At 37.9% G+C, this 62,798-nt stretch overlaps 2 protein-coding genes across 4 annotated transcripts in view; both read right to left on the bottom strand.

Moving 5' to 3' along the window:
* Positions 1–3,724: 3,724 nt before the first annotated feature.
* IL17RD (interleukin 17 receptor D) lies at positions 3,725–51,576 on the bottom strand. Its single transcript, XM_018068528.2, has 13 exons — positions 51,523–51,576; positions 23,608–23,665; positions 20,247–20,372; positions 19,191–19,309; positions 18,417–18,537; positions 17,229–17,273; positions 16,982–17,133; positions 16,122–16,187; positions 15,615–15,669; positions 14,561–14,671; positions 12,868–13,052; positions 9,553–10,486; positions 3,725–7,270 (listed from the first exon to the last, which is right to left on the bottom strand). The coding sequence occupies exons 3-13, from the start codon at positions 20,272–20,274 to the stop codon at positions 7,155–7,157; spliced, it is 1,932 nt and encodes a 643-aa protein (XP_017924017.1). The 5' UTR covers positions 20,275–20,372; positions 23,608–23,665; positions 51,523–51,576; the 3' UTR covers positions 3,725–7,154.
* A 4,972-nt stretch (positions 51,577–56,548) lies between these two features.
* The window catches only part of HESX1 (HESX homeobox 1), an 8,681-nt gene continuing 2,431 nt past the window's right edge, over positions 56,549–62,798 (bottom strand). For all 3 annotated transcript variants that reach the window (XM_018068529.2, XM_029958267.1, XM_029958268.1), the window contains exons 3-7: positions 60,972–61,371; positions 59,479–59,737; positions 59,167–59,372; positions 58,752–58,853; positions 56,549–57,865 (exon numbers count right to left, since the gene is read on the bottom strand). In XM_018068529.2, coding sequence (XP_017924018.1) covers positions 57,767–57,865; positions 58,752–58,853; positions 59,167–59,372; positions 59,479–59,695 — 624 coding nt within the window. In that variant the 5' untranslated portion in view covers positions 59,696–59,737; positions 60,972–61,371 and the 3' untranslated portion in view covers positions 56,549–57,766. The remainder of the gene's footprint in view (positions 57,866–58,751; positions 58,854–59,166; positions 59,373–59,478; positions 59,738–60,971; positions 61,372–62,798) is intronic.

Here is a 62,798-nt window from a genome sequence, read left to right as displayed (position 1 = left end):
CCCTTCGCTCCGCGTCCCTTCTAAAATGCCCACCCGGGCTCCGGGCTTGGCCACTCTGGCCTCCCTCGGATCCCTCATGTCCTACCTGGAGAAGGTGGTGGAAGCCTCGTTGGTGTTCAGAACAGTTCAGAAGTCAGAGTGACCAAAAAATGGCCAAGTGCACCAGTCACACGCAAAGTACCTCAAACGAGATTAACAGCAAGCGACCAGGAGCAGGTTCCACTAGGTCAAAAACCTAGAGAAAGTAGTGACAAATACTGGACAGGGGGTAACAGCATGTGTGTTTTGGACGAAAGAAATAGTATGGAAATAGACTCAAAAGTCCTACTGATCAGGGAAAAAAAATAGCAACGTGAAGGTGGAAGCAAGTACATCATGAGCACTTTATATCAGGGACTATCTAGTATGCATTTGTACTGTGCCTAATAATCTTATTTTCTGTGACCAAAGCCTATATGTACTAGATCAGTGTAATAATAAATACTAACAATGACATAATTTTAAACATATGCAAAGTCAAATGAAATTGTAGGTGGTAGGTCTCTTGCAGTATAGCAGGGTAAAGTAGTAAAGTTTAGAAATACAAATCCTGCCCTGCTTTCCTGATTCACTGTCACTGTTATTCCCACTCCACCCTCAGTAGCTGAGCATTGTCCAACTGTTCTGCAAAGAGATGGTGATTTCCTTCCTAACACCTAAACACACCTTGGCATGTTTGCAAAAGCTACAATAAAGAGCAAGACAGTTTCCTTTCTGTTGATGACTCATGACCTTTATGGGTACATCCCCTGTGTTAGACATTGCTAAAGACAAGTAGGTCTAATTCTATTCTCACTTTTAATTATTTTGAAATAAGTATGATGTAACTGACAGCAATGAAATCACTCCTGATTTTCATCAAAATTATAAAGGAGTCATTCTTGCAAACCAGGTTCCCATCAAGCAATGCACTTCCAGAGGAGTAGTACCAAGGAGTGCTAAGGGGCTGAAACAGGCCCCTGCAGAGTCTGCCCCAAGGTAACTCACACTTTAGAGGTCCCTGGGGGGTATTGGAGAGGAAATAAAACACATTGTTTAATGTCTGCCCCAAACCTACCTCTTCCTTCTCTTGCAGTTCTTGCCGTGCGAGCTCCATCAGTGGATGACTTGCTGCAGCGGTGCCACAGAACTCTGGGACATCAATCAGTGTCCTGCTGGTCTATCACATAAGTTATTGCAAAATGGCAAAAGCTGCAGAAATAATGTCTCTAACCAAATCCCTTGACTGGCTGCTGAAAGAAGCACCATTATGGCTCAAGACATAAAACTCTGTGTTCTGCCTTCAGCTCCCACCAGCCCCATCTCTGTTCTGAAGTGGATCCATTTCCTATTTCTTATCTAGTTCCTTCCCATTTCTCGTGTAACACAAAGACAAAAACACTTGCTTATGGCCTTTATGTGCACTTGTGAGGAAAAAAATTCTGACTTGTGACGCACTAAACAACTGCTCTGATGTGTGTCCCACTCCCATTATTAGTATCTGATTTCATAACCAGACCCACTGACATTGGTTGAATCACCTGAGAAAAGGCTTAAAAAAGGTTGCCAAAAAGAACTTATAAATCATGACTATAGTTCCACAACTTGTACTATAGGTTATTTTTATAGGGTAGTAGCTACCTGCCCTGAAAATACTCCTGGCACTAGTTTTCTTGATGTAAAATCCTTCTGGGAACTTTTTTTTCTTTAAAGCACAGCTTAGTAATTACGTAAAAAATAAATAAAACAAGTCTGTTCCCCAAGTGTTTCATTCTCCCTTTTGCTATGCAAGGCATCCAATCTTTTGACAAGTTTAATCCTCTGTAACTGGGCTAGAAATAAAAATTTCTCAGCCATGAAAAAGGTGACTTCCACTTTTAGTTTTGATCTGTATTTTTACTGTACTGTCAAAAGTAATGAAGTTTACAGTTGGTTTGCAGTTGTTGGGAATAGTCAAGATTCCAATGAAGGGCAGAGTGAAGCCTCCAAAGGTTTATTTACTCTGAAATAGAAAAAAACCTATTATAACAGTCTCCCAAGGCCCTTTGTGTAATCTCAGGTTGCATGTCAGGTTCCATTAGTAAGAAATGCTGTGTTCCCTAGCAAAATTAGATTATGATTATAAATAGCCAAGTATTTCTGGTTGAGTAAAATCTCATCATAAACCTGGCCGGCTATTATAGAAATTCAGAGCAAGTTTTGTGAAAAATTTGATGTTAATTTACAATCAAAGGGTTAATACAGAATTTGCTCAGGGAGCAGATGTGTTACAGTTTAGAATTATGTGAAACCACAGATGCACAACTTCCCTCGTGGACACAAAATGCCAAATTGATGGGCTATTCTGAAATAAACTTACCTGACTCATACAATCAACAAACCTCTCTTCAAGTAGATCTTTTTGCACACCAGTAGCGACTAAATAGTTAGAATTCCAACTAAATTAGCAGCCCAAGAGGACAGCATTCCATACACTCACTCATACTAGTTCAGTCTTCCATGTATTGTCAAGGCCTGTGACCTTCCCAGGAGAGTCTGGAAAAAAGTTTGATTTTTACAGCTCCCTGTACATTAAAAATAAGGTCCTTTATTAAGTGATGAATAAAATTCTGCAGATATTGATTTCTTCTTCCATGGATTTTTACTATCACAACTATTATGTCTATTCTAAGTTATTACATTTAACTATATATAACTAAAATTTCCTCCCTCCCCAACATCTTTAATATCTTAACATTTTCAAACTTCCAGCCTCCCATAGTACCTGTGTCCAAATAAAACACAAAAATCACTAACTGAGCTTTTAGTGCTGAGGTAGGTTTGGGTAAGCACCAATTCTTGTAATCCAGGTGACATCTGACAGCGAGGAAAGAACATTTCCTTTTCCTCTGCTCTTTATGAACAGGACAATATGACCAATCTCCCCTTTTTTCACAGACTGCTACAAATTTTAAAACATTGTCCACAGTGCAGCTGCCCATAACATCTGAGGTAAATCACACTTTATTAAATCAGTTCTAAGAGAGTAAAGAACAAAACTGTATCGCGTAATAAAATATATAAATTGGTCACTGTTCTGGTTTTTGCAAGTCTGAGAAGCAGCAACAGATGACAGCAAGTAAAATAAAATAATTTCTAGCTGACAGAGTGAAAAATTCCTTCAGGTGATCTATAGTACAGCCTTTAAGAAATAATCTGGGGCTGACCAGTTACAGTTTGAATGCAGACATTGTGTGCAGTACACAGTTTTCACTATAACTCAAAGTGCTGGTTGTTGTGTGGTTTGTGAGTTTGTTTTTTTTTTTATTTCAGGGGTGTATCATTTCAGCATCAATTCACCATAATATTTAAATGCCAGATTAAAAAAAAGCAAAAGGAGAGCTTCCTCCCTTAACTCTTTTGAGATGTATTATCCATATGCACATCCTCATTTCAAAGCATATCCTTCCCCATCCTCAAGGTGTAAGAATTTTGGCCAACAGCTCTCAGAGTTCATGTACAGGGCTCCAAGGCAGAAGATACAGAGATTAGGACTGCAGAATATACACATGGATAATGCATGTCAAAGAAGTCCAGTTCAGACACAGAGAAATAACTTACCAAGTCCTCCTTTGAATTAATAACACTACTCACATGCTTAGAATCACAGAATTGTTGAGGCTGGAAATGAACTCTAAGAGGACATAGGAAAAATAATTACATAAAATCACATTAAGGCAGTTTTATTAAAAAATAAAATCAAATCAGATCTAGTCTGTCCAATACAGAAGTTTTAGAAAACTTGCTTTTTACACTTGCTTAGTTATAATAAACACCCCCCAAAACAGCTGTTTCCCTTCCAGCTGTAGGGCATGAACAGCAGTTAGCAAGTCTGGTTGGCTGTGTGTAACTGCACTCAAAGTGTGCAGAACTAAACTACTGCACTTTTAAGCCATTTCTTCTTATACTATTAAGAAAAGTCCAAGGGATGAAACTGAACAAAAAATATTTTATTTTTATATTTAACTTCTAAATTATAGTATAATAAAAAATTTATTTCTGCAAAGGTCAGCTGCATCCTATTTTCAACAGTTGATGTGTTCATCTACAGGTACAAATCATGGCAACAACAATACTCATCATTCAAAATGCTGAACACACCACCATATCTTGAGCCTTCAGTTTTCCAATGTTTTTTCCACCCTCCCAGAAAATACATTATAAAACATCCAAACAATATCCACACACTTCAGTCTAGCAGAAATTAAGGGGATCCCTTCACTACAAACATTCTGTTTAGAGTTTACTAATGCTTGAAAATACTAGTAAGCTAATCTTTAATATGTGTGTTAACACATTTGTCTTTAAAAAAGTAACTTTTACAAGGATTTTTATTGTTATTCTCATTACAGGAAAAATAAAGAATTCTTGCCAATTCAGTACTATGTCCTTCCAGTATCTCAATACACAAGATATTTTTCTAATTGTTTTAAGAACTGTGGCTTTGTAAAAAAACTATACTAAATCAGATTAAGTATTACTTCTCTCACTTTTGTACATTTTAAGTGTGGGCTGTCCTAATCTATATTTTCAATTAATTATTTCTTCTTAGTACATACAATATACCATTTCCACCTTAAGCTAAGTAGGAATTAAGGAATTTTTCTGGTCCCCCTTCTCTAACACATTTGACTGTCATCTGCATAGACCTTTTATAATTAACAAATGAGATTTGCAGGATTGTACAGCAAATTCTGAAGAAATAAAAATAAAAACATCAATGACAAGTTATTCTTTTTGCAACTGCCTTCGCCCCTTTTCAAAACTCAGCTTTCTTAGAGTTCAAAATGAAAACTTAATTTCATTTCATAATACCAATTCTGCTACTGAATTTAATGGAACATGGAAATCTTCCCAATCTTTAGTTTAGCATGAAATAACACTAGGTGAGCTGGGACTTCCCATGGCTGAAAGCAGCATTACCTTCACCAGCTGACAAAGAAATTGCAGTTTTGGCATTTCAATGCACAGCAGATCTTCAGCACACAAACTGTGGCACCTTTCTGCCTTGGCTTATCAATCCAAACTCTCCCTCTACTAAAACAACAAGAATTGCACCGAATCAAGATCCTTCATAGCTGGATTTAGTGGAGGAGCATTTACCTCTAAATGATTCTGCCTGGTTTGACCCAGGAATTTTTCAACTTCAAAGGAAGGGAAAACACAGAGAATGTTGCCTTTTATACAGCCCAAGGTACAGCATTAAAAAAAATCATTGAAGGTGCAGATGGTTCACTATGTACGTAAAGCTACCTAAACTTAGATATTGCAAGTTTTGAGGTTTTCCAGTTTGTGTTCTTTGACATTCAGAAAGCAGGAGGAGTAAGGAACCTGACATTAATGGACAAGGCCCTCCAGATCCAACACATACATCTAATTGATCACAGAATTCCATATTAAATTGCAAAGCACGTCCAAGTTCTGACATCGATGGTTATGTTCAAATAATTGATGCAGCACTTTCTTACTCCACCTGTGACAACAATCTCAAGAGGCTTTTATTTGGAAATTCAAATGATTAAATATAAACTGACACAAAAAAACCCCAACCAAATCAAAACAAAAACAACCCATGAAAACAACCCAGGAGCTTTAAAGCTACTCAGTTAGCCAAAATCATCACTTGTTTAATAGTTCTAGCTCATGCTATTAAAATGGATAATACAATGTAACAGTCAGCAATGTCTAATTCTCTTCTATCAAAACTGAGAGAATATTTGAGGTACTGGAGTTCTCCCTTAGTTCTCCCTAAAGTAGCCTCCTGCTAGTGGAATGTGAATATGGGTTAAATGACACAGAATCTGCCTCCATAAGCAAAATTAGCAAAGGCACATTGGTGAGGTGTCCTTTACTATTTGCTGTTATCATGCTTCTTATAATAGTGCCTAGAACTGCAGTTACATAGGTGTGTTTTACTTAGGAGAAGTTGCTCTTTGGAAGCAGGAGGGACATTTTGGATGAAGATACACCCACCTGGTCACTGCAGAAAACAGGACATGCATGCTCTGTGCCTGTAAATAAACATGTCCATTGTAGTTTTTGCTTTTTTTCTTAATATAACACCAGCAACACTTCACTGTCTTAATCATTAAGTAATGATAAGTGTTGTGAACCGCAAAGTAACTCACAGGCTTCTGTTTACTGGTTGGCTCAAAACAAAGTATTTCTGCCTGTTAACTGCTTGTCTTTGGTTTGTTTTATCCCAGGTGATTTTGTAGCATCATGTCCTTGAAGGATAAAACAAACCCCCCCATAAAGCATCCTCATCTCATGGCTGAGCAAATCCAGAATGATATCTTCCATATAAAATCTGCTCTTCAAAGTATTCTTTCCATTAGCCTTTCCAGGAAGAAAATAGAAAACTTTGTTTCCATGGTATCACTCAGCATATGGAGGACCTATATTTTTGTCTGTTATAAAAATGATACTTCAGCCTCAGAATGGTGCTACTTGTGAGTCATCACAGCCAGACTGGGGAGAGGAGACAGGAACTTAATGCAGAATAGGAAGACATGCACTCATCTGAAATTAAATACTGAGACACATTAACATCTGGGAGAAAGAGGAGACTGAGGAAAGGAGCACATACATTTCAAAAGAAAATTTCTTCCTATGGAGAATTTCTTGATCTCACCTTGGGCATTTTATCTTACTTCTGAAAAAAATCTTGTTTTCATTCACTACAGCACTCCTGCCACCAAGTACATCAGCACTTAAAACTAGAGGCTGGACTACAAAATTTACTAAGACTTAATGTTCCAAGCTATTTTATGTCCAGTTCCAAATAATTTCTAGCAAAAAATAGTATGATTATGGCATCTGTAAACAGTGTGATATCATGACATTTAAATTATAACAGGAATAATTTTGAAATGTATTCACTTCTGTTCTTCCATGCTGCATTTTTCAAATTATGAAAGACTTGTTATAAAAAGACCAACAGATTAAAGTTTACTGGCCACAAAAAAATGGAATAACAGATCTTCTTCAGGGAACTATTTTTTCCTTCAAGTAGGTTTAGTGCTGAGACAGTGTGGTGGTTAAATCACAAACAGAGCTGTTGATAAAGTGGCAATGCATAACAACATGGTAATGGATTATAAAGGAGCAATTGCCTGCAGTTCATCAGTATGGATGTGGCAATGAAGTTCTGCCTTACATATTCCAGGCACTAAGAACTTTGGAGCAGTGATTACAGGAGGTTCTTCTTCCCCTACAAAAGAAAAAAAAAGTGAGATTTGTTAATTGAAACACTGATTTTGGACTTGGTCAACATTTTAGAAACAATGCAAAGAAAACTTATGCAAACCCTCTGGACCATCCTGCCATACATCCCAGAGGCTGAACTACCACACTCAGCAACACCTTATCTAAAGAAACAATATTAATTTTCTCCCCAGGCAGGACATCTTAGGGAAGGCCTTACTAGTGAATGGACCTGGTAAAGCCTTGGTTGTTGGTGTTTCCTCAAAATTAAACTGGTTTGAATTTCAGTTGAAGATGCCCAATATGATGATCTCTTTGAGAATCTTTTCTTTGCAGATCAGTAATCTACACAGGACCTACACTGAAAGATAGGAAGTATTACTAATTATGTGACTATGTAAATAGTATTAAAAATAATGTGACTTATGATTTTAATTTCAGAGATTAAATAAAACTGTCCTTTAAAGAAGAAAGATCTACTTTGAGATGCTCAATGACAGAGCTATTGATGTCTGTTCTGACCAAGCAATGGGTAAAAAATAGGTAGCCAGGAGAGAAATGGTAGTGTGAATTCAAAGTAATAACTTGGCCATGTCCATCTCTTACAACAAAAGCTAAAAAATTCTATTTATTCCTCCCACTATCGGGAATATCAATATTAGGGCTATATATGTTTTGTATGTCTGGGACAGTAAAGAGATTTAATGGGCTGCACTCTAGTAGGCAGATGATGTTCAGTTCTAGATACTGTCTCTTTTTCATCCTGTACCCAGTTAGGATCTGGTTTGGGAGAGGGGAGGTTTGAGGGAGAGTCAGTCAAGGGGGTGCTTTTGGATAGGGACAGTAAATGGGAAAAGGGCAGAAATTATTGTGGTTTATTAAGACATTGGAACATCAGTGTTAAGATCCAACTCTCCCAGCCAGAGCTATAATGTTTAACCTCTACAGCTGAAGCATGTTAACAAGTAGGTATGTGACTGGAGAATTAATTACTGCAAAGACTGGCTCTTTCTTCCAGTGCCCCCTTGCAGCTGGGATACCCAGCTGACAGTTCAGTGATTGAATCAGGAGGGGAACACTGGGAAAGCATTCTTACAGAGAGGCCATACATTCTAAACCAGCATCCTACTGTCATCCAACACTAGAACTGTTACAGAGATCACCATCCCACAAATGTCAGAGAAGGCTAAGTTAGAAGACTGTAGGAAATTAAAGAATACAGAATGAATTTTGAAAACAAGACTATTCGTGGTTTAAGTGATTAGATCAGTAAATCTGTGCATTTTTTTCCCTTCAAAATTTTTTGGGGTTTTAACTACTTTGTCCTACAGACTATCTATCTTATAAATATACACACTACATCTGTAGATTGAGATCTACATTCTCTTCCTCCAAGATAATTCTGGCATCAAACATTAGTTATGAATTACCTTATTAATAATAAAAAATTAATTTAGCCAAGAGAAAAGTCTAATAAATTAGCTCACTGTCAAGACTCTGCAGAAAGCAGAGCAGTATCCCACCATCCAAATGGAATATTCACCTGTGGTAGCCACTTAAAGAAAATCTCAGCAAAGAGCACTTTTATCATAGGAACACAATTGCTGGAACATTCCACACTGATGTAGTTGTGATGCCAGTTCAATATGCTGTAACTAAGTAAAGCCAGATCAGCTTTTATACAGCCTGAGGCAAAATTTACACCTTCTAACTGGAGGCTTCTAAGCTGGGTATCTATTTTGGAGAGTATCTTCCAAGCATCTAAATTCCTCCACTGAAACCCATTTGTCCATTCCCCCAGCCCTGTATCTGATGAGAAGCCTGATATCATTCTGAAACCTGAGTTAATCACAGTACAGATGATATCCCTCAAAGTTTTAGTATGTGCTGGAGCAAAATAGGGTGTCAGGTTTAGATTTATGGCTGTCTGTGAGAATGCTTCACCATATCACCCTCTTGATTAAACCACACAGCTGTCAGCTGGAATCCCAGCTGCCAAGGAGTCCTTGGAAGAAAGAATTCTCTCCAAGAATAGGTCAATTAATGAGAAGTGACTTATTAATAGAAATTTAGTGAAATCTTACCTTGCTAAGATTCCCCACACACTATAAGTTAAGAAAGAGATTCATGTTTCTAACGTTACCAGAAGCTGTTTTACCATCTTTATACAATGCTTACCTTCCTCTGCAGCCACCTATATGGCTCCTCACATATTATCTTACCTATTTTAAGATGGTAGAAATATGCTCACAGTAACTGAATGTAATTTTTGAAACTGCTGTATCTTACCCAAACCTGATGATGAAGAAACACTTCCCGTAATGGAAGATGTTTCCATTTGGTCTGTCAATAGTCCTTCCATTAAAGGTAAAGATAATTCAGATGAAGGAACAGACGAATCGTAGATTCCAGAATCTCGAGGCATGTCTTTTGAAGCTTTAACAACGTGTAACAGTGGCTGAAGAACAGAGCTGCCACCACCTTGAATGTCCTGAGTTTCTATATCTTCTCCAAGGTTTAAGTGCTGAATTATACAGTGAGAGTCTGAATTCCCTGCTGAAATAATATTTACATCTGTTTTCAGGTAAAAATCGCCATCCATCACCTGTTTATTCACTAAGTCATTTAAAACCAAGCCTGAATCAAATTTTTCCATGACAGGCTCCGAGTAATGTAAAGAAGGTGGAGGGAAGGGAATAAATTGTTTCTCAAACCAATCTGGTTCCTGATCAATGAACTGATGCATGTTGCAAATAGCAACATAGAGGGACCTCCCAGATTTGCTCCTGAAATAATTCCTTTTGCTAATGTTAACGGGAAACACCTCTGAGTCCTGTACACTAAGATCTCTGGAGTGTAAATGTGAATACAGCTGAGGCAGATTGTCCATGAGTTTGTATTTTGTGCTCAGATCCAGAATAGCAGGGATGTCTCCTTCACAGGAGTAATCAAAGTAGACTGCAATGAACTTGCACAGGTCAGCTGAATTCTGCTTTGCTTGACGAAGCTTCTCTGCAACAGTCAACACAGCAAACAGAAAGAGTTCTCCCTTTCCTGCATCTTTGGTTACCCCTCTGTGCTTCCAGTTCTTTTTTTCAACAAAGTATTTCATTCCTTTGGAACATACAATGATGATAAACTGGGACTCATTTATTTTTTTAACAAGCCACTCCTTCTGATCTTCTTTACAATTTTTTAGATCTTCCCACAAATCCAGGGCCACCTGAAAAGGAAAAAAAAAGCATTTTGGTTCATATTAATTTTTAGATTATTAGATATATTTGCTAATAAAACTTCAATGAGTTACACTGAGTCAGCCTGTATTTATCTGACAATTGAGAATTACTGGTAAGTTTAACTACAGCTTGTCCTTGATGCTGTTTTACAAGAAAAATAAGTAATAATTAACATAACATTGACAGTGGACAAACTGAAATCAGACAAATAAATAATGTCAGTAGCTCTTTACCAACATAAGCACAGCCTCACACTCATCCTAAACTTTGCTTGTGGGCTGAAAATTACCCTGGGCTCAGGAAGTGGGAAAACTTTTATTTATTAAAAAAAAAAAAAAAAAGAAAGAATGCTAGTTACTGTATGTAACCATTTTGCTGCTCATTTCTTACTTAAAGAAAAACATACCTAATTATACCAGTGTTACATACAAATTTATGGAACCAACATGTAACTGCAAAGCCAAGTAGCTGAAAGTAAACCAAAACCTTAAAATACAAAAGCACTATGGACTTGATACACAGCATTTTCTCCTGAGGAATAAAAAGAACATAGAAAATAGGGCCAGATCCACTAAATTACAATTTACTTATGTGATCAAATTAGATCTTATCAATCCACAATAAACAATTGTGCCTGCCTCAAACAACTTAAACCATTGTATATCTGGGTCCATAATGTGCTGAATGTAATGGAAACAACAGACAGAATTGTTTAGATTGAAAAAGACCATTAAGATCAAGTCCAAGAATTAACCCAGCACTGAGAAGTCTACCACTAAACCATGCCCCTAAGAGCCACATTCATCTATCACCTTTTGCATGTTAATGTAATCTGATACCAAGAATTTTCATATCTAGATAGAAACATAATTAGTGCCTCTACTATCAAGTCCTCCCACTTAGGAAGCAACAAAGCAGCAGCTTTATCTGATAAGTTCTGAAAATTTTATCCTAAGAGTCATCTTATTTTGTACTTTGACAGATTTTCTGACTGGATGGTCATCGTGGGTTCCTTCCAACTGGACAATTCCGTTCTATCCATGGGGGAGAGAAGTCGTTTTACTGCTCTTGGGAGGTACTCTGAGAAAGGTACAATGCAGGTAGTTTTGTGTATGGTTTTGTTTTTATTCTTCAAAATCTGGTCTGATCTGCTGCCTGTGAGAAAGGATTTTTATTATGGTCATGTTATTATTTTAAATGGCTATTAAATGCCACTGGTTTTGTCCTTTATGAGAAAACACTACTATTCCATCTGAAAAATACTTGTGTAACTGTTCCATTATGCATTGAGTATCACTTTTTATATTAAACTCCACAGCTTTAATAACAACATGTATTATTTCTGTTTGTAGATGGCATCAATATTTTGTTATATAAATTTTAAATTATGCCTGAGACCAGCTATTCCATGGTTCATAGTTACAGCAGTAACAGCTCACCTTAACACTAGTCCAAAGAGGTGCAGTGTGGCAGGGCTAAAGTACATCTCTTAAAGGGGGATTCAAGCAAGTTATTCATAAAGCACCTTACTTGAACTATTTTGAACTGATGAACAAATTGTGACCCCACTAAAAACGTGAGGCCTCCGTTGTGTTACTGTGTTTGGGCACCAGAGAGCAGACTTGCTGCAACCAAACCCAGCTCCAGCTCATCCCCTTTACAGCCCAGTGGGGGAGGAAAAAATGCAGCCAAAAGAGACTAAGGATTGCCCTGCCTTTTTCCATTCGAAAAGTGAAAGACCGGCCACATAGTGATTACATTTTAGAAACTGGTATGAGATTCTAAGCCTAGTCAGTCAAAGTAACAATTTTGAATCTCTCACAGCTTTCAATCAAAACCAAGAAAAAGAGTTACTGATTTTACAGCATTAATAGAAGTAAAAAAATAAAAATCAATTAAAATGAATATATAATGTCAACAATTTATCCTAATTACAGTTTTTGCTCTATGAGTAGGAGTTTTGACATATTCAACTACTTTTAAATTACAATCCAATACATATTTTAGGAAAACTTAAGTATATAAGGTAGACAGCAATACCTCTTTGTGGCTGCTGGCTATAAAGATGCAAGACTTACTAAATAGAAAAAGTACTTAATACAAAACAAGCTAAACACGGTTGAAGAAAGGTCCTGGAATCCTCATTTCCTAATTTTCCACCATTCTGTTGCCTTTTTTTTTTGTTACACTGTATATGATCTGTCCATTTCCCCAATTAAAGAAAATTTATACAGACAATATTTAGCAAAATAACAAAAGTTATCTCTGTGAAAAGGAGAGATTGAAATACCTCATTTTCAAGCACATAGTTTTGGGAGTGCTGTTTCAATTAAGGAAAAGTTGTTTAGAGAAGCCATGCTGAATTTACCTCACAGCCACAAAAGTCCTGAAGAAAATAAGCAAAGCACTGGATGACATTAATGTGTTTCTGGCAATCTTTACTGGAATAGCAGATGAACACTTTTGGCCGGGGATGAAGTCTTTCCACATGGAGACCTGCAGCATATGCTGAAGATTCTGAGCTCTCCTCATCTAGATGGGAATATATATTTTCTAAATTGGAAGAGAGAAGAGAGTTCACACTATAAAGTTTTGTTTTGGCTTTTTAGAACTTTTGTAGGCTCTTTACTAATGCATACAGTAAGGACTTTTTTTCTGAAGATCTGTCTTTCCATCCTGGGAATGAAAAGTTGCACACAGTCTATTTATCCAGCTTATGAGTTGCTACATGTGGGACACACTTTCAAAGTGAAATGGGAAGTTATTTCTGTAGCACTCAAAAAACTCAGGAAAGATTTTACAAATACAATGAGGTTATTTCACCTCTATCCAGCTTCAACAGTCTTCATATCTCTGTTCAAATATTATAAGCCATAAAGATGTATCATCAAGAGTTTCCTGTCTAACAAAGTCTCTTGTTTTAAAAAAAAACTAAACCACAACACAAGCCAGGTAAGAAAATTAAACTCCAGGAACACAGATCACTTCAGAATATCATCCAGGATCTCTCTAGTGTATACATACATACAATGTGTTTGGACATTAGTTTGACATTAATTTGAATTAAGATATGATTAATTTAAATCAAAACAGCTATTAGTGTTTCTTTCCTTGCATAGATGCTTTTATGCTGGAGCATAAAAGTCTGGCCTTATGCCAGACTAATTCAATCTAGTTCTACAGCTGATTAAGCTAATTTGGAATAAAGCATGAGAATTTCAAAATACAAATATCCATCTAGGGATTTAATTTAGAACAATTCATCAGGAATAAGTATTCTGGAACAACTCTCTCTGTAGACAAATCCTCAGTGATTTGTCTGGGGTTTTTGTTGGAACTGTGCTAGCTGTGAGCAAAGGGATAGCTACAGAAGACCAGAAGGTAAAAGGATTTAACCCAGTTGGCATATAGCACTTGCACTGTATCTCAGTGCCAAAATTCAGGTGGATAACACAGATATGTGAGGCTTGGAGAAGTAATCTCTTTTTCCATATTCATGAAACCACATGATTCTCTAAATTCTATAATGCTGATGGATTTTTAACATCTCAATGTATCAAGTGCTGCTTGCCAGCTCCTGGATACAGAGGAGAGGGAAGTCAGCAAGGAGGGCTGGAATCTAAGTTAGAAAAACATCTGCAGGCAAGTCTTAGAAAGAGTAAATTTAGGAAGATGGCTTAGGATGAAATGTAAAGGCAACTTCCAGCAAAGTGAGCGAATCTGGAGTAATAGATATATGTAATATTCCAGACAGCACTCTGAATTGTATTGGCATCACATGGTTTTACTTTCCTTCTGATTTAAAATAAATAAATATTAGACATTTCTGAGTGAAAATAAGAGAATGAATTGGAATGTTTAAAACAAATTATCAGCAAGCACTGATTAAGAATTTGCTACAGGTTTCAACACACAAAAAAGCTGTGGGGAGGAAGGACAGAGAAAAAGAAAAGAAAGCTCTTCAGATAAAGGTATTTCTAGAATTAGCCTACCAATTAAGACTATTTTGGTTGCAAAAGTGTATCTTTAAATGAAACCCTGTACTGAATAACCCCTCCTACCTTGCTGTTTCTTGCGGCACATCACTGTGAAAAGGGTTGCAAATGCTGAAATAACAACTAAGGGGACTGTGATGGCAATGGCTCTGATCGGTCCAGCCCACGGAGAATGCACTGGGGAAAATAAAGCACAATTATTCCTATGCAAATTAGCTGAATTACAATTATCTAATCAAATCTTCCCACTGGGAATGCAAAACTGCTGCAGTACACTGTTATCAGGTAATTCTCAAATATACAGGAGGATCAAACACCATGTTCTGCTCCAGTTTAAATAGGTTTTATGCTGGTTGCCCCCACCACCACAGCATTAGTGTGGCCAACCCAAGTACCAAGAGCTGCTCATCAACTCACACCTCCCCAGAACAACTTTACATCAGTGTAGTTTTGATAAGACATGCAATGGTCATTTGGACCCGACAGGGTTTTGTTCCAGGGTGCTGAACCAGCCACTTGGAAAGAACAGTCTTCCTGCAGATATGACCTTAAGCAATGCCCACTACGATTCAGTCTATTTTGCCCGTTGCTTCCATCTGTGGCTTTTTTGTGTCTGCAGCTACATCTTGAAATCCCTGTTTAGCTTCTCAAACACAGGTCTGATCCATTGGCAGGCAGAGCATTCACCTGACAGGTTTTCCAGATGGCTTGGTTTGATTTCAGAGTTGAAGGACACAGCCAGGTGATGTGTTTGAGCTGTTCTCACAGTTCCTTTACATTATTTCCACACTGTGATGCTGCATACAATATCAATTGTATGCAATTAAGGATATGATTCTTCATATCCCCATATACAACATAAGCCACTTCCCCACAAAGATTTCCAGTGATGTACTGATCTAAACTCCACTAAATACAAATGTGCAGAGATGCACACGTGTATGTACAAGTGGGCATGTCCACTCTCTTTTGATTAGGTCAAAAAATCCCAGCACAATTGCCTCAATAGTCTTGATTATGGTAAACAAAGAACAAATAGAGACATTTCCAACATAATTAAAACTGAATCTAAATTAATAAAGCTAAATATAATATCTTGTTTAAAAGACAGAACTCATACCTGGTTTAAGTGCATAGTGCATTGTTTTCCTTGTTGTATTGGTGTCATCAACCAGCTTGGAAAAGCAAAAGAGGAATTTTATTTATTTTCTGCAATATAACTCTATAAAGTATAACTATATATAACTATACAAATAACTATAAAAGTTTTCATGACCAAGTGTGAGGAAACTTATTCAGCAAGTTAAAACTAAAGAGCAGCACAAACTGGTATAATAAAAACTGACCAAACCACAGAATTACAATTAAAAAAATATAAAAATCAAAGTCCAGGAATTATGCAGGTCCACACTTCAATTTAAGGCACAGATGAAACTGCTACACACTCAGGGAAGTGAAGTTATGGAAAGTTCAAGAACCATCTAAAAAATTTATTTGCCCAAGGTACTTCAGTAGGGATGCCTGAAGTCCAATTTTATGAATGTGATTTGAATACTTTAATTTTAGTTAATTTTTCCATTATCATTCTCATTTAGCTGTTGCACAAAAGACAATTGATAAATATTACCTCAATTATATAATCCCCTGGAGATACGTTTTGGAGAACACAACTTGTAGTGTCTGTGTTTTGCTCCTACATCAAAGAAAGAATACTTTGCAAGCCATTCACATACTTTTAAAACCTAACAAACAATACATTCACATTGATTTACAAATATGCAATGCCCTCTTGTATTAACACACCTTAAACCAGTAAAACTAAGTCTCTCCATTCAACTGTACAATCTCTGCCCGTGGGACTAAAATATGATTAATTATTAAAAAACCCCCACCCTTATACATGAACTCTACATTATGTCCTGAAGCTCCACAGCTCTCAGACGTTCAGGATGAAAGGTTGGCCAGGGAGAACAAACTTGCCATTGGATAATAACCAAAGTTAAGGAAGACAACATAGCAAGTTGCAACTCCTATAACAAGACTCAGACACAGGGCTGCACAAACCACAGAGAGCCAAAATTCCACACACAGCCCAAACCAAGAGCTACCCCGTGATACCAGCTCTAGGTGGGTAATCTACTAAGTGGTCAAATCTGGTGCAAAGGTGAAATTAAAAAGTAGGAAACAATATGTATAAAAAAAAAAAATAATAAAACAGTTTGAAGTACTAATTAGTTGTAGGGTTTTCAAGAGAGAGAACAATGTCTCCCCATTTGCTTATATTATCCAGGTCCATATGGAGCCCTCAAGCTTGGTTTTGATTGATGAGTTCCATCACAGAACAATTATTATTTACATAAATAATACCAAATAGTTTAAAAATTTTGAAACTGATACTATTTTATATTAAGTTTGTAAAGCTTCTATAAGAACATATCATGTTAACAGGTTTGGTGCTTTTAAGAGCTGGAAAAGTCAGCCACGTACCTGTTTGCAGGTCTTTTGCTTAAATGGCCCTTCATGCTTGAGTTTGTAGTGAAGAAAGTAATATCTAAACCCAAAGCTGTGAGGTGCATGATCAAAGGACACTTGCATGTTAAAACCCTGCTGGGTAACATTCACATTCCTTGGCTTCCAGTCTGTCAGAGGAGATATTCATGAATTGGAAAATGACTCTTCAGGTACAGTAATTTTTTGTAAGATGAGAATACAAGAAGTGTTACATTTTACTTACAAGGTTTGCAGACAAGGTTTTCTGGCTGTAGCAACAATTCACATGCTACAAATATACAGAAAAATTATTAATTACACAGTATCAATATGCTATGCTATTTAAACAAAAGAAACATGGGCAAAACTAAGGAGTTCATCAGTTTGAATACCTCCACTTTTTCCCCAGACTCTAATATGCCTGGACTAAATATATTTTGCATACTTAACTTCTTTGTTACAAATTCAAGTCCCTTCTCATCTTTATATGAGAAACACAGCTCCACTAATTTGAAAGTAGCATTCCTTAGTGAGACAAAAGGGATAACACCAGGCACAGCACATCAGGAAAGGAAGTTGAAACTAGCCTTAAATACATTTATTCAGAATAAATATGTACACTGAGCATTATTACAAATGTTACCGTGGTCTGCATCAATAAACAGACTTGAAAATACTTTAAAAAGTCTTATAGGGGAAAAAAGCAAACCTAAGCGGGACAAATATCAACATTTCACCCCAAAGGGTAGTTGCAGTTTCTCATCAGACTATGTAAGCACCGAGGAGCTTATTCAAGTTTCTTCTCTATATCTCCAATGAAAATTGGTAAGTAATCTCAGGAAATTCAACTTGATCTGTTGCTATCTAATTTTAGATGTACTCACCTACATCTCTCTCTAGAAATCTCCTTTTAAACTGTGATCTCAAAACCAAAAACAACCTGTGCTTCTTCACAATGTCCAGAGAGCGGCAAACCACCCTCATGACTTAAGTGTTCCTGAGAACCATGGGAGCAATCCTGCTGCAGGCAAACCTGAGATAATCCCAGGTCTACACGAGACTTTTCTTCTGGTTGTTGCCTAACATGTATAATACACCACACATTCATCTGTGGTATGCAAATTCTTTCCACTTAACACCACAGACTTTCCTTCTAAGACCATGTCAGTCTGACATTAGCTCAGTTGGTTAGAGCATGATGCTAATAATACCAAGGCTGTGGGTCTGATCCCTGACCTCTCATTTAAGAGCTGGGTTTGATGATCCTCATGGGTCCCTTCCAACTCAGAATACATTCTGTGATTCACTCTTAACCCAGACTCATCTCACATCATTGTCTACTACACTCCTTTGATGGGAAAACCAAAAAGCCACGAGGAAAGGACCCCCACTGAAGTGAAACATGCAATACTGAATCACGTGCAATACTTACGTCTGGTTCGGAAGAAAAATGGGTGATAATTACTTTCATTTTTAATGGAAGGAAAAGGAACAATCTTTACAAAGTAATCTGTTTCAAACTTCAAATTTACAAAGGGCTGGGATTCCATTTCCTACAAAAAAGACAAGATTGCAACATATTGCAAAATCAACTATCATAACGAAGTGGTTTTTTTTAAAACAAGTCAAGAGTTTTGCAATCAAAAGCAGAAATTAATACACTAAGAATTCTTTATCTACCCCTCCATTCCACTTTGACATGAGGAATCTCAATACAGTTGGAGGTGGGCACCTTTGCTACAAGAAAAAGGCTGAGAGAACTGGGACTGTTCAGCCTGGAGAAGGGAAGGCTTTGGGGTGACCTAATTGCAGCCTTCCAGTACCTGAAGGGAGCCAACGAGAGAGAGGGAGAGATTATTTACAAGGGCCTGGAGTGACAGGACAAGGGGGAATGGCTTCAAACTGAAAGAGAGTAGGTTTAGATTGGATATTAGGAAAAATTCTTCACTGCAATGGTGATGAGGCCCTGGCACAGACTGCCCAGAGAAGTCGTGGCTGCCCCGTTCCTGGAAGTGTTGAAGGCCAGGCTGGATGGGGCTCTGAGCAACCTGGGATAGTGGAAGGTTCCCTACCCACAGCAAGGGGGTTGGAACGAGATGAGCTTTAAGGTCCCTCCCCACCCAAACCATTCTGTGATGGTAAACACTTCTGAGACTACTCACACAACCAAATAACAATGAAATTTTTCTTGAAACAAAGCACTTACTGTTCGCTTAAAACCAGGGCTGAGCTGCTTTGGATCTTTTAAAACCATCTGCTGGCATTGTCTTCCCTCTGATTTTAACTCCTCAAGTATTACTCGAAATCCTTTCAGGTATTCAATCCCTACAAACAGCAGGGCATTTAAAGAAGATCAATATTTCAGAATGCATAATGTGGTATTTTATGTAATTTGAGTACATTTCATTTGTCTTTAAAAATAAAACTTACCAGTCATATGAAGTGCTTGTATTTAATATCCATTGTTATATGTCACTTCTTCCTGCATATTCTATCTTGCCTATCCAGAATTCAGTCTTTGGCAAAGGCTGCAATTACTACATACTTGTGCAATGCTTAGAGCAGAGGGGCCCACAGCTCAGCTGGGGCTTCCAAATTATCACTGCAATTTAACTTATCATTACCTTCTTCACCCTCAGGAATACTTTATAGTAACTTCACGTTTCCATTGTTAGCAAAGAAATACAACATTTTCCTGGCAAATTATGGAAATATTCCTTTATAACATTTTCCAATAATTTCTGAGACTACTAGATTAAAGTGATGGTGATTGTTGCAACTTCTTTAGTTCTAGTATAGTATGGGATAATAGAAAACTTGACTTAAATGGAATGGAATTTATTCCAGTGTGTGTATACTTCCAGTTATTTGTAACTGATGCCAGAACTACACCCATTTTGTTCAAGTTACTCAAACACAACTCATCTCAGCACAGTGTCTTTACAATGTTCTCATCACAGAATTACTTCATTACATGATTAAACTCAGTCACAGTGATGTGAGTGTCCCAGGATAATGCCAGTGTTACCCTGGGACAGTTTTGTGGCTCAGGTATCAAAGGCATTGCATTGCTCTTCAAGACTAACTATTCCATCTAACTACATCTTTTCAACAGCATTACATATGGCAGAACAAAGATTTATCAGAGACACACACACAGCTTTTGTAAGCTAAATGCTACAGAAATAAAAAATGAATTAATTCCAGTTTATGCTATGCTTTCAAACCAAAAAATAAAATCCCCTTTCCCTCTACTACTTACCAATGGCATTTGCTGTCCAAAGTATCATCACAGCAACCTGTTCCTGGCAGGCATACTGACTGATAGTGATGTTCTGCACGTCCCCGATCACGTGTCTGCCCACTGAGTTCAGGTAAGGTGTACAGTCTGAAAATACGGGGGAACAAACACTTTAAGAAAAACATTCTAGCTGACATAAATTTCCTAGTATTTCTTCACTACTGAGCAAAGTGCAAGTGCACTGTTTTCTCTAAAATATAAGTACTTTATACTGAATCTAGATGAAGTTTGTGTCTCAAGACACAAAAACCCACAAAACTTCATGAATCCTTGAGCACAGCCACTTTCACCAGTTGCAAAGCTCTAGTTCACAGGATTCCCAAGGAAATCACCAGTTTACACCCCCAGTACAGCCCATACCACATGACACATTGGGACTCCCAAAAGAGAGCAGCTTTTTCTCGTAATTGTTCAAAAGAATACTGACATTATTTTGTGCATGTACAGTGCTCAGAGCAAGAGAACATTGGTCAATGATCAGGCACATATGAGAACAACAGAGCTTGAGAATTGGTGCTCAATAAGTGCTTTTCAACCAAGATATTGCCTGATCCTGACCACAGAGAACCTGCAGCCTAAATCCATCTCCTCTCTGCCATCCATTCAGTAGCCACACCCCTGTAGACCATTTTACTGCCACTGGATCCAGTCAGGACTGCTTTTGTCTTATCATCACAAAACACAGTGTATTCCCTAAAGTTACAGCTCCACAAACATGTGATTGTAGAAAACTTCAGCCTTCATTAAGGAAACAAAACATACGAAAAACATTCCCGACTTTGTTGTTGAACTTGACAAGAAAACAAATAACCCCAAATTTTATTACTTTTAAAGCCTTACAATACTCAGGCTCATATTTTGTGGCAGGAAGAGAAGTAGCAGCCAGGGAATTCAATAGTTCTGGAGTTCTGGAGTGCACTACACATGAAGGTGTGTGTGCACAAACTAACTTTCTGCTTCTGAACAAGTGAAGTCAACAAAATCCAGAAGAAGTTGACTATATCCATTACTGACTGATGATTAATTCTAAAAAACCTGAGATAATCTATATGCTATGTTTTGGCTATGCAGAGCTTGTAGAAAAGAAACATGAAAAATCAAGTGCTATGATACGCCAGTACAGGAAATTTGAATTTAATTCAGAGGTGTGATCTTAAAGGCAAGGAAAGAAAAATTATTAACTGTAAAGGAGACTTAGAAAATGGCTTTTTACTATGAATAACCACAGCAAGGGGTCTTTTATATAACTGTCCCAGCCACAAGAATAGAACAGTTTGTACAACACTGCCTTTGACAAAAGCTGGGCAGTTGGTACTTCCACTGCTGTTTGTAGAATTCTGTTGCTATGAGTGAACTCAGTGACAGCATGAACTTCCTGTTAGGAGGAGAGAGGATCTCTTTCAATGGAAAGTTTGAAGTAACTGGGTTTTTCTATGTCTGGATCTAATTAATAGCAAGCCTAAAATTTTGGATCCTGGTTACTAGAATTTTATGGTCAAATGACAATTTGCCAAAATGGAATATAGCACAAATGTCTAAGTTTAACTGCAAGTCACTGATTTCCATTTTTAAAGAACAACAGATTTAGGAAGAAAACAGCATGGAAAAAAAAAAAATCACACTTTTCAGGAACTCACTTCTTTTATTTGAATACAAGTGACATACTAAAAAATACAAACATTTGTGTTTCACCTGAATAAACAGTCTAACCAATCACTTTAAAAACCACACTTTGCCAGAGTTGCAGTGTGGCAAAATAAAAGCCTTTAAAAATCACAGCCAGCAAGCCAAATTCTCTTTTGTGCTGGCCTGGCTTATTCACAGTAAGTATGTATTTCCATATCATGTTAGCTCTTTAGTCTTCATATCTGCAAACTCTTTTCCTAGTACTGCAGAACTCAAGTAACTTCTTTGTCCAGGAAGCATTCAGTGCCAGGAGAGTTTTGAGTTAATACTTCTCTTTGGTTAAACACAGTTTCTGGTGCCAGAATTAATGGAAAAAACACGACACATACTGGGAATTAAACAGACTCATTGTGTTAACTAAATGTGGGGATCTCTGTTCTGACTGGTATTATTTCCTGTTTTTCTTTACACAATTAAAAAAAACCCCACCACCTCTTTTGTAGTGACCACCTAACCCTTGTACAATCTGACATAGTTGCTCATTTTAAATACTAAGATCAAATTAGATTAAAAAGTAATTCACAGTGAAGGATTGCAAATTCAGAAATGGACATAAAAATAGAGGAACAAAAGGATGATCAGAATGAAACAAATCCCTATTGTTAGGTTACCTGATGTATGTTCTTAATGATGAAATTTCACCTACACTCAGCATCTGAAGCAATTTCTTTGGGTAAGTAGAAAAAACAATCTGTGACTTGTACTGGCATTAAAACAAACATTACTGCTGTAAATTTAGACCTTGAATGTATATTGAGTTAATATTGATGATGGCCATTAACTGCCCAAATAAGGATAAATTCCTAACGCAGTCAATAGTCCTACTTAGACAAAGACAACAAAGATGACAAAAACCTTTTAAAAAAACCTCAACAATAAGATACAGTCATTTAGTAGATGTTGGAAGAGGTCTGAAGTATTATTGCTGCAACCTGCTTATCACTGTTATTATGCCAGAGATTACTTTGTTCTTAGTTTAGCTGCAAAACAGAGCACATCTGCTACAGCTCTAAACCCATCTGTCTCCACTAAAAACACCCACAGCAGTTTTCCACTGGCCTGCTCCTCTAAGACTGTAGCTAAAGAAAAGTTCCAACTGCTTTGACTGGATGGAGAGATGCCATTCAACATCCTTCAATATTCAGATTCAATATTAACCCTTGCAAAGACACATTTTTATATTTTACATTACCTGTATGCAAATAAAATCTACACATTTTCTACCTCAAGACACACGTCATTCCATTTTCACCTAAAATTACATACCAGAGAAAAGATGTATAAAGCTCAAAATAATCCTTTCCTATGAGTCTGTGTGTACTAAACCTTTCAGTGACTATATTCTTTCACAGAATAAAATAATTTTCTATAATTTTCCAGTCAAATACTGAGCAGATGCAGTAGGCCAATCTGAAAGTGGAACTACTACAAATTCTTAGACAGCTTTATTATCAGTGAAACACAAGAAGGAGAAGATCTATCAGACCTGGCAGACACAGACCTAGATGTTAAAGCTCTTCAATACTGAAGAGCTTATGCTATTCTTAGAGACATTTCTAAAAGACATGTTGCTATATATTGACAACTGTGAAGGAGTCCTTGATTTTTGTGAACACAGTGCAGATTTTCAACTTACTGTCATATTTAAAGGTGATATTGAGTAGTCCATTGTTCTTTGTCACTGATGACAGGCCCTGCAGAGAAACACCAAGAAAATAATATGAATAAAGCAAGCTACCTAGAACTTATATAGATTTTTATTTTGTAAGCAGGAGGATGATAGAACCACATGAATTTTTAATGTTAAATAAGAATAAATGAAACAGTGGATTTGTAACTGCAATAATTCAGATAATTATATTCCAGAACTTTTCCAGTAGGAGTGCACATTGTAGAAATCCATTATGCTACGTCAGACACCCTTTTCTATTATCAAATACTATTAAAGCAGATCCTGCCATCCTCGCTGAGTGTCTCATACTGAAGACCAACTGGAGAACTGCTCTGCCAGGGAAGAATCCAGACACATCCACAGGCTGATGAGTCTGCTGCCTCTTCCAACCTTTCCAAAAGGACTTTGGGCTTCAGAGATGCAATACCTTACCCTTCAAAAAAAGCACTGAAATTGTTTTTGAAACACAAAATGTAGCATCACTCTCACCCCAAACCAGACACAAAGTTGAAAACTGGAATGCTGATTCCTGGGAAGGAGCATCATTCCATGAAAGGCAAATCACACCGTATTTACCATTAGCTTTAAAAAAATACCACCCATTTACATGGAATTGTATCTGGGTTCACTGCTACAATGTGAACAGCAAAAATCAATAGTCTAGAAGGACTGCAGCAGTAATTAGATGCTGTCAGGATCATGCCCAAGCACTCCCTGGGTGTCACTTCACAGTCAGAAACAGGGAGGTACTAAGAAAAACCAAGTATGAGGTGTTACCTTGGAAGAAAGAAAGTAAAACAATACCTAAAGAATGAAAACAACTCAGATCTTGATAGTATTGTTAGAAGTTAAATCTGTAATCTCACTTTCTTCTTAGGTGGCTTTTCATCTGTTTAACTCTGATTTAGTTTGGCACTGAACCAGCTGTTGTACAAAAAGGCTTCCTGAAACAGGAAGGTGTCTTTTTTTTTTTAACTTTTTTATTAATACCTGTTCTATTCTGACTCATTTTCTGTTTCTCTAAACTTTATGAGATGTCATTTAACTCACTACTACATCAAAACAAAGACATGACTATTTCATTAAAAAATTACAAAAAAGTAACTTTCATATTAATAAAGGCAGATAAACCACCACATTTTTACTTGTCCCCCTTTTGTCCTACAGCTGAAGTTTTGAGAGACATAAATTTTACCAAACCCCACAGAAAAATGGCACAAGTATCTCAATTCATTAGATGGGGTTTTTTATATCCTCTGTTAAAAAAAAAAGCAACACTTTTCACCACACCTTTAATTACATTTCTACCGGGATTATGGTGACATCACAAACTACACAACAGTAGAAGTATAAATCAATACAGCACAGTCATTAATAATGGAGATGCAAAAAGCAGATATAACATAAGCCAAACTCTGAACTTAAGGAGCAAATAAGACTTATTGGTTGTAAAAACTGGCTCCCAGGTGTATAAAAGGCACAAAAAGGCTGCAGTAAGAAGCGAGAGAATTAGGGTTGCCTTTAAGTGTTGAACCAGACAGTTGTCATAGCAGTTATAAGTTAAAACACGTAAACTACCAGACAATTTCACCATGCTAAACTTTAGTATTAATCCTCCAAGTACTTACTGCTGTGAGTTTAAAAAAATACATTCTTCCAGGAAGCATTCCCCTGTTTTAAATGGCTTATAGCTAAGAGAACTTGTTTAGAGCTTCTTACTTTAAATCCATAAACACAAGGTTATGGCCTCAGGGCTCTACATTCTCAGTTAATTGTCCCTGCCCATGACAAGGGGGTTGGAAGGAGATGATCTTGAAGGTTCCTTCCAATCCAAACCATTCTATGATTCTATCATTAATTAACCACTAACATTTGTTGAATTTACATGAAGCTTTTAATTTATTCTGAACTTTACTGGAAAGCAGGTCTCCATTGCCTGCAGCTTTGTCTACAGAATCCCTGTGGTCCACATACTTCTACACACATGGACAGAGAAGGAATACATAGGAAAGGAAACAGTCAAAACATCTTTTAGGAAGAGCTACAGACCACTGATCTTTAAACAGATAATTAATGTTAAAATGCACACAGATTAAATTACAAATAACCTTATTTGTCAAAAAGTGGGGGGGATGGGGGAAAAGCATTATCCACATTAAATCTCACATTATGCGAGCTCAAAGCACAGAACTCCACAGAAAACACAATAAGCTGAGATCCAAATCCTATATCTATGTTGGGCAAGCAAGCCAGAAAGAATTTCCATCACATATCACACACCTCAAATCACAGAGATCAGTGCTGGATCTGCTCCTCCACCCACATCCACAGCCTGAATAGTTAAGGTTAAGATCCCAAGATATCTTAAATCAGCACAGACCCAAGTAACACTAAAACACATCATCTCCTGAAGAATGAATAACTCATTTAGATGTTCAAGACATGTGCAGGCATTTCATTTTATTTAAACATCCATCTTTCAACATGAAAGAGCACAAGTATTAATAAAAGGCAAAGACTATTACATGAAGTCAACCTCTAATTTTGTTTGTTTATATTTTTCTAATACCCAGCCCTCACTTACGGTAACAGCTCACTAATGAAAAGCACTTATGACAACTCTTTCTCCCCATCACTAGGCCAGAGAGGAACAAAGTTAGGATTACATTTCCAGAAATATAACTTAAAGCAAATTTTTAACCACAGGAACTAATTGTGCCTCCAAGAAAAGTTAAATTTAACTAATGTCTGCCATCAAAGCCATAAATTAAATACAATGGAATGAAATAATAAATCTGCTTGATTTTTACTGCAGTTTCCCCTCTTCCTTTTAACCTAGAACACACACTTTTTATATCTCACGATTCCTGCCAGAGACAGCACTGGTGACAGAAATGGATGGGTGATTTCACAATTGTTCTATGAATTACTGTTGCCACAAATAATACTGAAATATCCTCCAACATTCAAATTCTGTTGAGCAAACACTCTTTCATTCAAGAAAGGCAATTTATGTGTGTGAAGAGGCACTGTCAGGCAACCACTTGAACATCACTCCCAGGAACAGAGAGAGATGCACTAATTACAGAGATCTGCTAGAGGAGGTAGGAAATCACTCCCCCTCAAGCACAGCCTTGTGCACCAGACCAAAACAGTAATCATGATTCATCTTTCATATGTTGCTAATCAACACACACATGGTCCTAATTTCACACTCCCATGAGGCAAACTGAAGGGACAATTGTTTTTGAACTCTAACATCAAGATGAATAATCAATGTTTATCATACTCATTGCTCATTAAACCAAAGGCTTTATATTTGACATCTGCTCTTTTTGTTTTACAGTTTTATTGATGCTTTCAACCAAGTTAAAATATTCTATATTTCTAGAGCCATCAGTAAAAAGATTAATTATCTGTATTATTTATATGCCTGCATTTTAAATTTCTTCCAAGAGAATATAACAAAATACATTATCCATGTTGATGTTTGCTACACAACTTGTATGTACTCCATGGACTGCAGAATGAATTCTAAACCCTGAGTGAGTGGGTTTGTACTGTTATTACTATATTCTTGGTGTCACTGATTAGTGTAACCATGAATTTTGTTCACATTTGCCTTTCATATAAATAAATGTAGAAAGCTAGATATAGATATATATATTCCTGCATTGCATGCACAAATTCCGCTTCTATAAGAGTTGTCCTGACCTTTTATGATCATTAAATATCTCATTTGTCACAAAATGATGACATTATTCATGTTTTTAATGGTTGACTTCCCACATCGGTAATTACATTTTGTCTGAACAATTCTTCTGCCATTTCAACCAAACAGGGTTTTCTCAAGTTCCTCCCATCATGAAAGGATATTGAATGGAACAGCTGCTGCCTTAAATCCCACCAGAGGAGGAGGTGGTCCTGAAAGGGGTGCCTGTATACCAGTTTCAGGGGGGTCTTTGGGGATTTTTGAAGTGAAGATCACGAACTGCAGTGTATCCCATCTGAACCAAAAAACCCCCACAACCCAACCCAAAAGCAAACCAGCAGAAATGCCTTTTTATTATGCCCCCTTCCTGGCTATTTTAGTTTCTATTTAAATTAGTCCATCTGACAGAGAAGTAAGAAACCATTGTAAGGAGAAATACTACAAGGAGCATTTCCAGCACAACTCCTCAGATGCAACAGGACTCCAGGCAGCTGCTCAGTGAAACTGTGGGACCTGGGTTACTTTAAGGAACAGACAGTTCTTAGAGGCACAACTTAACAACAATGGAAGCAAGTTTAATCCATACTGTTTGCTGCCTACCGTGAAAATCTTAAATCTCTGGGTCTAACTCAGGAATTCAATGCAGCAAAGCCTGGCAAAGAAGGGGCAGCACCAGCTCCAATTTCCCTTCTGCAGTTTGCAAGTTTGCCTGAGAAGTTTTCCATTGTTTGCATTGTCACAGTTAGTTCTTTCCAACTTTCTTGTGCAAATAATGTTTGGTAAATTACAAGCCTTCTAAAAACAAAGAAAAAGCCCCCCAAAGTTACCAGAAGAAATATTTTCAAACAAAGCCCACTTCCCACAAGCACTAGGAAATGTGCTAGTCTAAGGATATTTGGACCAAAGCCAAAAGTCTCTAGTTAAAGTAGTGTTCTCTTAACTGTGGGATATGACCCCTGGCAGGGGAGTTGGAAGAAAAGACGAGGTGTTTGGGAAGGGAGGGGGAGCAAAAGCAATGCCAAGACAGGTGCAGGAATGGTGATTGTGACTGGGAAGGAAGGGGGCTGCAAATGTCAAAGTTTCTTTCAGAGGGACCCAAGACAAACTAAGTTTGAGAAAGACTGACTTGTGCTGTAAACAACAAACAGAATAACATATATCTGAAATAATGCAGGAAGTTAATGAAAACTCTTCTGCATATTAACTGCTTAACATAGTGCACAGCACACCATAAAATCAACAAGATCACCATTTAACTCAAATTAAAGAATATATTTCTTTTTATGGTGCGAAGTTATCCACAATCTCAGTCAGCCTACAGGGTCCCTCACACTTAAAGTAACAATTGAATAAGCACTGAATTTTAACTTATACACAAGCACTTCTAAACTAACCTGTCCATGAAACAATTACACAATATATTTTCATTCATTTTATTGACTGTGCACACAGAGCCATAAGCTGAAAGGCACAGCCTTTGTCTCACAAAAATCTTCAAACACAGTTAAAAGACAATCAAGAAAAGGTTTCAGGAGGTGACTGAAGCACGAGAGAACAGTGGATATGTATTATTTATATTAATATGTATATAAAAGGTATGGATATGTTCATTCAATTTTGCTTCCCATATTAAGAAATTATGTAGCTTTCAGAGGACAGAGCACCAGGAGAAAAGGAAAGCAAAGGAGAAAAATACTTCAGAGTTACAAATCTTACCTGTCAAGATTTTACGCACATAAAAGTTTGTTGCTTCTCCTAAATGACTAAGTAATTCCAAGCCAGGCAAATCCAAAAAGAAAGTCTTTGCCTTCAAAGCTGAGCAAATGCAGTGGCACCTGGAAAACAACTAAAGGAACTTATTTCCAAAGTCATAGATGGTTCCCTAATAATGTTCTACTGCCAGATTCCTACCTTTCAAACTGGAAACTCCTAGTGAGTTCTTTGTTTGATTTCAGGTTTCATCCAAAGAAACAGAGAATCGGTTAAACTAACTAGCACTGACTTCACAGGCTCAGTTGGAAGCTTCAGACAGAACACAATTCACACTTCTGACTATTTAAGGGTGTGTTTTTTACTCTTCACTTCTCAATAGAATGCCAAAGTGCACACACAAAACCACCTCTAACAATTCTGAGGGAAGCTGTCATCAAATGTGGATTAACTGTTTTATTCATAACTGTTAGACCTAAAAAAATTTAATCTGAAATTTACTGCAGTGTTGGAGATTTTCATTGTAAACAGCCCTAGAACAAGCAGACTGGAGATACTGTTTGCAGTACAGGGTGACTTTATTCAATTTGTAACTTCTGAAAGTGATAGGAACAGCTGCTTGCAAGGAAATCTTTAAAGCAGAACATCTCATAAAGGCTGGAATGTGAAAAATTTGACATAGCATATCTATTTTGTTTTGGTGTATTCACACAATGTTTCCCTCCCCTTCCTAATCCTTCTCCTGTATTATTTGAGATGAAGTCACTGAAATTCTTTAAGAGTTTGCAGTCAGAAAATCAGAAATGAGTATTCTTAGAAACCTAATTTTAATTCTCACACAAATGAAACATCCAGGCACAACTACAGAAAGTATTACATATCCACAGGAGATCAGGACTGTAAAGAATACCAATATAGGTTGGTTTTGTAGGACATCCATAAAAGTAGACCAAAGTTTTGGTTCTGGAGGATCTGGTGGCAGGTTAATTTAGCAATAACTCCACTGATTAAAGCGCCACAGAACTTATAAAACTTTTAAAGTAGATAGAATTTGGGATTTTTCCATCTTAATCCCTCCCTCTGAAGTAACACAATTATTTTGGACGTAAAAACCTATTCTAAGGGATTTAGAAACGCACAATTGTACTCATCTGTGAGCTTTTAAGACTGAGAATTCGTAAGCTGTATGGTTCTATTCCAGGAATAACCAATTATTTACTTACCAAACCCCCATGTTCTAGCTCTAAAGAATCTTTCACAATTCCCCCAACAGTATTTTTAATACCTCACGTGAAGGTGCTTTTACAGGAAATGAAGCAAAAAACCCCAACTTTCTTTAAAGTAACACAAGCATCTCCTCCCAAAGTTCCCACCCTTGTGAGCTACAGAACTTAAAGAGCCTTGGGCAACGAGAAGCAAGGCCTTCAAAGGTGATGGGCTACTCAGCAGCAACGTGAAGGTACCTTTGGCATTAAGTTCATTATCAGGAGGGACAGAAGAGGAATAACCACATTTATTCCATACACAGCCATGTTACACAATCCCCTCCTCACAAGTGAGGGGCAGATTGCTGCAGTGTGAGAACACACCAGCACGACAACTGTTCCAGACTTTTTTAAAGTCCATGGGAAAAAAACCAACCAACCAACCAGAAAAATGGAGAGGCCATTATGTCAAACACAACGACGGAAAATACTTCCTGGTTAGAAGTAAAAGTTCTTGCACATCAACTGTGGAAATAAAATCAATTACTTTTCCCTACAAATCCCTCTAGGAAGCAATCAAGTATTCCTCCCTTTCTCCCTTCCCTAAGTCAATGGACAAACTGCAGAAGCTGCTTCCTGCAGTCAGACACAAGGCTGTGTTAAAGGTGGGCTTTGGTTCCTTCACTGCTTTGCATTGTTACTCCCAGCTCCTCAAAATCTCTGCAAAGAGAGATTCTTGCTGCTGAACTACACACTTTTAGGAAATAACTCCTCCTTAGAGTCTCTGTCTAGTCCAGGTCCACAGAGAAGACAAAAATTACTCCACAGCTTAAGCAGTAACACATTCAACAGTGAGGATTAGAAGGTCCAGTGCTTACTTGTACTGATGATCCACATGGTTGAACTTCAGAGACACAGGCAGATACATTTGGTGGCTGCAGATTTAAAGCTTTGGTTGCCAGGGAATTTATACACTCCTGGTTACTCTCTATGGAGTACAGCCATCGTATTTGCAGCCAAAAAAACTCCATTTGGAAGTGTCAGAAATATACACAAAGCTGCACAAACACTTCTTGTCCACCCGGAAGACATTTGGAAGAAACAGCAGTAAAATATTCCAACCACACCAGCCCCCTCTGTAAGCAAACTGGAGCTTCCCCACTTACAGACAAGCAGGAAAAGCTCCATCAAACCATGATCAACACCAGGAATTTGAACACAACAAAATAAAACCATCCAAAAGACAGTTTTCTGAGGAAACATTCTTGAGAATGTTTCTGAGAACTGCCAGCCTTGAATAAAGTTTACCTCAGGATTCAACCATCTCTTTACACAGAAGAGTTTCTGCCATCAGGATTGTCGAGGCTTTTCATAGTGAAAAAAAGGATGAAGAGAAGACAGAATACATTCAAATTTTCCTGTGTGCTCATGTCTCCTCAGTACTTGGATTCAAAAAGCATTAAGTATTGCTAAACCTTAATATTGGAAAAAAAAAATCAGGGAAATTTGTGTGTTTTAAGTATATCTGTACTGGTAAACTCTTTAGGCATTATGTGCTATCAAGTCCCATGAGATCTTTAACTACTAAAAAAGGGTACCTAGATACAATATTTAAAGGAGATATTTAAAGTTTGAAATGGTACTGAAACTCCAGCCTGGCTGCATTCAGTTTCCACTAATAAAAATCACACCCTATGGATATCACACTTTGTAATACACTTGAACAAGTGAAACAGTTTAATAGATGCATTTTTCCTAAGGATTTCATGTTAAGTGCTTTTGAAAGTTGGCCAAAGCAAAGGTTACACATTCTATCTGTACCATACACGGCCAGTTCATAACTGCTCTTTTCATACTAATTAATACACTACTTGACATGAAATGTGATATCTGTTAAAACACTGACACAACCTGTACCACAACCTGCTTGGGCTTTAAATTACTTCGTTGGTGCCATTTGCTTAACTACTATTTAAGCCCTTGCAATATTTTCATTCTAAATCTTTTTCATGAAGGATTGCCCTTACCCATTTCTTAAGTTCTTAGAACCTTGGAGCACTTTTTGTTCCTGTGTTATTGGTTAAAATTAGATTATCCAATTAAAAAAACAACAACGAACCCACATCAAAAAACCACCAACCCATGCAAAGAAAATCTACATCTTCAGAAGGTTTAAATTTTCAGTCCAATCAGCTTCCTTTGAAGTGATAAATTTCAATACTCACTAATAAATAATAATAGGAAATCATACTGTGGGAAAAATGACAGGAACCCTAAAATCAAATGCCTGATGTACAAATGCAGGCTTGGCATATGGGTCTGTTCTGTCATGGCCTTCTCTGACAAATGCAGGAATGGTACAGAGTGCATTTAGCCTCAGGAAAAATACCACTGCTGTGCTGCTCTGAAGAAATCCCTCTGGTCTCCACACAGGCAGCACCAATGACATCCAGACCCATTGCACACAAAGTCCTTACAAGCGAGAGGAACCCGAAAGGATCCTAAATTGTAACCTCACTCATCTCAATAAAAATATAAAAATATGGAAATGAAACAAATCATTTTAGAATCCTGCATCAAACACACGAGCTGTTCAAGGGAACACACCACACAGCATAACAAGATGCAGATTTTGGTTCGTGCCCTTCAATGATGCTCAGAGTAACTAATCAGTTTTACGACTCCATAGTTTAAACTTTTCCTGTCTTTAAAAGGGGAGTGCTTTATTTTTACATACAGATTTAATTAATGAATTTTTTAGCCTACACCTCAGATAATAAAACTTTTCCAAACTGCCCAAGTTAAGTAATAAATCTTGCCCTATTAAGGCTTGTTTTCTATTTTCTGTTCCTGCAAAGCTGAAAAAAATCCCATACACCTAAATAACTTACTTAGTGCAGAGCTGATACACAGAAGCTAAGGCTTGACTATGAAAGAAAATAGATACACTTTTCCACATTATAATTTGTGGATTATTTGCTTGAGTTGTTTTGATTAGTAATAAGGTGTGAGGTCAAGTTATTTTAATAGTATAATCAGGGTAACTGGTAAGAAGTGTTGATAGAAATTTGACAAGAACCATTTGAAACCTAAATTATAATCTACTGATGTTTAGGAGGGAAAAAAGCCTTTCAAACCTAATATGGAAAACATTGAAGGATGAACAAAGGTACATTTACAGCAGCAAAACATTGAGCTTTCCACAAAGTGATGTTCAAGATACTGAATCTCTCAGAAACAGGGTGTCTAATCAGGTGAATTAATCATATAATGTGATTTTAGGTTTTTTATATTAACTTTTCTCTTGATTTTTTTTTTAATCAGTCTCATGCAGCATCTGTAAAAAAAGGAATACTTTTGCTTGTGCCACACATCTTTTAAAGAAGGAAATACACAATTGGTTCCAAACTTTTATAACCACATAATAATGCACAACAATATGAAAATGAAAAATTGAGTATTTTAGGCTGTTAATACCTGATGAAGATAAAAATTTAAAACTTTTTTTTCCCACTGGTTTTAATGTCCCCTAGAAAAACATATCCATTTAAAATGTACGATTATTTTAAACACTTTAAATACTTTAACATGTAGAGCTGTTTAAGTACTACTTAACACATGAAAAACATTGATATTTCAATCTGACTGCTTGAAGTTTCCATTAGTAAAGTTACAATCCATGGATTTCATACCTTCTGATACATTTGAAGAGGAGACAACCTGAAGAAATCCATTAAGCTGGAAGAACCCAACCAACACATAGGAATAGGAACTCTTAAAAACCCAAACAATTACAATTACAAAGGTCTGAGACTTTGAGGTAGTTTGGCCACTGCACAGCAACCCATCAAACTGCTGTTCACCTGGTATGTACAGATACTCACCTGAAAATACATTCTCACTCTTCCTTCTGCCTTGAAAAGGTTAAGGGATCAATGCTGGAATAAAGTATGTGACACCAATAAGCAGCATTTTTACATCAAATACTACAAAGCAAAAAAATATCTTTGAAAAGGTTTATGCTCTTCTTAATATTCCTTTTACATCGAGATCCACGGTGATTTCTCTGAAATCAGACACTTTGCCCCAGACCATGGACTGAAGCGATTTGAAATGGAAATATTTCCTGTCCGCTCACTGCCAGTTTCTGTTCCCAGAGTGATATAACAGATGACATCCAGTACAATAAATTCTTTTATTAACCATAAATTTGAGCCTGCTTTAGGGATTTGAAGTGTTCAGTTTCATGCTGAAAAAATGTAATGTTATCCACAGACCATCAGCATGTGTAACAAAAACAGAGCCACAGGTTATGCGACTTTGATCAAATTATGACAAAATTTCTTTTGAATTTCAAAATACTCAAAAAAGCATTTATACTATTTTTTAGCCTCTTATTTTTAAAGATATACACACACACTAACTGATCCTTTTCTGCAGGAAGCAATCACTTTGAAAAAAAGTGTCTCTATGCAGGAAGTCAATACAATGAACAAGTTTTCTTCTAGCAGTCACCTTATTTAAGAAAGCAGAATGCAATGAAAGTTTTAAGATGGCATTTAAGTGCACAGATTAAAAAGTTAAACTGAATCTGTGTTTCTAACAAACTTCTACTTGACTTCTTTTAATCAACATTAAGCTGAACATATAAATAGCTAATCCTAAATCACTGAACAGGAAGATATAAAATAATATTATATTATTGTAGTAAATTGAGAAGTAGATCCAAAGATCATCAAGTTTCACTTCCAATATAAATGATAACTTAAAACAGGAATATTACTTGAATGTGATGCTAAAATATAAATATAGAAACAAATATTTCCTCTGTTGCAAGGAAATCTGACCACGGTGGGAGAAGAGTGGGAATCACACCTGGAACTCAGGTCAGCTCCTCACATACGAGCAAATAAACTACTGGAGTTTACACACTGGAACTTCTGGGGTTGAGTGGAATATAATAAACAATAACTAAAACATGTAACAAAGGTGATGTGGTTACACTGAGCACTCCTCACCCACGTCTCTCAGCACTGTTAGACAGTATGGGCTGTTATTCCATCACTCATATTGTGCCTTTGATTCCTACATCTACTGCCAGAATGTAATAAAAAGAAACTCCTGTCCTTGCAACTCATTCTTTAGTGAGTTGAATGTCCCATTTTCAAACTCTGCATGACATTTCACGGCCAGTGGCCCTTATTGAAAAAGAACCCCAAAAGCGAATGGCATGATTAGGGAATTACTCCTGCAAATGCAACTATATGGAGAAACCTAAGCTATCCCAACTTGCATTATTCCTAACTAATGAATAAAAGATAAAGGTTTTGTTTCCATTGATGTTCTGAAGAAGCATGGAAAAAATAAGTTTTCACCTGTTAGGGCCAGGCTGAGTTAGGTGTTTGTTTTGTCTTTTTGATTCTTATTTTAACTCTTTTTGTAGTTAAGCTATTACTCCTGTCAGAAGGTAAACTAAGGTAAAGATAATTATTAAACACCAACAACACAATTTGCTAAAAAAAAATAAAAATTAAACAATAAAGCAAAGCTGTAACTATGAAATAGATAATTTACTGATTCTTTGAAAACTATCTTAGCTAAATATTTCATAACAACAGAAAAAGCAAAACCTTAGATATTCTTTCACAATTCAAGCATCAGGCTAAATGTCTGGCCCTTTCTTCTTTTGGGGCTGTTAACACGTGGCTTGTGAAGCAGTATCAGGAGGCCTCAGATAAAATTCTGACAGAGTAAATAAAATCAAAGCTCTTTATAATGGGGAAACATCCTTAACTGTACTGAATAACTACACAGATTTGCTCACGGACACTGTACTAACAGGAGATGCTGTCTTCAGAGCAAGGTAAGAAAGAGAGAGAGCTAATAAGACCTAGTGGGTCATTCTGTAATTTTAGTGGTAATCTGTCCAAATTCCTTTCACAAACTATAGGTTGTATAGTGAAGTTCCCCCCTTGGGTTACAAATGAATACACTACTCTTCATTTCCTGGCAGGAAGGGTTGTATAACGTTACCCTGAGCTCTGTATTCCACCACAGAGTTGGCTGCATTTCAACAGACACTGAAGTGATTTCTGAAACATTATCATCTTCTTGCCTGTGAAAATTTCACTGTAAAAAATGTCCACATGAAAAATCTTGAATAATTTAAAGTTTCATGTATGCTCAGTATACCAACCTCAAATTCTTTTGATGAGAAACTTTTTAAAAAGTATCTAAATTAACACACCTCAAGGGTGGGAATTTTAAAAGCATCTGAATAGTTACACAGAACATTGACCTAATCACAAAATTAACTTTGGGATTTCCTGATTCCCCTGTCCAGTCCCTGGCTCTTCTTCCATGCTGTCGTTCACCAATTCTGAACATATACTTAACATAACTGCATGGGGACCTCATTTTGTCCATGTCATTGAAGTTACCTCAGTTGTGAAAAGAAAAAGGAAAAGAAAAAAAAGTCAGGATACTTTCAATTCAAACTGCTTTAATAATGTGAATTACAATGCAGCTCACAAATAGGTGCATTAAAGCAGGTGGGGAGGGAAGAGCAAACAGCAACACCAAAGTGGGAGGAAAAGCAGATGGGAGTGAAAATTTCACTAACCAGCTTCACTGCTGAGTCAATACTGAGTAACCACACCCCTGAGCCACAAAAGAGAACAAATCCCATTGAAAGTTAATAGGAGTCAGGGCACTCCATTCATTTTCAGAATCCCACTCCAAGCTTCTAAGGCTCTGCTCACTCATAAGGTGAAGCTTAAATCACTCATTTATACCCCATATCTCTCAGACTTCAAGGGGAAGCCCAGCACAAGCTTGAAAACTTTGCTAAAAAGATTTCCAATTCAGCAACGCCCCATTTCCACACCATATTTGAAGTTCATCCAGACAGAGCACTCTTTATGCTCAGCCTAAATTGCACAATTTACCAGTTCCAACTTCCATCCTCATTTTGTTACTACTGCCTACAATTAGGGGCAAGCCTGGACAGGAAGGTAACATTGATTCCTGTAGGAACGGGAGGAATAGGAAGCAGTGCAGGCAGGATTTATAAGGGCTTTGAGATGAGATACAGACTGGCACCTTAACAGCTCAGACAGAGAAAAATGATGGAATTCTTCATTGGCTTGCCAGCTGTATCCAAAGGTACACTGTACACTTGAGGGGGCAGGGAGGAATCTATCTCTAATGGTCTGTTAGTAAAGGAAGTCATTCCTATGGGATAAATTAAGATGCAACTTCACAGTGCACTCCCTACTCTGAGAACACCCTACATGGGCTGTTCCAGGACACATCTATGCAACATTGAGATTGAAGACAGCAATTATCAGCAAAGCCTAAGCATGAGAAACTGCCGTGGCAGCCAAGTGCTCTGCTCTGGCTGAGCTGGGAACACCAGGACCATGCCACGGGCACAGCTGGCCTGCTCCCAGTCAGCCTGGCTGGCTGAGCATTGCCCTGAGCTGAGAAGATGCACCCAAATCCTCTCCACAAGGGATGCACCGTGGAAGTGATCTGTGCTGTGAGCTCCTGTCCTAGTTTAGCAGGCAGCAACACTGCCATATACACACAGAAACACCAGATTAGAGGCTTGTGCCAGCTTTTGCATGAAGTCAGTCACAGCAGTTCAGTGCTGGGCAACCACAAAGCATCAAACCACCTGGAGTATGGAAGAAAATCCCATCAAAATGGAAGTCAAAGTGCTGCCACTGATTTTAACAGGTAAGATTTTAGCTCTTTAAACAGAACAACACAGCAAAACCAGAAACAAAACCACTCGACAAATCCCTTAGTATTCCAGGTTTAAGGAAAACAGACTGGGGTGTTTTTTCCACAAGCAGATGACAAACAGAGGCCTGCATAGAGTTTGTTTAAATAATTTCATAATATAAAAAGATAATGTGACTATTAAAAGTCTCTAAAGTTGTATTTTTCAATGCTTTCAGATTCCAGGCCAGTCACACCTGGAATACATATGTCTAACTGAGCAGCTGATAACTTCTAGATTTAACAACTTGTAAGATTTACTGTTTGGATTCTCATACTATGCCTTTCTATGAGCTAAACTAACTTCACACATAATTGTAACCTGCATTATTTGGGAGAAAAAAAGCCAAACATTCTCTTTTAGCCTGTAAAATTAAAACTTGAAAATGAGGACTTTCACAAATTAGATTACTCTTTGGAATTTTATATGCAAATAGATGAAACTGAACTTCACTATGGATATGCACACACAAAACAAATTTCCTTTTATGAACCCCAGAATCCAACCCAGTAGCTTGTTTTAGTCTTGGAGTTCAATAACTCTTAAAGGAAAATATCAGTAAACATATAGAAACATTTCATGGTGTATATATATAAAAACTCAAGAAAGTAAGTTTATTATAAAGATAGAGTGTATTTTAAGTAACAATATTGTGAGTTTGGGATTCCCATGGAGAACTAAAATCCTCCATTTGAAAATACAAAGCAAAGTTAATTAGAAAACACAGTTTGAGTGAAGAAGGTTCTTGCAAAGACTTCTTAGAAAGGATCACCTTGACTGTGTTTGATGCTGAGGTGACGCCATAACTTTTCTTCACACAAAAGCAGTCATCAGCAGAGCACGACCAGATGTTAAGTTTTCTTTTCTTAGTTTCTGTAAACCTCTGTGACCTCCCTCAAATTAAAAAAGGGAATAGCATTTTTAAAGCCACAGGAGCTATCATTAGTGAGGCATTCTAAGGATTTTCATTAATTCATAGCCAGCCAACCAGGAATTTTCCCACAGCCGTACACAAAAAAAGTCAGGGAAGTCATTGATTGCTTGGTTGGATTTGAATGTAGTCAGAAGTAAGATCAGAAATATCTAGTCCCTCCCACTGATATAAGAGTGAAGAACATAAGGAAGGTCAGAAATTAAAATCCAAGTGTGCCCACCAACCATGAGGAAAATCCAGCACTGCCGTATTACACTGGGTATGGAAATGTTACTACACACAATTTTGAGGTAAAGGATCACATAGTTCAATCACTAAAAATCAATGATTTGGAAACCTCAAAGCCCAAAATGAGCAGCTCCAAGTAGAACTGCAGATCTGTCATCTCCTTCAGACAGCAGCCCCAAGACTTAGATTGATGTTGTCCAGTTTTTGTGTAATACCCACCATTCACAGCAACTTATGTCCTGATACACATATTTAGTTGGAGCCCTTTGAACTCCACACACTCCTCATTTGTCCCTTATGGGTTCTGCCAACCCAGGGCTGAGCACAAAAGGAGCTCATACTTTTAATGTGAGATTATCAGAATACAAAGGCTACAGAAAACAGAAGAACACATTTCAACAGCATTGGCCTTTTAGACACTACACTGACCTCGGCATTCCTGCAACACGCTCTGCTCTGTACATTGTAAAGGAACAGGAAAAGGCCAGGTAGAGACTCAAAGACTGCAGGCCTGCTGACCCCACACTGCCAGCAAAAGGTGTTCCAGTCAACCCAGAGATCATCACTTCACAGGCACCTCTGTATGCTATCAGATCACCAGGCAGTACAAATTTGATTCAGATCAGATGGACACACAACTCTAGAGTTCTTCTTGAATTAACCAGAACACACACCTCAGAAGTTATGCTTTCAGGCCTGCAAGAAGAGGTGTGACACCTGATCTAGCATGAAGTCTCCTAGGACAAAGCTACCTCTCACATTTATTGGGGTACATTGGAATAAGCAGCACAAGTGATGTGCCCTCAAACCCAAATTTACTGTCCTGATGAATAACAGCCCAAGCCCAAATCCATAACCATAAGAACAGTAAAGGATACTCACACACCTATAGCTTTTAACTTAGGAGGCAACACGAACTAAGATCATAACACATATTTGACAGATTGCTATCACATTTTTCCATATGTTCCATATCCATTTATGTACTACTGACAGATTTTGACTGTTGCTCACTTACAGCCAGCATTAATATGTTTTTCATGCAGCAGGTGAGCTATCAGTCTTTGTTTTCCTACCTGTCCTGACCCTCTCCCAAAAGGTCTTAATGGCTATTCAGAGGTACAATGTCCTACCAGTGAAATGACTATTCCCTGGTCATCTAAAAGAAATCAATCCCTGCCCCTTGCATTCTCTGTCATGCACACCTGCAGATTAACTTTAAAATAATCTGTTGTATTCCTTCTTTCTTCTCAACATAAACCTATTCAAAAGGTTTTGCCAGCCGTGATTCCAGCCCTAATTATCGATAACACACCAAGAAAAGAATTTCATACTTACCTCTTCTTTGCTGGTCATTATAGATTAAGGAACTCATCTAGGGTCATTAATGGATTTTTTAATTGAAATGAAGGAGGAACAGAGCAGTTTGATGCACTGGATAGCTCTGGCAAGAGCAGAAATCTATTTTTCTAAGCCAATAGATGGAATTCATGCATGTGTTTGAAGATATTCATCACCTACTGCCTAAAGAGCCTACAAAGGAACAAAGGGGGCTTAAAAAGTACAGAAACAGCCACTTGGAATGTGTCCTTCACTAGAATCTAAGAGAGCATTTTGAGTTTCAAATGGGTGAAAAATCCTGATCAACAGCCCCGAGATGAGGAAAAATGTGACTGTTGAACATGATATCAAATTAGGATGCAGACACTTCCTTTTGCTATCCCTGACTACCAGAATGATGACCCAAACTACCAAAGAGAACCACGAACAGAGCTTGTCTTCTGAGTGCTGGTGGCAAAGGAAGCAATTTGTGAGACTGAAAGCTTGGGAAGCAGAAACCCACTGAAAATTGGTGCTATGACAAGACTTGGCAAAATCTCAAACATTCACAATGGAGTCATCAGATGCATCTTCACTGTCAAGTTGGTTACTCCAAGCCCTTTCCAAAAACAAAACTCAGGCCCTTATCTACACACATGGCCAAACAAAAAAGTCTGTGCTCAAACTGTTTTTCAGTCAGATGTAAAACACTGCTGATAAACAAAACCCAAACCAGTTAAGAACCTGTAGTTATAAAATATTTATGAACTTAAGAAAATATGGCAGTAAGAATGTATGTACTGATTAGAAATGGGGTTATTGACAGTCTTCTGGTAAGATAGAACACAATACACATAGATTCAGAGAAAACTGGACAGCCACTTAAGTTTAAGAAATAATTCTTAACTGTGCTTTTCTCTGTTCCTTTTTATTTATTGTCTCACTACCAAAACTTTTATACCATTTGATAAGGTACTCCCATTTGTTAAGAGTCATCATATGCAATCCATAGAGGTCACCAATTTTTTTTAAAATCCAGAAATGATGTCTTAGATACGATGCTGAAAGTAAAATTTACTAAGTAAACCAGGTGGAATCATATTAAAATACACATTTATACCCTGGCTTGGCTGGCAGAAGTTTGGATAACCAAAGTGGTAATACCTGTGTTTCTGTTGTATGAATACTGCAGTGAGTCTATCCATTGCAGGCATAAGCCTGTATTCACTACTTTAGTAAGTATATATCTGGTTGAAGTCTTTATGAAAAAAATCATGTAGAAATATTGAGTGTCAAGATGTGCCACTCCTGCTGAGGAGAGCTGGGAAAGACAAACAGCTGGACAGTGCCACAATTATAAAATACTCTATACATGAAAGGATAAACCCTTTTTCAAGACTGCACTTAAATTTTGACCCTTAAATAAAGTCTCACATTATCATAACCTAAAAGTAAGTACTTAATGTACTGATCTAACCAAGTTACTATAACTTGCACTGGTATACAATGATTTTTCATAATTATTACAGGGATAAGGATATAACAAATAAGCATTTATGTATCTGATACAACTTTTATTGTTTTTTTTCCTAGGTGTAACATACTAATGCATAATGTTAATTTTTAAATCTAAAATCAACACATGCTATAGGAACATCAGCATGAACCAAATCTTTCAGAAAAAAATATATTTGAAATACACTTCATTATACTGGTAGCAGTATATGGAAAAACAAAGCAAAATACTTGAAAAATACTTTGACTCTTAAAAACTAAAAATGGCATTCAGGTTTAACAGCTTTGCAGTAATACTTCACACTCCTCTTATCTTGTTTGCTTCTAAAAACACATGCTAAATTTATGGGTAAAATTCAGCCTTTGAGCAGAATTAAGCAGGCAAGTTCACATCAAAGCTTTGTTTCATCATCTTCAGACTGATCTGTTGGAAAAGACAGCTGGTCCTTATTAAACACCCTTTAAATGTTGCAGCTTTAATTAAGTAACATCCATATTACATTAACATTTCCAAATAATTACCTAAAGAAAAGCCAGTGTTATCTAATCATGACTGCTTAACATCCTTTCACCAGTGGACTATAAAGTACTAATGTGTTAAAGCAGAACTTTTTCTTAAACAAGCCTCTCAAGATTTTAAATTAACAAGTTCAATGCAGCAGTTACTACACTTCTACTTAGGGGAAGTAACACAGGGAGTGAAGTTAAACATCTAAAGTAAGGGACACGTTCTAGAGAGGAAATTCATCGAATCTGTAACAATCTTAAGAAACTTCAATTGCACAAACCCTGTTACCAGCTGATGAATTAGCACTGTATTCAAATCTCCCAGTTTCATACAAACACATAAGGAACAACAATTTTGTTGTTAATATTGAGAGTTAGTTTCAATTACAAAAACAGGCACATGTTTTTGAGTAATGTTTTTCTCTAGTTTTTTGAATGCTCATCCTGAGAACACAGCATTAAACTGTACAAAGTTTGGGAACTCACAGATCCCAAAGAAACATTCATCTACTAATTTAACACGAACATATTTAGGCTAGTCTGTGCTTTTTAAAATTCCCTTAAATAGGCAGATGGCCATCAATGCTTTTTGGCACCAGAGTAAAAAAAGGGTCACATTCTCTGCTACATTACTTGATAAATGAAATTCAAAAAAAACTCAACAACAAACCCTGGAAGGATCCTGAAGCCAAATTCTAAGCTAAACAAAAGTGATACAGATGCCTACCTGCATGGCTGACCATGCTTGCAAAGCCTGGCACTCAACATGCTGCTTTATATTTAATCAGAGAAATGCACTAAGCTTTAAGTGACACATCTCATCAATTCTGAAACGCTATTACATTGTTCTATATGCTGGGGAGAGAAACCTATTGATTCTTAAAATCCCAAAAATATGGCAGATACAGAACTGCTGGCATCTGGTCTGCAGAGCTTTCAACCAATTCTGGAACTGTCCACAGATTAAAGAACTCCCTTATGGCAAACATTAACACCTTCCACCATGCACCATCTAAGGTCTGTGTTCTGCTTAATACCTCTTAAAATTTTTAAGCATTCTGCAAAAGAAAATCTGATTTTTTTTTAAACTGTTGGAATATAATAAGAAATAAAAGGAGGAATTTAAACTTTGGTAAATTATTTCTCACCGCGTTACAGGGTATTCTTCCTCCTAAATAAAGTTGCCAAAACATGCATTTAACTGGGAAAAGTACTTCAGTAAGACCTAGCTCTGTGCTTAGCAAATACCAGCTGTAGAGGAGCACGAGTCTGCTTTGGGATGCTTGAGGAGATAAATGTAGGGACACAGCAGCATGAGCCTAAAAAAGAATAATGAGCCAGACAGAGCTCCTGATGGTGGAACGGTAGGAAATGGGGCTCTACAGAGGCTCTGCCATGAAAGAGAAAAGGAAGTGGAAAGCTCCTTAAATAAAGAGCACAGAAGGTGACACAGGGAGAGTTTCAGGGGAGAATGCACGGGAACAGGGACCCCCAGTATGTCTGAGCAGCTGTGCTTAAAAAGGCAAATGAAGGTACAACTCCCTTCTAACGAGGGGGGAAGGTTTCCTAAAATGCTGTATTATTTATTCTTTCTCATCATACAGTCTCATTAAATTGAAGCTTTATACTGAACACGGTTCAGTGCCAGGAACTTCAGAGGAATTAAACATATGAAAAAAATTACTCATGTGTGTAGTCCCATTAGAATCTACAAAACAACTTGAGAGTAAAGTTGCTCATGTGTTTAACGCTGAATAAATGAATATGAAATATATTCAAATCATCCTCAGATCCCACGTCTGTCTTCCCTGTGCACCTCATGGTTTGTTTATAGGATGAGAAAGATTCAGAGACTGCTTTTCCAGAATAGCTCCCCATGTGGACATACTTACTCTAGATTAAAAGAGTCCCTTCCCTGATTTATTTTTTCTGGATAAAGGTATGCATATGACATCCTAAGATCATCCATAAGGAAAGCTACTTTGGAACACTATTCTGCTTTAAGCAAACGTTCTACCTTAATCTGAAATAACCTTAAGTGTTGGAATACATCAAAATTGCTGTTAAACATCAATGAAAGAAATCCTAGACTTACCAAAGTCAATGCAAATTCTAAGATCCTGGACCCACTGAAATCTGATAATTGTTGGTAATGGTGATGTTAAGTTACTTGTCCAGGTATTAATTGCTTTCCTGCTGCAGACACACATTGAGCTTCCAGTGCTGGTATATTACTAGAGAAGGTCATTAATACAGACATGTATTTTACAATAGAAGTTGTAAAAGAAAAAAAAAAAAAAATCTACAAGTTTAATCTTTGAAAATGTTATCTATTAGGACCAATTTCAGGAGCTGTGAATAAAACAAACAAATATTTCCTCATCACATTCTTTTAGCCGTAGTCGAGTAATATGCTCTCATCCAGTCAGTCTTTTACTGCCACAAAATATTGAGGATACTTAAAACTGTATTTTGAAGAGTAAAAGGAAGATGAGCATTAATTGTATAAATGCAGCAAAATGGAATGCAGATTTTAAGAAACAACACATATTATAAAAAAGATTCATCGGGGGAAGTGCATCACACATTTAAAATTAACAGAGGAAAATATCCAATGTGTGTGTATCTAAATGTACATACAACCACTCAGCTACCTACATTTTATTTCTCCTTAAACAACGATTAAAAGTTAAATTATATTTTTTTAGATTGTTTATGCCATTGAGAATTACCTCAATTCAACCACTTCATTTATTCTTGCCCTTAGCATACATTAATTAGACGCTACTTATAAATAACCTGCAATAAGAATATCTATTTGAATAGGATACAATTACTTAGGGCTTGTGTCTTTTCAATCAGTCAGTGTCCCTGCAGTGTTTAGAGTGGCAGAGGGGAAGTGGCCTGTGGTTAAACAGAGGAAATACCAAGGAATTTTAATAGAGCAAATAGTCTCTTTACTTCCTACAGGGTACTACTTCAAAGGCAACCCTGCTCCAGAGCAGACAATGTGTTAGAGGGGCCATCAGTCATTTAATAGTACGTCAAGTCTACTCAAAACTTACATGCAGCCCAAGATAAATACCACATAACTGAGACAATGGGTACCATCCTGCAATCATTACTCTAATAAACGCTGCCCTGCCTGGGTTATGGAGGCAATCACTCGCAAGAGCGGTGTTACAAAATCGGACTACGAAATTACAGCTACACAATCACACAAGGTATCTCACTAATTGGCTAGGAAAGCCTGAACTTGAAGCTGAAAATACCATAAAACCAGAAACTAGTACAAATATTTTATAAGCTAAGATGGTACATTTGTTGTGAGCAATAAAGACCAAGAAGGGGGTTATGCTAATTGGAAAGAGTTAAGTTTTGCTCATCTAAAAGCCAGTCGAAATCACTATATTAAAATAACTATATTGTGGCACATTCCTGTTTAATACACACAATTACATCAATTATGTAAGCAAAAAATAAATCCAGAATAAACCGCATCTGCACATTTCTATAAACGTCAAAATACACTAATCAAGTGCTATGACTTTTAATAGTGATAATTTACTTAATAACTGATGCAAAACTCCACACAAATATAGAGTGGTCGTTACAAGCCTGTGTAGCATCCTGCCCACGTCTGATGGAACATACAATAGACATACTGAGCCAAAACATTTTATTCCCAATTCTCAGTTAAAGAGGCCTAATAGGGGAGTCTAAACCTTTAACAGTTCCATCCAACATAAAGATTTAGGTCTTAAGCTTCATCAGGGTCTGAACTCTGTTTTTCCACACCGTTCTTTTACACATTTCCCGGTGCTTTCTCCTTTCTAAACTATGCCCTACAAACTTCTGAACTGTGTGTTGCAGCAACGCTCTCAAAGGACCTGATCTGAAACCAAGAAAATCCTTAGTGACAGTCTAACAATAAGGAAAAGCAATGAAAGTCAGTTGTGTTCCCTCCAATGTTCCCGGATCACCACGCTTCAACTAAATCTGTAATATCAGGAGAAAGAAAAGAAACAAACCAAAACACTCAACTCAAAAGTTATTAAAAGATACTTAAGGGGAAAAAAAGCAATCGAGAAAAGTCTGACAGCAAAACACACCAGAAACAGGAACAAAAGGCAAAGCCCAGTAACAAAACGTTTATCACCTTCCTCCCCCTTCCCCCTCCCGTAAATTTCCTACATCCTCTGTATAATGATCAGGCCCGGAGCTAAGACCCCAAGCCGGCCTCGAATCATTAAAATAACAAAGCCCCAGCGATCGCTTTTATCCTCCTCGCCGCGCAGGTCGGCTCGGGGAAGGGGAGCGCGCTGGTGGTAAAGGACCTGTTGAGTGACTTCTTCACACTCGCCGGCTCCGAGCTGCCTCCCTCCCCCAGGCGAGAAACCAATAAATATCCCTTGCCGGGCAATGCCACCCTCTCTCCCGGCCGCAGTTAACTCGCAGATGCGGAGCCCCCGGGCAGCGTTATGAGTTGCAGAAGTGTCCCCGCACAGCCCGCTCGCTCCCTCCCTCCCCCGGCGCAGCGCGGCTCTCCCGGCCCGGGACAGCGCCCGAGCCGCGGAACCTCCGCTTCTCCCCGCGGTTTGCAGAACCCCTTCCCCGCACCGGCAGCAGCTCCGCTTCGCTCTACTCACCCTCCCTCCGCACGCATCGGCCGCCGGGCCCCTCCTGCCGCTCGCTGCTCCGGTGGCCGCGGCGATGCCGGGACGCGCCCAGAGCCAGGCGCGAGGGCGATGGAGGACGGAGCCGAGGGGCAGCCCCGGTGCCAATGGTCCCAGCGAGCACCGGGCGGGGCGGGGGCGGCCGCGCTGGCCCGCTGTCCGTGTGTCGTCCGGCCTGGGTCGCGTGTGTGTGCTCTGTGCGCGGATGCTCTAGTGCATGCGCGCCCGCCCGGGGAGCGGGGGGATCCGCCCGACCCCTGGCGATCCGCCCGCGCGCTCCCCTAACGCCCCGCTCCAGCCTCGGCAAACGGCAACAATGGGAGGGAGCGGGACCCCCTCCGGCCCCTTTCCCCGCCTGTGCACTTTTCTCTTCCCCTCCCTTTCCTTCTCTTCCCTCGGGACGCGGGGGCTCCCCGGGACAGCGGCGCGCTGCAGCCGCCCTCCTGCACACAGCGGGGTCCGGCCAGTACCTGCCCGGCTCCCCATCCTCGTTCCGCGGTGCGGAACCGCACTGCTGATCCATTTGCTACACCGCAAGGAAGAGAGGGGTCGCTTAGTGATACAAACCCACAGGGGAACAGTCCAGGTGCTTCACAAGGTCAGGGCAACAAGCCAAAGACCAATCACAGATCCTCGACAATATTTCATGCTTTACAGAATCACACAATCAATCAGATTGGAAAACACTTCTGACATTATTAAGTGTAACCTATGACCCAACACCACCATGTCAACTTCTGTGAAGAAATTCCTCCTACTGTCCAACCTAAACCTCGCCTGGCACAGTTTAAGGTTATATTCTCTCCCCCTGTCACTTATTACCTGTGAGAAGAGGCCGCCCCCCACCTGGCTACAACCTCTTTTCAGGTGGTTGTAGAGAGGGATAAGGTCACAGCTAAACCCCCTCTTCTCCAGACTAAACAACCCCAGCTCCTTCAGCCACTCTTTAATTACTCTTTAATTAAGGAAGACAAGCTGGAGAAATAATATACTATCATTGCAGAAAATGCAATGGAAGTCACATGTAGTGATAAAGATTTCAGCTTTTTAACTGGAGTTAATTTTTATATGTTTTGACCAAAACACTTATCTTTAAAATAAAATAAATCACATTTCTAATAAATTTCAAATGCAAGCTCCTCCAAGATATCCATGAATCACATCAATTATAAACACCCTGCCTGAAATTCTCAAAGTCATATAAGAGGCAGAGCAGTCCAAGGCTCCTCCAAAGCACAGAACCACAGGATGTTCAGCTTGGAAGGGACCTCAGGAGGTCACTAGGCCTAACTGTCTGCTCAAAGTAGCCCTAACTTCAGTTTTAGATGAGGTAGCCCAGGGCCTCATCATATATCACTTCTTACACATCACTTAACTCCAATTATTTTCTAAAACTTTGATTTTAGTACATCCTGTTGCTATGATTAATCCTGTGATTAAAGCCATAATCTTAATGGAACAGACACACCCATCAGTATTATACAAGACATTACAGTTTGGATTAAAATAGCGTGTAAAAGCAGCACTAAGCCAATCAGTTGAAAGGAAACATGACCAGCTGGTAATTTTTAACTAGCACTGGTTTTACACCTATCACAGGATTTTCATTCTTTGTGACTATTGGTGGAAATTATACAACAAAACTCTCTTAAACTGCTTGGTTAAGTTGATGGATCACAGTTCTTTCAACCACAGTTACCTTTGAAAACAGGTTTGTGACTTCAGCATGGTTATAGCACAAAGAAAAGATGACTGAAAAAAATCAGCACTGAGCCCCCTTCCCAATAGTTCAGCTTGTGCTAATAACAAAATTACACATCTGAAAAAAATTCCTCTATTCCGCCACATCCAACTTAGTCCTGTGAAGGAACTGACTGAATACAGAAGTATTTCATTGCTTCATATGCATTTAGAATAATTTCCAGTGAAATCTTTTGTGGAAAACAGTAGTGGAGGGGCAGGAGTCAAACAACTAGAGTTAATGGTTTTAGCTAGATTCTCCAAACTGCTGTGAGATAATGTAAGGGCAAAAGTGGCTGTGGGGACTCAGCTTGTCTGTGGGCTCTTTTGTCCTTTTCAAAACAGTCTCTTTTCTCCAAGTAGTAGAGAATGCATAATATCCAGAAGTCATGGGTATCAATATCCTGCATTCTACAGCTGGTTTTGGTTGCTACTCTCCCTTCTTGCTTAAAGCTAAAAACCTTTTTTTTCCTTCCCTTTTCTGAGCAGCTGTTCTGAAACGGAGGAGAAAGTGAGAACTCAGCAATTCCTATAAAAACCCCAAAACTCATGTAATAAAAACTTCTGATAATATGGTTAAAAATTCACTGCCGAATCTTTCTATCGCTTAGCAAAAATTCCCCTCTTAGACTTGGAAGTTGTGTCTCCATCCACAGTTCATATTTCTAGCACTGAACTCTCTGCAAGGGAGATTGACCTTGACTGCAAAAGAAATTATGAAAACAGCTCACTTTTGGGCCAGAAAGCATGCATCAGGCTTGGAGGATATTCAGCTAAGTCAGACAGTCAGCTATTGCAATATCCCACTCTGTTACAGACAGACATCGCCCACTGTTGGGAAATGAGGATGAGCTATGGGGAGCCAAGCAAACAGTGTGCTAAAAGAGATCCCAGAAGAGAAACCCTCAATGGGAGGGTCTTCTGGAACTTCATCTGACAGATACTGGAAGGCAGAAAACCAGATCTTTCGAAAGCACCCAGTTATTCAAAGTTGTCTCACTTCAGTGGAGGTGGTTTATCTACGAGATGAGCATCCAGCATAAGATAGAGCAAGAAAGCTTCTGGTGTCAAACCTTAAGAACAGAAGTAGAAAGTGTGGAATGGATGTGGACACTTTGAGCAAGGGCATGAACATTCCCACTGGTGTCAGGGGTCACAAAATTCTGTTCTGATGGAATCCCCTGTATTATAACATGCTATAGTTTCAAATGATCTGGCTAGGCTCAAGTGAAAGGTTATCAGCTGATAAGACAGCAATCCCAGGCCATAAAACTGAATTGAAATTTGCATCAACTGTATCAATTGTTATAAATAATTATCTTGTTCAAGGTAACCATTAAATCACTAGGCCTTGAGAAATGTGGCAAAAATTCACGAAACAGAAAGTTCTGAGAGTAAAATCTGTATTACCAGTCCCATTTTATAGATAAGGAAACTTAAGCACTGAGTCACAAAGATGCCTGCTTTTATGTCTTGCACATATGCTCAGGGCTAAACCAATAATTAGATTTGGGGTCAGGAAAGACTCTGCCCCTTAGTAAGACAGGAAGAGACCCCTATGTGTAGCATTCTTTGGATTTAATTTGCTGCTTTCTGTAGACACACACTCTACTTCCTAAGGTCATGCAGGCAGTACCAGTGGGTGCCAGCCTCCAGAACAATTCCACCCCACTGGCTGCTCCTCCCTGGTGAAAGGCAAAGAGCACACAGCAAGCTGTCCTGGCAGCCCACTGCCCCCTGTGGTGTCCACACATTTATTGGCACTTCTGGAGTAGCTGCTGCTGTGTCCAGATGGGACTTGAAAGTGAAATTAGATGCATGAATTCTGCTTTGACACTGGCAGCCACCACTTCTATACCCAGATGCTTTGCCACAAGTCCTTAAACTGAGTATCCAGTCCTTAATGCTGACTAAGCCAGACCTTGCAGAAACCCTTCTACTGTACTGGCAGTAATGTTTCTCTCCTGCTCACTTCTTTTTGTCACACTGTCATGTTTGAGCTTTCTTTCTTAAAAATCTCAAGTCTGTCTTCAGGTATTTGGATATGTTTTGAGGCCTGTAGAGTTCAGAGAGTAGAGAGTGAGTGGTCTTGTGACCTTTCTGGATGACTTAATCTCTTCTACAGGAAATTGCACTTAATGACCAGAGAAGTTTCAGTCCTATATTCCTAAAGGCTCAAGTTAGCATCAGATGTAGGAGTAAGTTAAGGCAAAAAGGAAATGACTGAAATAGGCCAAACAGTCATTATATGAAAATTACCTCTGATCACCATCAAATTAACAATTTATCAGTGATGCATGGATGCAAATGTTCATATAATATTACCACTCCCCAGACCACACAGTTCCCTATATTGTATACAGGCCTTCTACTGGCAGAGAACTTTTGCAGTCAAATGTCAAGTTTCTGTGTTTCTGTTTAGTTTTGCATCTGTTTATTCCTATGAATATAATAAAGGAACAGAAAATTCCCTGAGATTATTCAACTCACTGCTGTGCCACCAAACCCACTCCTCCCTGCTCCAAAAGCATGTTGGATTGACTCACCCTGTGGCCACAAGTCGCCTCTGAGAAATGGAGCAGGTCAGGACTGCATCTTTCAGCAGCAGCCTTCTGTTACCCCAGATTATGTGTAATGTGAAACTGCACTTGTAGAGAAAGGTAGATTTATGACACAAAGAAAATTAAAAATTGCACGGATTAGTCATTTTACAATAAAAATTCTGTTGAATTAGAAATATTCCGAACCAACAACTGTATCCCTAAAGTTATGTATGTTTTATTATCTAACAACAATTGAATAACTTTTAATGTTCAATTTTAAAATAATACATTTCAGCAATATAGAGATTTCATCTTGAACAACTATGAAAAATGCAAACCAAGATCCCCCAGTGCAGTTTGAATAAATGCAAGAAATGCTAGTAAAATAACATCTTTACAAAAGTTTCTCAGTTTTAGTTCTCCTCAGCCCTTTCTTATTGCAGCACAATACTTTCCATCCAGCCAGCTTGTCATTTTCCTTCTGCAGGAAAATACGGGGGAGGGAAGGAGTGGAGGAACAACCCAAACCTGATTTAACAGTCTATTCTGCAGTTCAGCAGCATACTGTGGCAATGTCTGCAAAATTAATCCTAGCACACTAAGGGACCCCTCGCTGAGCATAACCTGCCTTAAACCCTTTCCCATTTAACCGAGGGAGAGCTATTTGCTCAAGCACCTCATGATGACATCATTTGTTATTTGAGGCCAAAAGCTAAGGGTAATTAAAGCTGAAGGAAATGCTTTGAAAATTTTTGCAATTAAAATGTATGGAGACACTAGTAACAGATACTGTTGCAGAACAAAAGGAACATGGCTGGAAGAATTTAAAAAAAAAAAATCTTAGTATTGTGCAAGCATTGTGGAAGAAGATTGGAAAGCCCTTTGTCAATAGCACCTCATTCTACTCCCACCAAGGGAAATACACACACAAAAGAAAATACCAAGGCTGGAGCCATATGGGAATTGCAATTTTTGTTTATATGAGAGATATTCCCCAAAATATTCTGGCGTAATTTTAAAACATTTTATAACAGATTTACAAAAGAATGCACAGCAATTCTACAAGACTGGGCTTAAAAAACACCAGAGGAAGGGCCCTGCTAGGAATGACAATTGTTGCTGGCAGCCCTGCCTCTCAAACAAACAAACTCAAGGTTCTGTTTATCTAGAGTCTGGCACATTATTTTAAAACACAAATTTGAAGCAGTTGGATATCAGGATTGAGTTAGCTGCTTATTTTTGGAAAGAATAAGATGAATATGCAGATAATAAAAGACCAGAATGAACAAGATTTGTTAATACTTCCATGGAGAGTTAAAGCCTGTTAATATGGTAAGTTACAAGAGATAATTATTGTTTCTAATTAGATTATAATAGTAGCAACCACTGAAAACGCCACTCCTAAACTGAAATTTACATGTAGCCAACTTATGTCTTAAAGTCTCCAGCCTGGTGCCTCCTGAGAATGCTTCCCTGTAACTTCCTTTCTCTGCCAAAACCAATTAGAGCAATTTGCAGAAATAGTCAGATAACCACATCCTGTAGCACAGAATAAGATGCATCTCTGAAGTGAGAGAATTGCATTGCACTGTATGTCTCAATCCAAACATCTACCTGGGAACTTACAAATATTTGAATCATGATGGAAATTAAAGTGGCCACTATAATATTTTTTAGCATTTTAGTCGAACTGAATGCTTTGAAATGCAAGAGAAACTGTTAAGAAATCCACAGTATTTAAAGAGCACAAAGTGATTTCTTATCCTTCTAATAGGACAAAACAATGATAAATGAAAATCCTGGTGGCAATAAGTGTTTCTGCCTAGCAAACATTTGCATTGACAACACTGTATTTATTATCTCAGAAGAATTATATCAGTAGATGTAATACTAGAAGCCATTCTAAGTTTTACACCATAATGAGGGGTGTTTTTTTAGAATTACTGTCTACTTTGCCAAATGCTTTCACAGAATTATTTTGGTTGCTAAAGACCTCTAAGATCGAGTCCATTTTGTCAAGCAGAATATCACCTTGTCAACCAGACCATGGCATGAAGTTCCACGTCCAGTTGTTTCTTGAACACATCCAGGGATGGTGACTCCTCCTCCCTGGGCAGCCCATTCCAATGTTTAACAGCCCTTTCTGTGAATAAATTCTTCCTGAGAACTCCTTTCTCAAATGTAGAAATATTGGAGGCAAGATTTTAAAAGAGTGGATGTTCAGACCATCAAAAATATTAAGCACCCACTGATTTTCATTGTGTTCTGTTCATTATTGACCACTTGGAGCTTTTGCAAATCAGGTCTGACATCTCAAGCACGTGTATGCACTTGGAATTTAAATTCAGACACAAAGTCTGAACAGTTCAAAGGGGCAGTGATTCCCTGTGGGAGGGCCCTGTTGTGCCCACAGCCCAGCTCGGGAATGCGGGATTAAACCCCATGAACGTGTAGAACTGTAATTATTAACTCCAACCACCAGAGGGCAGAAGCAGCCCAGCACTTTCAGTTTAAATACAGATCGTTTCAAAATTTATGACTTTAAAGTCTGATTTAATATGAAAAAGCAAAATAAACAGCCAACAATCTTTACTGCAGAATACTTCATCTGATATCTTATTAATTTCCTTAATATGGCATCATTTATAGAAACTGAATCCCAAAATATTTTGGAGTATCACTATGATCCATTTAATACAATTCCAAAGATTAAAAGTGTGAAATCTATCATTAAAAGATATATATTCGCTTAATATATAAAACTTAATTTTGTTATACACAGACCAAAGACTGCCACAGAATATAGAAATTGTGGACAGACATTTAAAACCATAGGAGGAGTAAAATGAATGACATGTACTGGTAAAATAAAAATTTGGTGCTAAAAAAAGCAAGAAAGGATTAGAGAAAAAAAGGTACAATAATTGAGTTGGTGCAAGGTTATGGAGGTTATTTTTTTAAAGGTCACAATGAGATAATGAGTTTGAAACATATGCAATTTAAAAATGGCAAATTCACAAAATATTATAGAGATTAATAACAAGACTAATAACATAGATAATTTTTAATGAAGAGGACTATCTCATACCACCTGCTAACTTTTGTCCTTTTTGCTCCAAATTGCACGAGATTAAGGAAAAGAGTGACAGACTATACTCATTGGGTTCTCAAGCCATCACAGTGGTAGAGGAAAACTGGTTTAGGAACTAGGAAAGGAAAAAACATTGGAACATAAATCCAAAAAGAAGGAATATTCATTTCCCTTGGAATCTAGGTATTGTATTAGTTTTACCAGGCACATCTACAGATCCTTCCAACATCCCGAGCCAGAAAACTGATATGAAAAGCATTCCTGGTGCCTGTGTGAATCCACAGCCATTCTGTTTGCTCAAGGCACTGGACTTCACACCCACCAATTCACAAGGTGGATCAAAACACACTTGCAAAATCTAGTCTTTCATTGCTTTTTTGTTCCTTTTTTATCTTTTTGTTTTTTTTCTTATTAAGGCACAGGCAATGCATTACTTACTCTGTCACTCTAATACCACCCCCACAGCACATCCATATGATCAAATGAAAAACATACTTAGGGATGTGAAAGTCACTGGCAATTACACCACAGCTACACCAAAGATGTGAATCCCTGAGCATTTTTGATCATTTTCTTACCTCATTGCTTAATAAACAGCATCCTGCAAAAAAACAGATGTTAGAAGAAATCCCATTTATTTCTTCTTCTAAACTCAACACACACATGAATAGTGTTCCAGTTTGCTAATCAATCTAAGAAAGAGAAGCTGCAGTGCAATGCTAACACAGCACTTCACACTTCCTGGGATTCTCCTGAAAATACTGCTGGTCCCACCAGTATAAGCTTTGGGTGCCCAAAATAGAAAGACCAGTCTTTGACATTTTCTGTCTAACTCTTTCCCCTCGTGTCACACACATCAAGGCACTATTTCCCCACAAAGGAATCTCCAACCGAAGGCTCTTCAGCAGCCCTGGATTCCCCTCCCTCACCAACAATCCTGTTTGACCACATGAACTCCTTTTGCAATGCAATCAGGTGGGATCCTGACACCCCTGAAGAGGCTGAGCAGCTCCAGCTCCCCCTCACATAACGATCATTTCTACTTTTTAAGTAGAAATGTAAAGTTAAAGGTTCTCCTTTGATCTGCCAATGCCTTTACCTTGGGAGGAACAAGCTAAGTTAAGATGAAGTAAATAATGCAGCAATGCTTTTAAACTTTTTGCCCCTCAGCACTATGTGGGACACCCTTAGTACCTCACACCAACCAGTCACCCTGCTGTAACATTTGCTGACTGAGAGCTGGATACCAGGGCTGCTGCTATAATTATTCTGCTACAATTCTACTCCTTCTCTTCAATTGCTTTGTCAGACTTCTGTCACTTGAGACCAGTTCCATTACTGGAGACATGAAATGTATTGAGCTGTTTGCCAGATAATAGACTGAGGTTCTTAGGCATCAATCTGTACAGATTAGTCTAATCTGTTGCTGCTGGAAACTTTGTTTCCAGCAGTAGAGTAGACAATAGTTTCAGATTACCTGCAATAAGGTTAAACTATAGGCAGTATATGTTTTGAGGTGTGAAGAAAAACAAAACAGAAGAATGCCTTCCCAATATTGGCTTTACCAGATGAGGTAGGTATCTGAATTGAGATTTCAGTTTCTCTAAGAACTGTTCCTAATGGGTTTGGCTCAATTTGAATTGCTTTATTTGTGAATGTTCTCTCAAATATTTTGGAATGCAGGATACAACAGAAGTTCAGTTAGGAACACAAACCACAGAAAATTAACATTTCAATATTGGATAAAAGTTTGTTATTTTTACATTAAGATTTCCCAGAGAAATTCAAACAATTCAAGATTTTAAGGATTCTATATAAAAATGAAGCCAATGAGCCAGTGAAATTAAAGACATAAAATGGCCACCACCTGTTCTAAAGTAATTCAGCCTTTCAGCTATATTTTTCATAAAATATAGGAATGTTTTTATCTGAACTCCCATAGCTCAACCGATCAACCAAAATACTAAGTAAGGACTGAAGGTAGATCATCCTTCCCTTTAGCTTTTCCTAGTATGAGATTACCTAAAATGATTTTTGTTCTATTGTCCCATTTTCTCAAACTTACCTTTCATTCCAAAGGACAGCAGATATCAGGGATGAAAGCATGCAGAAAGGAAGATCAACACCGTGTCTGTTCATGACAGAATGTAGGATTTGTGTCTAGTAAGAAATACAGGCTGAAGTCTCACTGAAGGGCCTCAGCACTTCAGGGAAGTTCCCAGGGCTCTGCTGAACAAAGAACAGCAGAAACCTGGACTTACAATGTTTTCCTACATTGTGGCCATGAAGAGTTGGGTGGGGGCTGTTTTGTATAAGGCTCTCCTTGACTTCAGGCTGAATATCAAATATGAGGATAATTAACTTTCATGTAATGTTTGATAAAAATGAATCCCACACCCTAAAATTAATGGCAATGATCTGGATATCTGGTCTGGTCCCAACTGATTTGATCCTGTGAAATGCTACATTCTGTCATTAAAAGATAATAAGGCAACTTCCATAACTAGAATGCTTATACTGACAAGAGAGGAGATATCCAAGTTGAAGTATTAAATAGGCAAATACCCTAAATTAATTGAAATTATATAAAAAGATTATAATTTTCAGCTTCTTTTAACTGGGCAATTGTTCAAACTGAACAGTCAGCTGAATATTACCCCTTCCATTTGAGACAGTTTTCATAAAGAACATAATTTTTGGAAAAAGATATCATATTCTTTATAAATAAGCTATTTAAACTCCTATGTAACACATAGTCTGTTTTGGGTAGCAAAATCTATTTTGCATAATGTGTATTTCAGCCTTTAAACAGACTTTTTCTACAACCTTGAAGCTTTGTCAAATCATCTTCAGTTAAGCTGTAGTAATTCACAGTAGCTGAAAATCTTGTGCAACCTAAGGTTTGTATTTTTTAAGCTGCAAAAATATCTAAACTTCTCTGAAAATACTTACTCAAAGATATAGGAAAAGTTCCCTTTTTCCACAAAAAGTAGATTGTAATAATACTTCAAGTATTTACAGTTTATTTGAATGAAAATTATAATAAACTTTCAAATCTGGGCATAAAATCATAATTACTATACCATTACTTAATACAGGCTATTAATAATTCTCCGTGCTCTGTTGTAGTACTGTAACACCAAACCATCCTTCTTTCTACTCCAGCAGGCTGGAGGTGAAAGTATTTTTCACCATTAGAAACTGAGATTCTCTGTGTGATCTTTTCAGCTTTGCACGACGGTTCTGGAACCAGATCTAAAATGAAAAGAGAAGGCAGGCTTTTCAGAAAGCACTGAAAGCAGAATAATGTTTGAAACAAATATATTCACACAGCATTACAATATTTTGTGTCATGACAGCTCTTTGAAAGTTAAATGCAAATTTAAAATCTGCAGATGATGGCATGCAGCTACTCGCTGGAATTCTAAGAGCACAGACAAAGAAAGTAACATCCCCAGCTTCACTGCAATTAATATAAAAACTAGTATTAATTTCAGTGACAGTCAGACCCTGGAGGATCTCAAACATCTGGAATTCTGTCTTCATTTGCCACATCAAGTTTCCCATCAACCCCAATATAATAGTTGCATCAAAAGCTCAATAAACATCAAGGTGAAGCCCAAATTCTAATGTCTACAATATTTTTATAATATTGGACTATGTGGAAATCAATAGTCAATATCCCTGAGCAGACCTTGGTTTTGATCAGATGAAGACAGAGGTTCAAACACTGACTTAACAAATCTATGCTCTACTGACAGTCTCAGTTATACAAATTATTTCAATATCTGTTCCATATTTGTTTTTCAAATATGGAGATAAACATCATATAAACATGATTTTAAAGCATGGAAGTAAATGATCAAGTTACATACATGATAACTAGAGATTAACAGATCAGATATCATGGAAGTATTATAGTGATTATTGCCTCATCAATGCTTTGGAATAAGGTTTTAGCTTTCAGAAGGAATTAAATGGCTTCTATTTCACAAATCATTGAGGGCATATTACATGTATGTACATTGATTCATATTGAGATTATTAATATTATTGCTACTGCTGTCAAACTACTTATTTATATAACCAGAGGGGACATATAAATGCAATTAGAGAAAAGTTCAAATACATTTTTAATTACCTGGATCCTGTCTTCATCTAAGTCTAATTTGCGAGCTAGCTCTTCTCTAATATCAATGCCGGGGTAGGAGTTCATTTTAAAAACATTTTCCAAGACTTCAATCTGAGGAGTTTAAAACACACTTGTTGAATAGTTGTCACTACTTTCATAGCAGTAATACAGAAATGAAATACAGAAAAACAGGTTTAGTTTGTTCAACAGGAGACTTCCAAGCAGGGTTTGCACAGCTCTGATTCCATGCACAAACACAGCTCTGCTGAAATTAGCACCATTCCTGTTAATTGACACTTGTTCCTGATTGCATTTCTCTCTGCAGAAGTACCTCACACTGCATTAGGCAGCTGTTTCAGGCTTCTACCAACATTTCACTGAACTCCATTGTTACTCACTTGTTAAATACTGAGAAAAGCCCTACCTGGTTTCTAGTGAATGCAGTTCTGGGTCTTCTACCCCTGTACCAGCTCAATTCCCGTTTGAAAGACAGCCTTTCAGTGACTGAAAAATATTTTTCACATTTCAAAACTTTTTCCTCTTGCACTGGATCACTGTTAGCATGAAATAATGGATTTTCATAGCAAACAACAGGGATTTGGAGGTGGGGATTACTGTCATCACCTAAAACTAGAAAAAGAAAGCAAAGGAGAGCTTCAATTTACTGGTTTCCAATATAAACATGCAAATACTTTTAGAGTAAGAGCCTGAGAGACTACAAACCAGACTGACTTACCCAAGCTGGTGCATGCATCCACCCAGGGTCTGTGAGGTTTCACAGCTGGAATGGCATCTTTCTTCTGCTCCAGTCCCAAAATACTTTCGATTGAAAAGGAGCACTGTGTGGTTTTATTCTCTACAAAGTCAGACACTCTGTGAAGGTTCTGCGGCGCTGCTGCTGTACTGGCAGCACACAGCGATGGCCCGGCCATGCTCTCCCCCTCAGCCAGCATAGCAGGGACACTGCACTTGCATTTCTCCACAAGCCCTTATAGCTGTGTTGACAAGGGGGTTGGATTTGCAACGTCATTAATTAAAATCTTTTATTAGAAAGTTTTAGCATGTCAATGAAAACTCTCCCACCAAGAGGCACGAGGAGTTAATTGTTTATTTGTTTGCAAGTAATTAGCAACTAATGGTGACACTAGGGGGGCCACCAAGGGGGACAAAAAGTGTTATCTCTCCTAACCAGAGCATCGACTTAACTTTCTCAAAAGAAGCTGTGCACAAATATAGTACTTCTCTTTTATTTGAAATCATTAATGTATAAAATCAGTTTTTTAAAAAACTTTATACTCTAATGGACTCCACTTACCTAAACATAGCAGCATGATAGGAAACCAGTCAAGTAATAAGTAATCTCATTTAAGTGAATTTCCTTCCAAGGAAATTTAAAAAATAATCTCTTAATGCTATTAGGGTAATCCCGATGAAAATGCCTCTGTTTTTTCATATGCATATGTAATGGTGAACGTGGTCAATGAAACAACAATAGCTTTTGGCATAAGGCACTGTGCAGTGGGTTGGCAATGTTGTCAAAGCTCAGTGTAATTGCCTTCCAAGTGCCTGGATTAGTTAATAGGAACAGTTGCACCAACTATTTTAAATAATTCATGCATTCATTTTTCTTATTAAAATAACTTTGTTGCAGCTTCTCTGAAACATACCAGATGTGACATTTCCTGATAATTCTTTGCAACATAAAAGCAAAACTTAAAGTAAAGGAAGCAGTACACTCAAATTTACTGGTTTAAAAACTCCCTTTTTCTGGTAGAGGTCCCTCCCTTCCTGTAGGTTTATAGGCAGTAGAAGTATATTTAAATCCTACAGAGTAAACACTTAAAATTACAAAAAAATATATGAGTAGTGAGGAGAAAGGAGATAAAGGCTTTTTAACGAGGCTCAAAGTCTGCAAACAGAATTCTGATCTCATCCATTGTAGAGAAACTACCGACTATAACATTTTTATATTCAGCCTCAGCCATCAGCCACACAAATTACATGTCACATGCTCAAAACCAGGTTTTGGTTCAGGACAACTTCTCTACAGAAATTCCTCCTTTTTTTATTTTGGGCAAAGCTTTACTTTATAACACGCAAAAATGAAAACAGTATTTTCGTTTCAGGATGCAAAAGTTCCCCCTTCTTACTGGCCTGATTTTGTGTTGTGCAATAAGATTGTTGTCAAACCAAACTCATCAAAAGTGACAATTCAAGGAGTGCTCTTACCGAGGGCACTTCTCAGCACACATCAATGGATCCTGAAGAGGCACCAATCCACCTGCAGTGACCACCTGCAAGCTGAGCTCCAGCCACCACAAGGGTAGATTTACAGAAAAGCCAGAAGGACCTGGGTATGAAACCACAGCTTGCTGGAGGAGTTGGTGAACTAGAGGTCACTGGGAAGCAGAGTTAAGCAAGGGCTTTACAGCCCTTTATGTCTCAGTACAGCTGTGCCCAACAACTCTGGCCCCAACAAAGCAGTTCAGAGAGTTCAGCCTGCCCACCAGGCCCAGGAGTTACTGAGGAGAACATGCAAAGCCTCCTGTATAGCAGGGATAGGTAGATCAGTTTTCTGCCTCTGCAGTCTCTAAGTGGAACACCAGCTTTTAATTTTCTTTTTTAAATCCTACAAAACACATAAAGTCAAAAAGAAAACAATATATCTCCTTCTGTGTTGAACTTGGAGCTGCTTACAGGTTTCTCTGTCCCAAAGAGGTAACAAGCATGATCACCAATAGAGAGAGACACTCTTCAATCCAGAAACCAGTGGGTAATAACAATAATACAAAAAACCCTCTGAATGATTATGATACAAAAAGCTAGTTTTCAAACACAGCCCACTATTTTTCTTAAACAACTTAAAAAACCAACACAGTGACACAAAACACATGTAAAAAATATTGATTTCTCCTGGATAAATATGAATGAAATCAACGTGAGCCACACAGCTGAGACTCAGATTACCACACCTTCATGTCCCAAAGACATAAATACCCCCACAGGTTTTCCCTTCAGGAAGCTACCAAGAGCTATCAATAAAGAGAAGGATGTGTGGTGGTCAGAGAGACATTTATGAGAAGCTCATATCTTCCACACACCTTCCCAAAGCTAACCCAGTATTTATAAGTTATTTCTGGTCTCTCTGTGAATTTGGAAGATGGAAAAAAACCCATCCTTCAGGATAGTCTGCTTTTAACTCCCAGTTGGAAACATTCTTTCAGAGCTTTTTAATGAATTTTCAAGGAAAAGAGATCTTAGTAGCTCTCAAAATGAATTTCCATAAAATAGGTCAAAGCCAGTTAACTCATTCACTTGGCACAGGCCAGGACATCACCCAACACTGCCATCCAGTGTTTGGGCTTCTCAGCTGTTAAATTCCTTCAGCAATGTCATAGGAGTAAGAAACCATGTTATCTCTAAATCAATCATGTTATATTCATTGCTCAATGTTGAATTGAATCACAGCTGGAGACTGCAATGCAGTCACAAACATCTCAACACTCTTGTTTTTAAACAGAGTTCATGATTGCAAGTGCATTATAGGAGCAGAAGTTTATTAAAAAGTCACATGAAAAGACAAATTAGTCTAGAGATAAGAAGCCTGCACTATACCAAAATTCCATTATATCCCTTCAAGTGTCCAAGATGAGATTGGATGGGGCTTCGAGTGACCTTATTGAGTGAAAAAAGTCCCAAAGGGGCACTGGAACTGGATGAGCTCTAAAGGGCCCTCCCAACCCAACCCATTCTATGATTCTTAAACAACATATATGTAGAGATGAAAGACTGGAAAGTCTGGCTGCAGGTCTCTCATTCAAAAGTTGCTGGGTTTCTTTGAAGAGAAGTTTGCTGAGCTATAGAGTAAAACTATTTGTCATCAAGATAAACAGTCAACAGAACTTTCTGTTTCCACAGGACAGAATACTTCAAGTTTTAGATTCAGGAATACCTGGTATTACAGATTAAATTTCTAGGAATTCCTACTGTAACTATAAATGGACCTTGAGCCTTCACTTCAAAACTGCATTTTGTTATTTTGGCCCATCAATACTT

This window comes from Manacus vitellinus, unplaced genomic scaffold (genome assembly GCF_001715985.3).
Source record: "Manacus vitellinus isolate BGI_N305 unplaced genomic scaffold, ASM171598v3 scaffold_14_pilon, whole genome shotgun sequence".
NCBI classification, from domain to species: Eukaryota; Metazoa; Chordata; class Aves; order Passeriformes; family Pipridae; genus Manacus; species Manacus vitellinus.
This window is presented reverse-complemented; position numbering and strand designations above follow the sequence as displayed.

Excerpts from the sequence above, each read along its gene's own strand:
- IL17RD (XM_018068528.2), bottom strand. The coding sequence starts at position 20,274 with ATGATACTTTGGACAGCAAATGCCATTG. Across the intron at positions 19,310-20,246 it reads TTGGACAGCAAATGCCATTG|GGATTGAATACCTGAAAGGA; the intron begins GTAAGTAGTAGA and ends TGCTGTTTGTAG. Across the intron at positions 15,670-16,121 it reads CAGGGGATTATATAATTGAG|CTGGTTGATGACACCAATAC; the intron begins GTAATATTTATC and ends TGCTTTTCCAAG.